Source organism: Astatotilapia calliptera, chromosome 12, assembly GCF_900246225.1.
Source record: "Astatotilapia calliptera chromosome 12, fAstCal1.2, whole genome shotgun sequence".
Classification (NCBI taxonomy): domain Eukaryota; kingdom Metazoa; phylum Chordata; class Actinopteri; order Cichliformes; family Cichlidae; genus Astatotilapia; species Astatotilapia calliptera.
The window spans coordinates 11,473,338-11,542,343 of record NC_039313.1 but is presented as its reverse complement, the minus strand read 5'-3'; the positions used below and the strand labels follow the sequence as shown (position 1 = coordinate 11,542,343).

At 39.7% G+C, this 69,006-nt stretch overlaps 7 protein-coding genes across 13 annotated transcripts in view; 3 read left to right on the top strand and 4 right to left on the bottom strand.

The window, feature by feature from the left end:
- Window positions 1-5,664, bottom strand: part of cep78 (centrosomal protein 78) — an 11,462-nt gene extending 5,798 nt beyond the window's left edge. Inside the window, exons 1-10 of one of the 6 annotated variants that reach the window (XM_026188378.1) lie at window positions 5,425-5,664; window positions 3,634-4,064; window positions 3,181-3,449; window positions 2,905-3,080; window positions 2,680-2,752; window positions 2,472-2,575; window positions 1,865-2,039; window positions 1,656-1,769; window positions 1,282-1,346; window positions 1,087-1,189 (exon numbers count right to left, since the gene is read on the bottom strand). In XM_026188378.1, coding sequence (XP_026044163.1) covers window positions 1,087-1,189; window positions 1,282-1,346; window positions 1,656-1,769; window positions 1,865-2,039; window positions 2,472-2,575; window positions 2,680-2,752; window positions 2,905-3,080; window positions 3,181-3,442 — 1,072 coding nt within the window. In that variant the 5' untranslated portion in view covers window positions 3,443-3,449; window positions 3,634-4,064; window positions 5,425-5,664. Of the gene's footprint in view, window positions 1-1,086; window positions 1,190-1,281; window positions 1,347-1,655; window positions 1,770-1,864; window positions 2,040-2,471; window positions 2,576-2,679; window positions 2,753-2,904; window positions 3,081-3,180; window positions 3,450-3,633; window positions 4,383-5,424 lie in introns of those variants that run through there. The other 5 variants (XM_026188375.1, XM_026188377.1, XM_026188373.1 and 2 more) reach the window with 5 other exon arrangements.
- A 6,377-nt stretch (window positions 5,665-12,041) lies between these two features.
- lifra (LIF receptor subunit alpha a) lies at window positions 12,042-31,049 on the top strand. Its single transcript, XM_026186964.1, has 18 exons — window positions 12,042-12,233; window positions 20,203-20,422; window positions 20,589-20,725; window positions 21,038-21,191; window positions 21,759-22,037; window positions 22,184-22,313; window positions 23,188-23,330; window positions 23,464-23,612; window positions 23,768-23,921; window positions 24,172-24,236; window positions 24,522-24,753; window positions 24,990-25,175; window positions 26,119-26,220; window positions 26,377-26,523; window positions 26,702-26,851; window positions 27,029-27,122; window positions 27,300-27,366; window positions 27,512-31,049. The coding sequence occupies exons 2-18, from the start codon at window positions 20,314-20,316 to the stop codon at window positions 28,199-28,201; spliced, it is 2,988 nt and encodes a 995-aa protein (XP_026042749.1). The 5' UTR covers window positions 12,042-12,233; window positions 20,203-20,313; the 3' UTR covers window positions 28,202-31,049.
- A 262-nt stretch (window positions 31,050-31,311) lies between these two features.
- spef2 (sperm flagellar 2) lies at window positions 31,312-45,068 on the top strand. Its single transcript, XM_026188082.1, has 39 exons — window positions 31,312-31,537; window positions 31,795-31,897; window positions 31,996-32,248; window positions 32,438-32,596; window positions 32,740-32,883; window positions 32,986-33,056; window positions 33,196-33,406; window positions 33,589-33,777; window positions 34,761-34,948; window positions 35,822-35,993; window positions 36,219-36,441; window positions 36,580-36,653; window positions 36,797-36,860; window positions 36,980-37,020; window positions 37,241-37,344; window positions 37,479-37,726; window positions 37,843-37,912; window positions 38,001-38,155; window positions 38,329-38,502; window positions 38,657-38,790; window positions 39,043-39,170; window positions 39,315-39,453; window positions 39,582-39,719; window positions 39,809-39,954; window positions 40,069-40,134; window positions 40,224-40,302; window positions 40,498-40,557; window positions 40,656-40,779; window positions 40,855-40,980; window positions 41,143-41,281; window positions 41,612-41,684; window positions 41,804-41,960; window positions 42,061-42,167; window positions 42,301-42,483; window positions 42,732-42,824; window positions 43,180-43,350; window positions 43,429-43,638; window positions 44,095-44,217; window positions 44,610-45,068. The coding sequence occupies exons 1-39, from the start codon at window positions 31,480-31,482 to the stop codon at window positions 44,673-44,675; spliced, it is 5,163 nt and encodes a 1,720-aa protein (XP_026043867.1). The 5' UTR covers window positions 31,312-31,479; the 3' UTR covers window positions 44,676-45,068.
- Window positions 45,069-48,639: 3,571 nt separating this feature from the next.
- Window positions 48,640-51,384, top strand: pdxp (pyridoxal (pyridoxine, vitamin B6) phosphatase). Its single transcript, XM_026187128.1, has 2 exons — window positions 48,640-49,463; window positions 50,317-51,384. The coding sequence occupies exons 1-2, from the start codon at window positions 48,866-48,868 to the stop codon at window positions 50,661-50,663; spliced, it is 945 nt and encodes a 314-aa protein (XP_026042913.1). The 5' UTR covers window positions 48,640-48,865; the 3' UTR covers window positions 50,664-51,384.
- Window positions 51,385-51,794: 410 nt separating this feature from the next.
- kgd4 (alpha-ketoglutarate dehydrogenase subunit 4) lies at window positions 51,795-56,342 on the bottom strand. Its single transcript, XM_026187131.1, has 5 exons — window positions 56,021-56,342; window positions 55,675-55,760; window positions 52,718-52,781; window positions 52,385-52,587; window positions 51,795-52,034 (listed from the first exon to the last, which is right to left on the bottom strand). The coding sequence occupies exons 2-5, from the start codon at window positions 55,726-55,728 to the stop codon at window positions 52,017-52,019; spliced, it is 339 nt and encodes a 112-aa protein (XP_026042916.1). The 5' UTR covers window positions 55,729-55,760; window positions 56,021-56,342; the 3' UTR covers window positions 51,795-52,016.
- Window positions 56,343-57,202: 860 nt separating this feature from the next.
- On the bottom strand, window positions 57,203-61,028 carry LOC113033385 (betaine--homocysteine S-methyltransferase 1-like). The gene is made up of 8 exons (XM_026187126.1): window positions 60,949-61,028; window positions 59,801-59,933; window positions 59,522-59,634; window positions 59,205-59,396; window positions 58,915-59,062; window positions 58,203-58,385; window positions 57,770-57,998; window positions 57,203-57,653 (listed from the first exon to the last, which is right to left on the bottom strand). The coding sequence occupies exons 1-8, from the start codon at window positions 60,964-60,966 to the stop codon at window positions 57,476-57,478; spliced, it is 1,194 nt and encodes a 397-aa protein (XP_026042911.1). The 5' UTR covers window positions 60,967-61,028; the 3' UTR covers window positions 57,203-57,475.
- Window positions 61,029-61,146: 118 nt separating this feature from the next.
- Window positions 61,147-63,011, bottom strand: LOC113033387 (betaine--homocysteine S-methyltransferase 1-like). Of its 2 annotated transcripts, XM_026187129.1 has the most exons (6): window positions 62,898-63,011; window positions 62,447-62,549; window positions 62,180-62,362; window positions 61,858-62,086; window positions 61,621-61,767; window positions 61,147-61,225 (listed from the first exon to the last, which is right to left on the bottom strand). In XM_026187129.1, exons 2-6 carry the CDS (start codon window positions 62,493-62,495, stop codon window positions 61,165-61,167), a joined length of 669 nt encoding a protein of 222 aa, XP_026042914.1. In that variant the 5' UTR covers window positions 62,496-62,549; window positions 62,898-63,011; the 3' UTR covers window positions 61,147-61,164. The 2 variants fall into 2 exon arrangements, with proteins under 2 accessions (XP_026042914.1, XP_026042915.1); XM_026187130.1 differs by lacking the exon at window positions 62,447-62,549.
- Between the last annotated feature and the right edge of the window lie 5,995 nt (window positions 63,012-69,006).

The window sequence follows — 69,006 nt, the reverse complement described above, 5'->3', positions numbered from 1 at the left end:
GGGGGGTCTGGAGTCTATCCTAGGAGTCTCAGGGCGAGAGGCAAGGTACACCCTGGACAGGCCGCCAGTCTGCCACAGGGCTAACACACAGAGACAGACAACCATTCACACTCGCATCCACACATATGGGCAATTAACCATCATCAATTAACCTAACCTCGCTAACTGCATGTCTTTGGACTGCAGGAGGAAGCCGTAGGAACCCACACAAACATGGGGAGAACATGCAAACACCACACAGAAAGACCCTGGCCTGAGAGAGGACTTGAACTCAGGGCCTTGCTGTGAGGCAACAGTGCTAATCACTGCATCACTAGGCATTAATGTGCATTAATAATATTTAATTAAACTGAACAATGATAAATGACAAACTGATAAATCTTTGCTCACAGAAAATTGTTAGGTCCCTCCCAATAATAACACAAGATATGCGCAAAATAGTGGAAGTGATTATAATGGCCAGCAGAACATGTGTGTGGGCTTTCCATGAATTAATCAATGCAAAAATGATAAGAACTACATGCTTTGTGAAACTAGCAGATATTACTTGCTTCTAACAAGCAGGGTATAAACATCACACGCAAATAGATGAAAGACTAATTAATCTAGGTGAGTATCTACTGAAATCATCCTATAAATAAGGGCAAAGTCAACTAAACCATAATCAAACACATCACAAATTCAAGATTATTTTTGCACCTATCAGCAGGAGAAACAAAATAAAATCACAATGAATTCAGTTCTTACCATGTCTCCAGATGACTTAAAATTTTAATTTGAGAAGTTGAAAAGACACAGAGAATAAGCAATACTATCTCAAACAGACTGAAAGAAATCCTCCAGTGAATTTACACTGCACACATACATGCACAAAAACCCCCAACATAAAACAGAGAAATGTGCCTATGCTCATAAAAATAAATGAATAAATATCTGTTTTTAATAGGCTGATTTTAGGTGTACAACCAGAAATACTGAATTTACTGTGTTTTGTCTGACTAGGGAGACAATAACATGGAGTTACATGCAGTCTGTCTGTGTTTATCTGGAACATGGAACAAGAAAAATGTATGTATACATAAATACCTATTCTAAATGCAGCTTTCCCTCTGACTGTACTGGGTAATGCTCTCCTCCTTGGACCAGAAGCTCTCTGTGGTTCTGACGCTGCAGGCTTGATCCAGCAATACTGCAGGACAACATAAGGAAGACACATGCATACAAATACACCACCTAGAGCAATGGTTCCACCCCCCCGGAATATTTCTCCCAAAAACTTACCTCTGGTGACTGTCCATGACCATTCATTAGTACTTTCTCTATTATAGTTTTAATTAGGAGTTTATCTGAAAGGAAAACTCAAAATCAGTGAAGATTAAGTACCAGAAACATTTCTAGAAATTTATGTTTCGTTGGTTTAGAGATGAACTACTACATGACTGATGTAATTACAGTATTACTCAAATGATCTTTCTACAATTGGAAAGTGCCACGCACACACAGAATTTGGTTTGCATTAATATGTCAAATGGAAACGTAAAAACAAACCAGCTCAAGCAGTGGAACGAACAATATTTTATCAGATTGGGAAAAGTGCTATTAAGTCTGGAAAAAAACAAGAAAATGCTATTGCCTTGACTTAGGTAGCAACTTACCAACTAACGGGTTACCACGGATATCCAGCACACACAAAGAAGAATTCGTTTTCAAGGCTTCTAGCAAACGACGAGCGCCTTCGTTGGAAAGACCACATCTTTGCAGGTCCACAGCTGTTTTACAAGCCAAAAATCAGAAACAGAAATCCTATCAAAAATTTGTACAATAAGGAAAACAACAAACACCACAAACTCACAAATCTACTAACCTTTAACCCAGAGGTCTTCAGCAAGTTCACTCGCAAGAGCCGCAGCACCCCGGTCCCCAATTAAAGTGTTACAGTTAAGTGTGACACGGCGAAGACCTCCCATACCCTCAAACTGCGGCTGTCGATACCTCAGAGACTCCGCCCACGCCGTACCATGTCTTTGCATACCCTGATGCTTTAAGATAAATAAAAGGATTCTTACAAAAGTTGTGATGAAAAATTTTAAGACTCTTCCACTTCTATTACTGAACGAAAAGGCCCACATTGTCTTATTCTATCTTTTATTACATAATGTTCTGACTAACTGATAACTTCTCTCTCTAAATCTTCTAGGTTTAAGCTGCATATACACTGGAAGCGATTCAAGGCCACGTTTTGACTAGAGACCATAGAAAGTGAACAAGTAAAATCGCTTCCAGTGTGTATACAGCTTTACAATCCCTCTGTCAAAAAACATGCTGCTGTAATCTGCACTGTGCACCTCAATTTTTTCCCTAACAAACTTTTTTAACAATTATTATCTGGATAGTTTACAATTATTAAATAATCATCTCTCAATAAAAAATAAAATAGACTGCCAGATGACACTGAAAATCAAATACTATACCTTGATAATATTGGCCATGTGCTCTGCCCCCCTCCAGGTAAGACTGCATCCACTAAAATCCACTGCCCTGATGTTAGCAGAATACTTAACGCTTTGGCAAATGACTAAAACATATAGAAACATAGAGAACACACAGTTACACAGGTAACATACAATACAAACTCCTTTCCTGAACAAAATTAGGAGACAGTAATATAATTGCACATACCCTCTAAGCCCTCATCACTGATTGGACAGTTAATCAGAGATAGGTTTTCCAAGGAAGTGCTTTTTGCCAAACCCTAGATTAGGATCATTTCAACAAAGAACTTGTTTTAATAAATGTCCATTCTAAGAGTGAACAAAAAAGCAAAAACCACAGAAAAAGTTCTGAATAACATTTTTAAAAATTAAACAGTTACAATGCTTTGCTTTTAAAATGCTCTGCTTTCACCTTTGTTAGGGTGATGAGGTCCCTTTCTCTCAGTGGAAGTCCATTGAGCTGCAGCGTCTTGAGGTTGGGAGAGACAGTGAGGCACTCTCTGAGGGCCTTGCACAGCTTTAATGTCATATCCTTGGAGCGAATAGCTGGAATCTTCCTCCTGAAGCTAGATTTAAGATATCTTCTATCTGAAACCAATGGTGACATTGTTGTTTTAAGTAAAATCTGAAAATCAACAAGTTTCTAACATAGACAATTAAAATCGTATAAACTGTTTCAATAATGTACCTGCCTCTCCAGAAGCCAAACTAGCTTGGTATGTGCTACTTATTGCTATGTGGTGCAGGTGTTTATTAATGGATATAGAGCTGAGAACGGGTGGCCAGTCTGTTAGCTTCAGCTTGTCTCCATTAAAGTCCAGCATCCCTTTGTTGAGGTTCATTTTAACTGCAGGAAGGGGGACAGATTCCTGCCTGGCACAGGCAAACTCATAGTAAGCCATAAAGTCCTGAGCACCCTGCCGCCGAATCTGAGCACTGTCCGGGGCCATCTTTGATCTAGGAATAAAAATATTCAAAGTAAGACAAAGAGAACTATTTAAATTGGTAGGAGTACTTCAAGATCACAGTAATGGAAAAACAGCACACATCACGGCAACTTTACTTTCACACCATATCGTATTTTTCATACGATTGCTTCAATTTAAGTAGAAAATTCTCCTATTTCTGTGTATATGATTACATCTTTGTCTTCTTCCTGAAGCTGGTCCTTTCAAGGGTCGACACAGAGGATCACGTGCCTCCATCTCACCCCATCTCTAGCATCCCGTTCTGTCACACCAACCCTCTGCATGTCCTCCTTTACTACACCAAGAACCTCCTCTGAAGTCTTCCTCTTTCCCTCCTGCCTGGCAGCTTCATATTCAACATCTTTTATCCAATATTGTCCAAACTACTCTTTAATTTCACCTCCAAAACACTTAACCTGAGCCGTCTTTCTGATATACTTTTCTGATCTTGTCTATCCTGTCCACCACCTTAGAAACCTTTGCTTTCACTGCTGTTATCCTTCTGTCACAAATCAACACCTGACACTCGTCTCCAACCACTCCACCCTACCTGCACTCGCTTCTTCACCTCTCTCGTGCACTGTCCTTTGCCCTCGATTGTTGACTGCAGGTATTTAAATATATATATAATTAGACATCTGCTGAAAAAGTTCTCATTCTTAAACAAGTGCTTGTTCAAAGGGGTTCTCTGATTCTTTCAATTTTCTTTATATTATTGCTATAAAAATGACACTGAATTGAAATTGAACTGAATTAATTTACAAAACTTGATCAACTTTATTCACGTATTGCTATATCATAACATTTACAGACACAGCAACAAGTATGTGGGGTGGCCATATGCGAGCCACTAAAAATATTGAGGTGGCACACCAGAAACAGAATTTACAGTTGGGTATGAAAGTACATTATATTATTTTATTTTGATTAAATCCAGTTGTGTAATGCATGAAGTCACAATTAAAAACAGCAGCTCTAGACCCTGATGCTGACATTCACTGCTAGCATAGACAGTCTTTGGTTGCTAGGAGCCGAGCTGAGCTAACGCCACTGGTTTAACCTTAGCTCTAGGTTACTTGAAAATATGACAAAATAATTAATCTAAAAGAATGATATTCCTACTTAATTTCCTGCTAATAAAGTTTATATCATGTCTATGAAGGTATTAAAGTTTATATCACTGAAAATAGGTAAATATGAAAACCAAATGAGATTTTGAAATCTATATTAATCAGTTTTAACTGATCGACTGATCAATTAATTGAGTGGAAGTCCCAGGATGGCTTCACTGATTCTCAGCAGAGCTGACTAGAAGCAGCTTAAGATTCACTCTCCAAGACTGGAGTTCACTTTAACAGCAAACTTGTTCATGAAATACAAATACATATTAGATCATTAGATTTCCATGTTGGCCCTGAGATGCACAGTGATCTGTCCAGGGACTGGCACCAGCTTTTCTGCACCCTTATTACATTATTCCCAACATAGGGCAGTCAGGGGGAGCCACTGGGGGTGCCAGCAAATTTTGGGGCTTAGCCAGTGCCTCCTCTGGGCCCGCAGAACAAATAAGCTATCAAAATATTTCGATAGCTTTGTTATGTAACTGGCCAGTTATCACTATTAAGCCAAGCCATAACCAGCCCTTCATCTGAAGACCATACACAGATCACAAGTTTTCGTTAACATTTCAATGTTAACCTTACAATAAAGCTAATCGTTGACTTTCACTGATTTTGAATCTTCACCAATTATCTATGCACAGTGTAACCGCTTTCTCTCATTAAGTGCAGAGCGCTAAGGTTAAACCAGTGGCGTTAGCTCAGCTCGGCTCCTAGCAACCAAAGACTGTCTATGCTAACAGTCAATGTCAGCATCAGGGTCTAGAGCTGCTGTTTTTAATTGTGACTTCATGCATTACACAACTGGATTTAATCAAAATAAAATAATATAATGTACTTTCATACCCAACTAAAGACTATACCGTCGCGGGACTGATGTATGACTTTTCCTCGACGTTGCTTGACAACTTCAGCGGTCTGTTATTGTTGACAACATAAACGACCGCTCAAAAGTGGCGCTGTAGTGCCAGCAAACCCACGCCCACTTCTTCTTCAGTGTACCATTTGCAGCTCTAGCCAGAGATCTGCTGCCATCTATCAAAGCGGAGCGGTAAAACATATCACAGGGAGTCACAGCCAATGACTGTACGGTCATAACCTATTTAGAGAAGCTTGAGTACATAATAAACTATCCAGTTGTAAAACAGATGACACAGAAGTTAAAACAGAAGTTAATCTGCATTCCCCACTGGGCCTAAATTTTAGGAAATAAATGTGTACAATAACCGTTTTGGCTAAGCAAATTTGTGCAAAAATGGATTTGGATTTAAATGCACTGATATAGATATCCCTATTCTGGTGAATCAACCACTCCTAGTTGAATGAATGTGATGTTAAAAGTTTCTTTCTGCCATTTAGAAATCAGAAATCAGAAAGGGTTTTATTGCCAAATGTTGAGCAGGTTTACAACATTAGGAAATTGCTGCGGTACTTAGTGCAGCACTGCGGTACTTAGTGCGTTATAGTTAAACTGTGGATGCTCCAATTCTACTTAAAGGAACACACAGCCACTCTCCATATCCTGTTTGGGAGGAACAGCCACAACCTTCAATTACGTCATTCTAAGAAGTGAATTCAGTGAAACAGTCTTCTATGTAATCATTTCCCATTTTGTTGACTGCTTTAGCACTACCTTTATGCGATTTTGAAGCAGATACAATATTCACATCATTTATGACTTGAAAAAGATAATAATACTAGAAATTAATGTTGTATTTTTACGTTTTGTATAATGTATTTAAACAATTCCAATACAGTAAAAATTAGGGCATTTGACAGCTCTAAAATGCACTAAACTATTTTTTAAAGACTCTCTCATATTCACATTACACAGTCAACTTTCTTGAAAGTTGTCCAGGATGAGACAATGAACTTTCTTTCTTGGGGCCATCAGTCAGGTGGCACGTCTCACATGTAAGAAAGCATTGTCTTTGTTTGGCAGACTGCAGGGAAAGGCTGCATTGAGCAGTTGTGTTTGTTGAATGTAAGATAAACAGATTTGTGAAATATTTTCATATCTAATCTTGGTTAATGTCTAAACGACCGCTCAAAAGTGGCGCTAACCGTAGACAGAGTGTACTAACCGTAGACAGAGTGTCAGAGTGGGTAAGAACACCTCTTCCACCCTTGTGGTCAACACCGGTGCCCCTCAGGGGTGTGTTCTGAGCCCTCTGCTATACACTCTCTTCACCCATGACTGTATTTCCTCCTGCGCGTCCAATCTCATTGTTAAGTTTGCAGATGACACTACAGTGCTCGGACTTATATCCAACAATGATGAGACAAACTATAGGACAGAGGTGCAACAACTAGAGTCATGGTGCCACGACAATAACTTGGTCTTAAACACCAAAAAGACCAAGGAGATCATTGTAGATTTCCGGAAGAGGGGTCATAACAACCATCTGCCTCTCTTCATTGGCAGTGAGGCGGTGGAGAGGGTGAGCAGTTTTAAATTCTTGGGGGTAACTGTGACCGAGGACCTGTCCTGGGGCAACCATATCACCTCAGTTGTACGGAAGGCCCAACAGCGCCTCTACTACCTGAGGAGACTGCGGAGCGCACGAATTCCCAGATCTCTGATGTTGAACTTCTACAACTGTTTTGGATTTTTACACAGCCTTCATATGGGCTCTTGCCTGGTGTGATGTCCTTTATTCCAGCTTCGTCCAGCCATTGGCAGGATTTCTGGATGTCAGCCACCTCCTCTATCTGCCGGTGGTACATACCGTGCAGGAGGTTGTCCTTCCATGATGGTTTCTCCTCTTCCTCCTCTTTCTTGGGTTTCTGCTGCCTGAGGTATTCACTGAGCACGCGGTTAGTTGGGGTAATCTTCCTGATGTATTCGTGGATGTTCGCTGCATCATCATGGACTGTGGTACTGACACTCACTTGTCCCCAGCCTCCTTCTTTCCACTTAGCATGTAGGGGTGGCTGTAGCTCAGGTGGTAGAGCAGCTCAGCCATTAACCAGAAGGTCGGTGGTTTGATTCCAGTCTGCATGCCAAATATCCTTGGGCAAGATACTAACCCCATGTTGCTCTGCAATGCATCCATCAGAGTGTGAATGTGTATGATTGTTAGATAGAGCACTTAAGAGTTTAGAAGAAGTGCTTGTGTGAATGGGTGTGATTGGGTGAATGAATTAGCTGTATAAAGCGCTTTGAGTGCTCAGACAGAGCAGAAAAGCGCTATATAAGAACCAGTCCGTATACCATGTATGTACGACTACACGCCTCTGGAGAGGGCGTCGCAAGTTCGATTCCCATCTGGGGGTGTCTGTATCCAGTAAGGGTCCTAGACTAGACCCGCCCATGCTAACCAGGCCTACCTACCTACCGCAGACATGAGCGAGAGACAGAAATATGAAGTCATATCAGCTCGGATGTTGCCCGGATCAACAAGGTCTGTGTCAGATGTCGAGGAACCAGGGCAACCGGATCAGAATTGGGCTACTGGGGGCATTGGTGGGCAAGAGATCAAATATATATAATCGCCACAGCATAATGTACATTATTTATGAATAAAGTGAAAATGACATTAAACATGAGACTTAAGTTTGGCTGCTTTGACAGTTACAGTCTGCACTTTGAGTTGTTGTTTTTTGTGTTTTTTGTTTTGTTTGTAGAAACTGTTCTGTGGTCAACCCACAGAAGGGACACAAAGAGGAACCTGTATTTTAGACCAGTGTACACCGGTAGCTGTGAATCCTCTTGGTCTTGGCAGCCTCAGTGACTCTGCTGAATTCAGTCACAAACGTCTCACCAACACTGCACATATTGTGATGGTAAAAAATAAATATAGAACTTAAATATATAAAAAAATACTTTTGTTTTATGATGTTGTCAAAACACCCTTTCCCCTTAGCGTGTCCAGTGGTGCCAGTTAAGTTGAACACTGTTGCTAATGCCTGGAATGCCACTGTGGTATCACAGAGTAAGTATGAGAGCTATTCCTTCTTGCTTGCCAAGTAGACCTTACCAACCATTAAAAAAATATATCAGTAATTTGTGCACATTTAACTTAACGCAACATAAATGTATTTATAAAAAACACTGAAAAACAACTCACATTGACAAAAGAAGGTTGATTTAAAATGTATTTAGTGAAAGTAATGATTTTATCTTTCTAAACTTTAGGTTGAATGCTTGCAACTGAGTTAAGTGTATTGTTTGGAAGTCTATAGGCAACCTTCTGTAAGCATGAAAGGTCCTCTAATGATGAAAGAGACTTGTTGAAATATAGTTTCCCATATATATTCTGTTTTAAAAATAGATGCAATTTTGTATACTTGTTACTTATAGTTTAAACAATTTTAACAAACACACAACACAGAGAATTTTTAAGCATAAGATGAAGCTAAATGTGGACACACAACAGAGAAAAATAGCTGTGTGCCTTGGTATTACCAGGTTGAACCATCAGGGGAAGTAAGGAGTGAAAGGCAAGAAAGGCAGAGCCACAGTGGCTCAAAGTGGCCTCCAGAAAATGCAGTCACCAAGAGGTGGAATGGCTCAGAGGCAGAGGTCAGCCAGGTCAAAAAATTTAACAGGACGGTCAGATGAACTAGTCTTATTGATTAACGTAGTAGATCCTTTAATCTGCTGTCATGGTGGCATTGAAAACAAGTATATGAACTTGCAGCAATGGAAGGCAATACCATGGCAACCCACTGACACACCTGAAACTACCACTGAAATCAGACAAAGGGAAAGAGCGAGTGAGGGACGGAAAGAACGCCTACTTAGAGGGGAGAGGCTGAATACTTAAGCATTTAAAATGGTGTGGCATTTTTCCAAACAACATCCATTTGTGGTTTCCTAACTGGTGAAAGCAGATAAAGCTAAGTTGTAAATGAATTAGAAGTGCCAGTGATTCATCATCCACAGAAGCTGGAGAAACAGGAGATGGGGAAGAACTTACAGTAAACACTCTATATTCACATTAAAAGCAGTAAACAGAATAAACACTTGCTAAATGTATTTTCAAACTCCAGACTTGGAATTTCGAGAACCACACCCAAGGTTGCCAAACCAATAACCAGGAGATAAACATTTTCCTGCTGTTTCCATAAACCAGCCTGTTCTGTTTAGAACCTTTTGGCAAATTTAACTCCCTGTTACGGCCCTAGCTGGGCCTCCTGATACTGCCCTTGTGTGGGCGTGGTGTTTTTCTCCGCCTCCTCCTCTTCTGCTCCACCCCTCTGTCTCTCTCTTGCTCTTCTCTCTCCCCAGGACACAGCTGCTGCTCATTGGACTCATTTACCACCTGGGTCCAGTCAGCAATCACCTCTCTGAGGTCATATAAGCTGGGGATGAGCTGTGAGCAGGGGGTGGGGTGTCTCTGCTTGGTGTGTAGCCAGCCTGCCTGCCTGCCTGCCTGCCTGCCTGCCTGCCTGCCTGCCTGCCTGCCTGCCTGCCTGCCTGCCTGCCTGCCTGCCTGCCTGCCTGCCTGCCTGCCTGCCTGCCTGCCTGCCTGCCTGCCTGCCTGCCTGCCTGCCTGCCTGCCTGCCTGCCTGCCTGCCTGCCTGCCTGCCTGCCTGCCTGCCTGCCTGCCTGCCTGCCTGCCTGCCTGCCTGCCTGCCTGCCTGCCTGAAGCAGTATAGCTGCTTTACGTGAGTAGTGTGGGCCTTGGCAGCAGTAAAGCCAGCTGCTGTTAGTGACAGGGTGAGCTTGTGGGCCCCTGGAAGTGCCTCCTCGTGGAGTTTTTGTTTGGTTGTTGTGTTCTTTGTTGTTGCAACCTTTTTTTTCCCTTTTTTTGGCATGTTATTGTAATACGGCGTTGCCGGCTCCTTATGTTATGATTATCTACAATAAAGACTGTTATTTACTAAGAACACCTGTCTGTTTTCCTTTCATTCTGTTCTGGACTCATTTGTTACTGGTTCCCTCACTCGCATGCCTAGACCCCTTCGGGGGGGACGTAACACTCCCTTATACAGTAATGTACACATATCAACATCATTAAACATCTGGTAGTCATACTGACTTTGGCAGCAGAGGTTTCCCTGAACTTCATCGACTGTGAGAAGACTGCAAAAGAAAAACCCCCAGAAGTGTCGTGCCACCCACAGCGCCAAGATCTTGACATTATTTTCCAGGTTTTTGTAGAGAACAGACTGAAGAGATTGTTTTTCTACATTCTTAATAATTCTATACCACTGCCTTAAAATACACATTTATTATTACACTTTGCGTGATGATAAATGGATAAAATCAGCATTTCTGTCCATCACTCTGCACAGAACAATAGATTTTCTTTTTTTCCTTTTTTGTATTGAAAATTAAAACTACTTTACAATAGTCTTCAGTCTCTCACTTTAGAACTTTCTAGAATGCATTTGGATTTCGTTACAGTTTTGCTTTTGCTTTTGAATCGTTTGAATGGGATTTATGATTTTCTTTTGTCGGTGGGTCACGCAGGGCGAATCTGAGACTTTTGCCAGCACTAATTCCATGTTGCGTTGGTTGTATGCTTTCGGGTTACCTTTGTCAAGTTTAACAATCACAAAAATCAAAGGTCATTTGTTTTCTGGCGGAAAGACTTTCTTTAAGGATTGCGTCTGGCTTCCTATTTTTAACCAGTCTCTGGTGCTGAGAAGCATGCCCATGCCATGATTCTACCATCACTATCCCTGAAAGGATTCTCATTCTTTATCCATCCCTTATGCTTCTGAGAGCTCTGTCACAGTTGTCTACAGAGAGCTCCTGGGCTTCATACCTTGTCCTGACATCCAGTGTGAATTGTTTGACCTTGCAGGTCTAAAGGTCTCCTTTTTCTAAACTATGTTCAATCAGTCTATTTGGACTAAGCTCTGGTCCAATCTAACAGCTAACTAAAGCAAAGAGAATGAAACAATAAGTGGAAGAATTTTGTTTTAGTACAACATTTAGCTTATTATTTCAAATGACTGAAATTTGTGGAAAAATAAAAGAAATGCTTAAAAAATGTACACTTTAAAAAGAAAAACTCAGTTTTTGGGGGGGTTATATTTCTTTTGTTTAGTCTGGTTTTATATGCTTTTTCTCTCTATTCTTCATTTTTTTTACTTAAAAAATATAAAACACCCAAAAGGGTTGGGCTTTTGATTTTGTATTAAAAAACAACAACAAAAACATTTTCATCAGTTTAAACAAAATGTTTAAAAAGTGTTATATGGATGTCTTTGGAACCACATGACACACGCACAAATTGAAAATAAATAAACAAATCAATTCAATTTGCTGTAAGTTGAAAAAACAGGGATTTCACATAACATCACATCTAAACATCGAAGCTGATTTGTTTTTTTTTTTGTTTGTTTTTTTTTTTGTTTGTTTTTTTTTTTTTGGTGTTTTTTGTACTATCATAGAGTAATTGTTTTCTCAGGTTTGTCCTGCGTGTCCTGAACGCGGCACGACAACGCCCTCTCCCTGTGTGAGCTGCAGGTTACAAGAATCCCATTGGCTAGTCCAGACGTCTACTCGCGGTTCGCTGTATTCCAGTAATCCCAACCCACTCGGGAGTCACTGGGCACGGTCCAACAGCACGGCAGGGACAGGGGCTGGATCGAGAAGATATCGTGGCTCTTTAATTATTTATCACGTCATTAAGGAGCAGGATTAATTGAATATATATCCGAAACATCAACGAAAACCAGTTCTCGTCACATCAGAGGTAATTTCGCTGTTATTTGTGTTCGGACGTCCTGCTAGCGATAGTTCGTTTAGGGCAGCTACTCCAGCTAACAGTGTTTTCCAAATATCGGTGGCCTGTCTGCGTGTGTGTGGTGGGTGGCTTCTAAGTGACTTTACAATGACTGTCGGCTGACTTTATCCCCTGTTATTATCATTAAAACTATTGTTAAGAAGTCAAGGGAAATGAAAAACCGTTCATATTTAGTTACCGTGTAGTTTAATATAATTACAGTGTGTGCGTTTTTAAAGATGCGTTTGCTGTTGCGGTATTCCCCATGCTTCTCACTTGCTAATGCTAATGATGCAAACTGTCCGTCCTGTGATGGTGCAGTTGGGCTGGTCTGTTAAACTGAATCAGCCACAAATTCACATAATAGTTTAAAAACGAATAAATGGATGACGGTTACAGCTTTTGATTGTTTTGCTGTGTATTTGGGACCCACAAATTTGAACTGTGTATGGTGATAATGTATATTTTGTAATTATGGGATTATGGTTTACAGATTGAGAAGTCAGTTTCTTAATCAGGTAGTCAGTGTGTTGCAGTATGGATTGGGCATTTGCCGCCTCTATCTTGTGTCTCTTGGTATAAAACAGGTCCATGTTCATTTTGAAACTAAACTGTGAACAGATAAAAAAACATGCACAGACAGGTAAAGAGATCCCCTATCTGGGAACATACAGCATGTTCTTACAAAACCCTGGGTGGGTATTTTATCATACTCTATCATACCCTACCCAGTAGCTGCTTAATATTACAGGCAACAGTTCCTACCATTTGTAACACCTAAAAGCAGGGATACAGGCAGCGCACAGTTAAGGTGCCAGTGAATCAGCAGGCGATCCTTCTTAAGTGTTAAAGTATCTGCACATGACAAGTGAGGCAAATGATCCCTTGTTGCATCTTATTTATTTATATCTATTTGTTCAAACCTAACAGAAAGCTGTCACCCTGTTATTTTTAACTTCTTCATCTTTTCAGTAGTAGTAATAAGAGTTATCTTCTGTATCCTCTTCGTACATTACTTTTATTAAATTCTGATGGATTTAATAAAAATAGATACATTATTGCATCATGTAGTCTAGTAGTTTTATGACTCAACATGGGACATACAAGCAGCAGACACCATAACAATCTGGAAAAATATGTTTCACCTACCCCTAACTGGGAGGACAATAGGTCCCCTGTTGGTATGTTTGCTTTGCAAATGGTCACTTGGTTGTTTCCGCTAGAAGCTAACCTACTGCTAGTTTGCATAGTTCTCTTTTTGGCTTGCTTGATTTAAGCTGTAGACAGTGTGTGTTTATTTGGCTTAAGTCAGAAGCTAGGAAGCAAAAATGTAAAAACAAATTATATGAAGTGAGCTGTACTCACTTCCAGTTGTTTTTTTAGATTAGCATTTTCATCCATAAAGAACTACAGGGAATAGGGAAGGAAGGAAGGAAATGCCTTGTGGTTGACATCCAAAAGCTACACACACACACACACACACACATACACACACAGAGGACTCAATGTCTTCTTTCCACTGAGGTCAGAGCACCGACAGTTCACACGGACATTCATTTGGTAACTTTCCCTGTTTTCACTTATTCTCCAACAAGCATCCGGTCTTCCCCTCTTCCCATTTAAATGTCGAACATAAGTAGCTGAAGCTTTAGCTCGTGTTTCAAAATGTCACCTCAGCTACATAGAGCCACTCAGTGCTTACTTCTTTGGTCACAGTGGTCACTGTATGACAGAGTAATGGCAGCTTTGCTGAGCGTAGGCTGAGAACAGGCAGACAACTGTTTCCCTGGATTTGGCAAAGGAAAATCTTATCAAAGGTTTTGATTGCCTTTTGTTCAAATAGTATGCATCTGTATGTACATATGAGCAGACATAAAAATGATAAGCTCATGCAATATAGTCCGCTACCTGGGGCAAAATGCTTACTGACAAAACATTGCAGCATATAAAAGGTTTATCAAACAAAGTTACATCTATTTAGGTAGGTGTGGTATTTTTCTAAGCTTTTTGTAATGTTTTGCTTGAGTAGTTGCTTTTTAGCTTAAAGCAGTGGTGGTTTGGTGTAATTTTGGCTTTGGCTCTCATTCATTTTTATTTTCGTCCTGGTCTCAGTTCTAGTGGGAACAACGATCCCTTTATATGATCTTTAAACGTCAGGATGTCTTTTGGTACATTTACAGGAGACAGATTAATAACTGTTACTCTTACTGTGAAAAGCATTTCTCATGTTCTGTTGGTGTGGGGAAAAATATTGTTGGAATCTGGAAACTTGTAACTATAATAGTCTTATTATTACTTTGTGTCATATGAAATAAAAACAAGGTTTAATTATTAACTCCCCTGGGCAAAGGACAAGTGCACTAGCCAAGACGCATACAAACAAACCCTTGGGAGAAAACAAGCACCTAACTTTGCGTCTGTCAGTAACTGTTTGTATTATTTGTGACTTGTGAACTCCCTGAAGCACTAGACATGGGAAATGGGTGTTTGAAGTACACTTGGATATTTTACATGTCTTTCCCCTAAACGTGGCTTTACACAGCTGCACAGTGTGGTGGTGTGGATAGAGGCGCAGGCTCAAATACAATGGCTTGTGTTTCACTGATTGTTCATTTCTTTGGTCCCGCTGTATTAAAAAGCAATGACAGCTCTGCTGACTGCAGGCTGGAACAGACGCAAAGATTGCCTCCACATTTGGCTAAAGAGAATACTATCAGTCACAGGGCCTCATTGCTCTTTCCAGTCTGTATTTGTAAGGTCATTTGTGCAAATGAACAAGGGCAGAAATCACACAACCACAAAGTATCTCCCATTGCCTGAGGCAGATTAAAGTGTAATTCATCATAATATTTATAGACAATAAGAATTTTGTAATATTTTGAGGTGTTTCTGTCCAAGCACAGGTAATTCTGTCTCTGTCTTCTTTTTCAGTTTAGTTTTCAGTTTTTGTTCAGTTTTATTTTGTCTCCTGGCCTTGATTGTAGCATCAATAAGAATCACATAGCAATAACAGTTTATCTTCATACTTTTCTCAGTTCTTGTGTTTTAGTTTGACACTAGAGTTAAAAGAGTCAGTTATGGTGGCCCTGAAAGATCAAACACACTGCAACTTAGAAAAACACCAGCAAATAGAAAATTGCTGCAAAATACACAAAAAAAAGAATGGAAATTAGCCCAAAACATACTAATTCTGCTGTGAGGGAGAAAATGATGCAAGTTAATTTGTGTTTTATTTGCATGGTTTGCTATGACTGTTAGCTTATCTCCCCAAAAACACTTCCTTTGTGTTTTGTGAGGCTTTTTATGAGCTTTTCTATGTTTTTTCTCTTTCTGTTGTGTTTTAATCAGTTCTGTTTTGCTTGCTTTTGCAGCACTTTTCTTTTTTTGTGTGTTTTGCTACGTTGCAGTGCTTTTGACCTATCAAGGCCACTACAGTTAGTAGTATCAGTTAGTAATCGCCAAGTTCTAATAGGTCTCTGTGGACAAACATTTGTCATTTACTATAATCACAGATCACTTACAATCTACAGCTCGTCAGACGCCGCATGTAAATTCCCAGATGGGCTCTCATGTATACATAGATGTACTGATTCTTGCCATGGACATGCCAGTAACTATGTTTATGGCGCAGTCCCTAAAGTACCAGTAACTGGAGTACATCTCTCCTGTACTTTGGATTCTTAGAAATGTTAGCTTCATTTGACAGTCAGTCCTGCCTGTGGTGTTTTGCGTGGGAGTATACCTGGACAATCTTCATGGCTTTTCAGAGCCTCTTTACACAGCTGCATATACAGCCGGGAGCAAACTGTGGTGTGGAAAGAGGTGGCAAGCTTAAAGTCACGGTGTTGTCTTTGAGGTGAGTCTGCGCTTTCCTAAAATAGGGTTACTGCAGGCATACAGATGAGGTTTAGGCTTAGTTTTTAAGTAACAACATCCTTGTGGTTTTTGTTGTTTGTGGTCACATTCATCACTGCTCCAAAGACAAGAGCCAGAGCTCAGCAGAGAGGTATTGATTTGTGTGCTGATGTGCATTTTTAGCTATCAGTTTCTTGGATGAGATTTCCCAGAATGTACAGACACCCCCCCAATGCCCTCACTTCCCATCAGTGCAGCCTGTTTAAAAAGAGAAATTGCTGTTGTTTTTGTCTTGTACCCTGAGGCTCAAAGAATTGTGTTGGGGCTTGTAAAACATTTCAACGTGGTGTGAAAATTTGGAAAAATAATCCTCAAAGAAAGGAGAATGCCCTCTCACGTGGGAAACCACAAAACATGGAATAAAACTGTTGTTTTGGTGCAAGCACAAAAATGTGTAATAGACTGACTCCACTCAGCTGTATTTATATTGAACAGTTCCTCTGAATTTCATGTGAAGTGCACTTTAATGGCAGGAAAAAAACAGAAGATTTTTGAACTGCTATAGCCAGCTCTGCAGAAAGTCCCATTAAATAAATCACATTAATACTGCTGGGTTTAGTGTGCTTTTTGAATGCAGAAGAAGCAGCTGCTTAGAAAGGAAAATGCAATTGCTATGCATGCAGAAAGAGCTAGATCGATGACCGCGAGGTTTATTTATTCACGTGTCATGTCTAAATCACAGCCAACAAACAAACATGAAGATATCTGTAACTACTTTAGGAGTCAAAAGAAAAAAACTGATCTTTAAATCCACTGACTGCTGGTCTACTGTGTAGATTGATGTTTCAGTTAATGACTGCCATAGCCTATAGCTTTAACAAAGAACTGTAGTGTTAAGAAACAAACACAAGGCTTTCAAGATTTGAAGCAGATTATAAATTTGTTCTAATTTATTCCCTCTGCCAGGATAAATAGAATCTTTTTCTTATCTTATGTTGAATCTGTCCTTGACACAAAAGAGTTATGAAATCCAGTAGCTCTCGTACTCTTGTGGTATTTGCAAAGTTTGCAGTGGGCCACGTCATGAATTAATGAAACAGCCATCTAAAAATATATCCGCATGATGCTGCACGGTCATACTCAATGTCACTATGTCTCCAAAAACCTAGAAACTTTTAAAACCGCTCTTAAAACTCACCTCTTTTCATTGGCTTTTAGAAAGGTTTAATTTATTTGTTTTATATATTTTTATTTTATTTTTATCAGCGAGGTGTTATTACGAAATTGTGTTCTATTGTATTTTTATCTGTATTTACTGTACAGCACTTTGGTCAGCCTTGGTTTTTTTTAAATGTGCTCTATAAATAAACTTGACTTGACTTGACTTGACTTGACTATGGAGTACTGATAGGATCACTTATTTGGCAACGAGGCTTAAGGTTTTGGCAGGAATTGTTTGCTCATCTATTTGAAACATGTCACGTTATTGCTGCAAAGGGCTTGGTTGTTTTTCAGAGGCGTGTTTTTGTCAAGCTAAAGAGACGTTTGAGGCCTGCCCCAGCCTGTCTCGAGGGAAACCAGATGAACTGCAAATGTCAGTGATGGTTCAAAACACAAGAACTGAGATTTATATGCGTACACAACCACATGCAGGTTCATCGGGGTTAAGACTCGATTATTCCGTCCCTGTGCACTGCGACACATTTTGTGTTAAATTATCTAACTTTAGAAGAAAATCAGGCACCCAATGTACACCATACATGAGTCACGACTTAAAGTTTATGTTTGCAAGTATTTTTATGTATTTAATCATATTTTAAAGAGGGTGCAAAAAATATTTTTGTTCTCACATGTTGTGAAATGATAAATGCCTGTCTCATTCTTCTTAAGCTGCTTCTGCCAGACAAACTGGCAGTTTTATCTAGCAGAATGAATAAGCTGTTTGCTGTAGAGCTATCTAGAATACCAATTTATGTACTTGCATATTTGATAGCAATCTACAATAAGCTTTGGTCAGTGGGTGGAAAGATTCATGTCTGATTAGCTGAGAAAAAGAAAATCGTCACTCAAAGACAAATTTAGAAGCAGCAGAATGTGTCGTACTCTGCAGCACAGGCCTGTGTCTGCTCTGAGCCTGGTAGAGTGCAATGGGGATGTGAACATCACTCTTGATGACAGCACCGCTGTCAATTTTTCAATAGGGACTAGGAACGCTTGCCAGATCTATTAACAAAGCTGCTAAGTTGGCAACAGTGAAGTCCTGTAAGTTACAGGGAGGTCAGGGGTCAAACTGAAATGTAATGTATTACACAATTTAACAAAAAAATAAAAAAGTAGAATTCAAAATCCCAAAAAGTTGCGGAGTATTTGAGTGCAGCTGTGGTTTACCATAACAGCTGTGAACGATTTGTGTGGTTTTAGAGGGCAGCCAAACAGACGGTGAGCAGGCCGAGGTGGTACAGATTTTTGACTGGCAGTACCTGTGGAAGGAGTTTTGTTGACATTAGAATTGAATACACTCTGACATTCCATTTAGTGAAAATAAATGGTTGGGTTGATATTTCCCTGGAAAAGATAGGTCTGCGTTGTTGTACAAGTTATCTTCAGCTCGATCTACACTGCTGCCAGCTGCCTTTACATGCAAGTGTGTCTACTCAGCTTACATTACTTTCAATTAACCCAAAGTCCTGGTAGGAATAGTTAAATGTGCTCATCTATCATAGACTATATATAAAAGTTGGACATAGGTTGGAGGTCTGTCTGTTTGTATAGAGATGAATGGAAAAATGACCCGTTGGCTCATTTTATCCATGATCTCAGTAAATACCTCCCCAGTGGTTTTATAGTCTCAGCCCGTAGTTTAAAGTTTTATTTAATACAACCTAAAGATCATTTATTAAATTGTTAGAATAAAAAAGGGGATAAAGTAGGGCGTACTTTAGGGTGGACCTGCTTTCTGATTCATAACTCACTTTGTGTGAGCACACATTGGCCCACAGTGGCTAAGTCGTAATGCCCACAAAGCTCAGCTCAAAGCCTCAAGACAGGACTAACTGGTAATGTTGCCATAGCTACATCAATCTTTTATATTGCACAATGATTTTAGTCAGTGGCTTTAATCTGTAGGGTCAAGCAATGCAAGATTATATGTAGAGCACCTGTTAAATGCACAAAAAGTTCCAGCTGCATGGCATACATGTTCTTGTCTTGTCTGACCCACAGCTGTGGGGCTGTATGGTGCTGTGGATAACGTGTGCAAAAGATCCTCATTTCGAAACCGGGAGGAGACACAGAGTCAGCCTTGGGGCGTTCAAAGCTAGTGTACTGGTAGTGCCGGTTCCAAGCCTGGGTAAGTGGGAGGTTTGTGTCAGGAAGGGCGTCAGGCATAAAGTCTGTGCCAAATCAAACATGCAGATACGTCCGGCAGCCAAAAGAACCTGCAATGCTGGTGCCACAGTTGTCTTTGTATCCAGTTTGTCTGTATCTTTCTGATTGTTCATAAGTCCGGTTGATAGGAGCAGTGTTAAATCAAAACCCTCCAAAACGGCTTAGAAAAAATAAAAAACTAGGACCTTTAAGAGGAGGACAAGTACAGGATAATCCAAATACCAGGAACAGGAGGATTTTCATAACCAGTGTGTGTGATGTGTGTGCTTAAACAGCTGCCACGGCGAAGTTTTTGGGTTTTTTTTTTTTTTTTTTTTTCTCCTTACGGTTGACTTTTCTTGGCAGTTGTACATCTGGCTTTGGCAAGAAGTAACATAAGAATGGCAGCTTGCAGTGAGGTATTGCAAAAATTGAAGTCAGTTCAACACATTGGTCCCCAGGGAACCCAGCAGTGTCAGAAACAAACCTAAAGAACATTTCTTAAAAACACTGCGTGCCAGAATATTTTCATGGAAAAAACATTATGTTTACATGACTTCAACCCGGACAGCTTCACAGTGTCCCCAAGTAACTCTCGGTCATTAGCATTATTTTTTTTCACAGCCAGGCTGTTATTTTCTTTTTTTAATAATATCTATGTTTTAACATGATACATTTATCGTTGTTTTGAACTCTGTCCTTCTGGGTTTTTCCACAGGCCTTCCTCTGTATAGGTTTTGCCTCTCAGGATGTTTTAACACGGTAGTGTAGTGAAGAGGACCATCACTTCATCAGGATCTGTAAGCGGACGCTTGGCCAGTAGATAAAAATGGCTCACTTAAGTCTTACTCCCACCTCAAAGCTTATTAGCAGTGGCTTTGTCTGGCTCCTGTGGATTGTCCTGGGGTTTTCGACTTCACACACTCATGCAGATACTGGTAAGAACTGAAACACGTGAAGGAAACCTTAACTTTAATAAATCGGATATTCTGCTCTGCTGAACTCATCTAATGTTGAAGGTTTCTTTAATTCTAAGAAGCCATTTAGAGTTAAACTGTGTGTCCTATAATCACTAAACCCTGATGGGATTTTTTTTCCCCCCAGGCCTTACAGTACCTCAGCGGGTGACGCTGTCTCCTAACTGGTACACACAGGAACTCTCCATATCCTGGTTGGGAGGAGGCGCGACGACCTTTGAACTCATCATTCTAAGAACTGAATTCAATGAAACTGTCTTCTATGTAAGAGCACTTCATTTTCTACGAACTTGTTTTGTCATGGAATTTTAAAGCAATTGTAGTAATTATGAGTGTAGGAAGATTTGCTGTACTGGTAACATTGTTTTGAAAATCATCTTTGGTATTTGTATAGTATTTTTTTTTTTTTCAAAAGGGAATCGTCATCTTGTGCTGCATATTTTCCTGTAGTGATTGCTTTGATTTTACGTGAACTTTAGGTTTTGTGTGCACTAAGTAGGTGATTTCTTCTCTATGACGGTCGCAATATTTCACCAGTTACTTGTTTGAACTGTGCATTCTGTGTATGTTCTGTAGGAGACAGTCTCTCCGACAGTGAATAAGGTGAGTGGTCTGCACCAGTGGACGTGGACTTCAGTTAACCCCCTGGAGTGTACCTCCCTGTCAGTCAAAATCCGCTCAAGAGATGGGCACACTACAAGTGAATGGAGTCAGACTGAGACACTTCAAGGTCAGTGGCACGGATGTATATTATAGACCATCAGTAATTAGTTAAAACCTAAGTAATATTAATAATAATAATAATAATAATAATAATAATAATAATAATACATTTTATTTAAATAGCGCCTTTCAAAGCACCCAAGGACACTGTACAACAGATAAAAACTGGAAATATACACAATGATAAAAATAGAAGATAAAAGTTAAAACATACAGAAATTTAAGAATAGGCAATTTTAAACAGATGAGTTTTGAGGGTGGACTTAAAAAGAGAGAATGAACTAATATTTCTGAGGTCCGGGGGTAGGGAATTCCAAAGTCGAGGGGCAGAGCAGCTAAAGGCCCTCCCTCCCATTGTGATCAGACGAGCAGAGGGAACAGAGAGAGAAAGAGAAGATGAAGATCTAAGTACCCAGTTAGTATCCTGTTGGCATGTTCTCATTAAGGCCTCATTCTTTTAAAATGTATACCTCCTAAAATATTTGCCTTGTGCATATCAGTGTCTTTTTACACCTTACTACTCTCTTAACTCAATTTTTTTTTTTATTCTTTCTCGATCTGTTTTCTATTTCAGGAAATGATCACCCCAATAGTGAGCAGAGAGTTAAGGTATTTCCCCAGGACAAAGTTTTACCTGTGGGGGCCAACATCACCTTCTGTTGCATTTTGGATGAAGGGCTGGTCTTAGATAAGCTAAAGTACGACGGGAACACCACGAGCGTGACACGACTGAGCAGGCGGACCTATTCCACTACAGTGTTTAATCTGGTGGCCTCTCGCCAGTCAGGGAGCAACATGCTTTGTTTGCCAGAAGACAAGGAAAAACTGTATGGAGCCGTTGTGTTTGTTGGATGTAAGATAAACACGTTTGAAATATGTTTAGATCTAATCTGGGTTAATGTTTTGGGCATGGCAGAAAAATACATTCATTTATATCTTTTAATATTTACGACTCTAAAAATGTGACTGAGATTTTTTTTTTTTTGCCCACATCCCCAGATCCACCACTGCCCATTGATTTTAAATGTGAGACTCATGACTTAAGATCAGCTGTGTGCCAGTGGGGTAAAGGACGAGACACTCACTTGTATGGCAGTCAACGAGGAACTCGCTACTTTGTGAACAACAGGTACGCAGTCTCACTCACAAAAGGGAACAGTAGAACTGTACAATCACTCATTCACAGAAAACATCTGCAGGTTCTAGAATACATGGACATTACAGGGAACCTTTACCTGTATTTTTCAAACAATCCTACATCCGTCCAAACCTGTCCAAACCGCATGTTGGATGTTTCTTTTTTGCCACCTAAAGCTTTTTATCCAGTGTGAGCACAAAAATGATTTGTCCAGTAGGTCACAGAAGCAAAAGGGTCCAACTGCAGTGCCTTAAACCTCTCTCCTCAGGCAAGAATAACATATATAAAATGTACACGTGTGCTGCTCATCAACTGGCATTACCTGCATGATTATAGGCAGAACTTTTTCAGTGAAGAGCTGCGATGATGCTCTCCACAGTACCGTGCCAGCAGTTTTCTTCCAGATAAAAATGCTATGAACCCAGGATGGAAAGAAAACAGAAGATTGTTTTACAAAATTAGATGTGAAAGCCCTTTCAGCTTTTATGTCCAAGACTTTGCTTTTAGCCATCATCGGGTCACACTTAGTTTGTATTTGAACAATGTGTTTATATTATTTATGACAGTTCCTCTGCCTTTCTCTAAAAATCCTTTTTTTTGTACGGAAAAAAAAACTACTGGGAGAGGAAGACGAGAAATATAAAACACTTAGGCAAAGAGACCACTTGCCTCTGTGAGTCCATGTGATAGCAGATTGGCACACTTCCAAGCCTTTTACAGGAATAGCTTGAACGCTGGCCAAAATGTTTTTCATTCTGTGCCTTTTCTATATGTTAGAAAGACAATTTGAAGTGATTACATTTTATTGTGAATTGCTATACTTACAGCAAATCTAATTTTTTGTGCCTTTTTTTTTTTTTTTTAGGGACTGCAGTGAGGTCAACCAAGATGTGGGACAGAAAGAAGCAACCTGTACTTTAGACACATGGGAGGGTAACTGGACACTGGTAGCTAAGAATCTTCTCGGTCAGTACAGCCTCACGGACACTGCTGAACTCAGTCACAGAGGTAGGTGGCTCAACCTTAGCTTCTCTCCATCACTGCACATACTCTTCTGGTAAAACAGACATATAGAAATCAAAAATATATAAAAAATACTTTTTTCCTTTTCTGATGTTGTTGAATCTTTCTTCCTCCTCAGTGTGTCCAGTGGCGCCAGATCTGCTGAGCGTCGTTGCCGATGCCTGGAATGCCTCTTTGTCGTGGCATTGGAAGTACGACAGTTATTCTTCCTTGGCACTTGTCTGCCAGGTTGAGATCACCGCAACAGAGGACGAAAAACTAATAAAGGTGAGAAGTCTGCGCTTGTGTATGTTGTGCAATATGTCAGACATCATCACTTTGATTCTTCTAGGACTGCATCCTACCACATTGCCCTCAAGAAATGCGAGGTCATGTAGGATGTTCTCTCATTCGTGCTTATAAAATCGAATGTCTGTTTCCAGCGTGTTTTCTCTGGTGTGGGTCTGAGGTCTGTGTTTCTGTCGGACCTGTATCCTGATGAGCACTACAGTGTTAAAGTCCGCTGCGGTGCCCAGCAGAATTTCTGGAAGTGGGGAAACTGGAGCAAACTGTCTTCCTTCAAAACTAAAACCTATGGTAAATTATTTATTTGTGGTGTTGCTTATTTTGGCAGAATTAGGGATGCAAGTGTTTATTATTTCCTAATTTTATCAATCAGTAATTTTTTAGTGATTAATTGTTGGGTGTCTGCCTGAATTAATTCAACTTTAAGGAAATCTAGGAAGTAAATTTGTTGCTAAATACTGGATATTTGAAGTCCTCATTTCTATAGGACTAGAGTCTCTGAAATGTAACATAACGTTTGTATGTTTTTGACTTTTCTCAGTTCCCGATACCCCAGATGCTTGGATATGGTTGAACACAGATAACACCGGGAAGGTTATTTGGAAGGTAATGTGTCTTTTTTTTTTTGTTTTTTTTTTCATCTTTGACTTGAGCTGTTTTAGATTTACATGGTCATTATAGACAATTTGCTTTATGCATGTATAATTGGAAAGAGCACAGATTCATCATGTTGACTACAGCTATAATGCACAGACAAGTAACATGTGCATTTTCATTCGTTATCCTGTTTCGTTTTACCACTTTGACACAGGTCACTGTTTAACGTACCATGAAATGTACCCCAATAAGAAGAAAGCGATTTAATATAATTTCTTTCCTGATCTCCTTTAGCCTCTAACACGAAGACAGAGCCACGGTAAACTGACACAATATGAAGTTTTCCTTTGGAGTCCTGAAGAAAATCGAGCACTTGCGCCGGCTGTAACCTTGCCACCGAATAATTGGTCCATGCCAGTCAACCTCACAGAAATCGCTTTCTTCAGCAATAACGGCAGCGTCGTAGCAAAAGTAACTGCAAGGAATGATGCGGGATCTTCTCCACCTGCAAGAGTACATTTGACAAGTATGTGAAAGTGGAGGGAGAGTGTGTGTGTGAGATGTTTATCTTATATTTCAACAGCACACTTGACCTAATGTGACATTGCTGGCAGCTTCTAAGGAGAACTTTCTGGTGTTTTAGCGTCTGCTTTCACTCGTATAACATGCGTCGTTGTTGAAACCCTAAAGTAGCACTCTGTTGTGTAGAAACAGTGAATAGATGTGGCTTCTACATTGCTAAGCTTGTTTTCATCCTTCCAGGTGTGGAACCCCTTGCTGCGCCCAGGATAGTTTATACAGACCAAGGTTTTCCCCTGTTCTGGGAAAACAATGCCAATGCCACCTGTGGATATGTGGTAGAGTGGCTTGATGCCTTCTGCCCACAAGACTGCCCTGTAGAGTGGATTAAGTTGCCTGCTGGAACCACTAATGTTTCCATTGAGTCAGGTATGCAACAACTGTCAGCCTGTGAAAACGGAGCATTGATTTCAGTGGATTTTAGCACTGTGCTGTATGTGTTTTGATTGTTGGTACAAACTTTGTTGTCTTTCTGTTAGTATTATTCTTGACTGTGTATAGTAATTTCAGGTCTTTTCAGACACGGAATAGATAATATTGCTGTTTTCTAGTTTTCAGAGATGAGCCATTTTTATACTAACGTTCCTCATAGCTCCATTCAAAACAGCCAACAGCATTGATAGGAGGCAAAATTACTGACAGTATTACTACAGTGTTACTACAGTATTATGTGTTGTATTATTATGTGTTGGCAATTATTAAAATCTAACTGTATGTAATTGCTCACCTGATTGAAGTGAATTACACATCAAGTGTTTGCTTGCAATCAATCTTGTCTCTGTGTCTCTTGCAGGATAATTTGTTAAACTTACTGCTCTTGTGCTAGATACACAACTCTCAAACTTTGTTACTGATGGATTCGGGAAGCTGCAACTATGTGATGAATTGTTAACTTGCTAATCTGACCTGTCACTGGTACTGTGACTGAAAGCATGTATCTCGTGGCAAAGGTTTGTTTAGGCATTCTCCAAAACACTGATATGTTTTAATGAGCTGGGAAACTCAAGATGTTGGAGGGACACCCGTGCAGTTGCAGTCTTGTGACTGCAAGTAGTCACTCTTGTGCTAAAAATGTTTGCGTAAAATGTGCTTGGCTCGAGGTTTATGGAAAAGTGGTCAGAGCGTGCATTCTGATATGGAGAGGTCACATTCAGATTAACAGGAGAGAGTATGCGTCAGAAAGAGGTTTAAGATATTAAGATGATTTTCAGCTTACAACAACCTCAGTGACCTCAAATAACTCCACTGAAAAGGGCTGTCGAATTTTAAATTGTGTTGCATAACGCACAATAATCTGTTTCTCTGTCATCAGCTACGTTCCAGCCAGGTGTGAGATACAACTTGTCCTTGTACAGCTGCTCCTCAGATGCCAGGGAACTGTTGAAGCGCTGGCAGGGATACACGCAGGAGCTGGGTAGGGATACCGCTGCACACTGAAAGCTTATCTTTAAAAAACAAACAAACAAGCAAATAAACAAAAAAAATGGCGCTGTGTGTTTTAATCGCGGACAACTTTTCTCCTTCTCGCCATGCTCCTCCAACCTTTTCCCACCTTTTGTGGTTTCCACAGTCCCTTCTGTTGCTTTGACTCTGTCAGCCAGTCAGCAGAACGCTGATATTCTTCTCACCTGGAAAGAGATTCCACTGGTGAACAGAAGAGGCTTCCTCCTGGGCTACAATATTTACAACAGCACTGGTTACCAGTTCAAACTACTAGGTATATTTATGATTCTCCTCCTGTTTAACCAATAAAACTGTTACAGTACGATACTTTAAAAGGACAAAGATCATGAATAATTATGATTTTGCAGTTCATCACAATGTGTGCATTTTGCTTCTGGTTAATACTTTTCTTCTTCTTTTCTCTCCTTACTCGTTCATTACCCTTTGAACAGAGAATGTGTCTGATCCAGAAACGATGAGCTACACAGCAAAGGATTTCGCAAAGGGTTTCATTAAGGGGACCTTCAAATTTACTGTCAAGGCCTACACTGCAGCAGGGGAGAACACAGGCACCACTGCCACTGTAACAATAGAGCCCTACAGTACGTAAATATCTAGTTTTATTTATTATGTCAGTCTGTCAGCATTATTAAAGATTCTCATGTATGATGCATGCATCTATGTGTGTATGTATATATGTATCGATAGCGTAATTTGTACTTAGATGTAGGTAAATTGGTAGTGTAGCATTTCTAATACTCTTTGTCCTATCCTGACAGCTGATTGGCTCATCTTGGAGATCTTGACTTCTTTGGGGCTTGTAACTTTATTACTGGCCATCGTCACTTTCACTTGCTACAAGAAAAGGAAGTGGTAAGACTGTTGTGCTGCTATTTTTGCTAGTCTTTCTCTCTTGTTTGCATGTATGCAAGAGATGATTTTATAATTCAAGGCAGCAATGCAGAGCATCTTTTTTTTTTTAATTTTTTTTTATTATTATTCAGGCACTTGATATTCTAAATGTTAAAATTAAAATTCTGCTCCTACCAGGGTAAAGAAGGCATTCTATCCAGATATTCCAGAGCCCAAGCTTCCCAGTGATTGGCCCAGGACACGGGTACAGTATTAGCTTAATCCAGTATGATCCTTAGAAACTTCCTTGTGCTTCCTTTGTGATTACAAAAGCTCATTCCCTGTTTTTTATGTGTTATTTTTTTATGCTGTCTTGTGAAACTATATTTAACTGACTCTGTCTCTTTCAGGGTCCATTGGACGTGAAGCCATCTCCCCACAGCATGGTGTGTGTTGTAGAAACACCTGAGTATGATTGTATTAAAGATATGCTTGTTGCCATTCCTGAGGAAGATGAGGATGATGCAGGGCAGGGAATAGGAGATGAGTCAGTTGACACAGATGAACCAACGTCATTACGCTACTATAACCAAATGGTAGATGAGCGTCCCATAAGGCCACGTTTCCCAGACTCGTCTGCTTCTTCTATATCGTCTATGAGTTCAGCTCACACCGATGTGACATACACAGGGATCCAGACCTCAGGGTCTTCTTTGGTCCTCCAGCTGGATCCACAGGGTTCTTCCGAGTGCCATCAACCCCAGCTTGATCGGTTGGTCAGCTATGGAGGAGGAGGCTATCGACCTCAGATGCAACCTAGAGCCCCAAGTGATGACATGGATCTGCCTTCACCCGAGTCTTTCCTAGAGCCACAGGCTGCCTGTTCTGGCGGCTACAAGCCCCAGGGCTCCTGGCAGTTGGACTCCCCCGTGGATGCTGCAGAAATGGGCAGCCTGGCACCTTCACTGGGATCCCCTACCTCTGTTGCTTCCACTCAATTCCTTCTCCCGGATGGAGAGGAGAATACAGGGGAGAAACGACAGCTGTCGTCTTCAGCAGCATCCTGGCTCACAAACCTGCTGTCATCAACAAAACCATGAGATCATCTCTCTCTCAGTACTAGTCGCCAGGTCAGGGGGTTTAATGTGAAACTATTTTCATCATTACTGTTACCAGTGTCATGTATCGCAAGGCTAAGCCACATAGTCTAGCTAAGTATCCCTTCTGATGTAGCACTACATGATTGTTGCATTTCGACAGCAGCAGTTAATAAGTCATTTTCTGACGTTTATGCTAAACACGTAGAAATGTGTCTTGTTATTTTCTCGTCCTTGGATTATGAATATAAATCTGTATATTTATAAATCAAAACATTTCTATCATGGCAGCAAAACTCCTCAAATGATTTGTTCATACCTCTCCTCTTTCTACCATACTATATATGCACCCTCTGGAGACCCGGTGTCTGATCTGTGACTTTGTGTGATGGGCATTTCCAAATGGCATTTCCTGTGTTTAGTGTGCTTACCTTTCTTTCTTCCTTTCTTTCTTTTGGTGATGTAAGCTTTACTCACTTCTCACTACAGAGAAAAACTGAATGCAGCACAGCTTCAAACTTTATAATGGCACCTGAAAATACTTTATAAGTACCTTTTAGGAAAGGAGCAGTTTTAATTGTTCATGTCTTCTGCTGTTCCACCATTGGTTTAATCTTACCTGCTTTGAGACAGCTACAGGACTGAAGCTCAAGTCCTCTCACATGTGATTTACAGTTCACAAATAACTGTTGAAACAGGGAGATATCAGTGGAACTATGCACTTATTGATGAGAATCATCTTTAGTTTACACAGATGTGGGTGTGGTGCTTTGTATTATGGTCTGGAAATATATGGGTGATAAACCCATCGGATATACACTGTTATAAGCTAAAAACATGAATACAAAGTGATGTATTATAATGAACAAACACACGAATATGTAATGTTTTCTTGCCTTCTGTTTTGCCTTCATTACTAGTAGAGTTTTTTGTTGTTGTTTTTTTTTTTGGGGGGGGGGTTTGCCGCGAAACGGATTTCACGGTCAGGCTGATACTTGTATTATCCTCCGAGATGATGATTGATATTATACATTTTCAACTGATGCGAGTTAGTTGGGTGGGTAATCAACGTTTTCAAAATTCAACGCTTCCAATGCTTTGCACCATCAAATTTCACACATTGCCTTATTACTCATAAATGTTGCTGTTAACAATGTCTTACGCTAGTGTGATTCAGAATTGACTGAAAGTGCACTGTATTTCAGTATCTGGATCCCACCCACACTTTAGTTTAATGTACAGGAGATGTCATTTGTCATCAGTTTTAGTGAGTGCTATGGCTTCTCGGTGTGTCGGTGTGGATTGCGAAGATTTCTTTGGTTTCTTTAGAGAGTTCTGCACAAGAACTTAATATCATTTTGGTAGGCTGTGTTTATGTGTTTACTGTCTTTTGGTCTGCAGTACATTTAAACAAATGTTTTATAATAATATATATATATGCCGCCTTTTAAATTCTATGGTTAGATAAAGGGACCAAAGGAGAGAAATGATAGATAATGACTAGAAATGCTCATTGAATACAAATGAGTATAGAAAGCTTATAATTTGACACAATAAGCAAGATGTATTGTTTTCTTTTCTTCTTTTAGAGTCAGGCCAGGGCTTGCCCGCACGGCAGATGTGGTCTGTTGTTTCTCAGTGCCTCCAGCCAACAAGCTTTAAGCAAACCTACTGTGACGTGAATCATGACGTAAACGAACTTTAACTCTGTCTTCACAGACGAACTGATAACAGGCAGGCAGTCAGTCCTCTTTGACTACTGAGAAAATTGTATCCCCCCTTTCTTTCTCTCAGAAAACTGCTCTGAATTTTGATTTATGAGGCGACAGCTTGCATCAGTACTGAATAAGCCACTTTCAGTATAGGAGATCATAATCTTCCAAGATTATTTTAAAGAGGGGATGTAACTGAGTATTTAAACATGGCTGCATATTCTGTTCCTTTGAAGCTTGCTTTTTTTTTTTTTTTTAAACAAGCAGTGCTTCGAAGGTTATAAGTTACAGGATTTATGTTGATTTTGATCAACAGACTGGCACCTTTTTATTGTCCTGGAAATCTTATTATTAATGCAACAAACTGTACATAAGTGTGATTTTCTGTTTTCCCCTTACTTTCTTGCAATACAAAATCTCCTGATGTTTTATATAAAATGGCATTATATTCCCTCTACTATTTAGTTAATGAGAGGAAAATTCAAACAGAGTCAGATTTGAAATATATATTTGTTGTATATAAAGTGAATAAGAATTGTGATCCTGTTTTGTTTTGTTTTTAGCTTACTCCGCTTTGCATTGCTATCTTTCCATAGGAGATTCGCTTTGCCAGACAAAGTGTATGTAAGGCTAGAGATCTCTTCATTGCAGCTGCAGACGAGCAATTTTTCTTTAAAGTTTCCGCTGTTTTCTGAGGTTCATCTTCATTTTTAATGAGTGTTTACACTGTAGAATTTTTGAATATGTGCTTTGTATACCAGTGTAAACTTGCTGCTTTACACATCTTCCTCGTTGGCCTCGGATGTCTTTGTGAAATTGATGCATGCTATCTAAAATATCACAACAAAACAGTGGCTTGTAAACTTCTCGTTTATGTTGCCATATGGCTTGGAAACTAACACTTAGTGTTCTGCATGACAACAGGACTGAAAGTATTGTGCATTTAAAAAAAAAAAGTACCTTATTTCAGGAAATTGTTCTTAAATTCGTGATATCTAGCAGATTATTTTATCCGTTCATTTTATTGAATGAAAACACTACATTTTGTCCGAGTGGAAAAAATAAATGTTAACACTACTAACACAAAATGGTATACTATTTGTTTCAATGCAATAAAATGACTTGTCTGGCTGTTAGTTTGTCGGCGTGGTTCTTTTTTTCCATATTTTTTTTAATAAACATTTTAACCATAATCAACGTGCCCAGTGTGCTATTATTAAGTCCCCATTACAAATTATTATTTTACTTTAATGTCTGATGATGGTTGTGTAGCTAAAAATACTTTTGTCCCTTTAGTATTAAGTAGCACAGGTTCTGGATCGGTTAGCAGTTATTAATTCTAGTTTTTAATTACACTTGTTTGTGAAATAAAAACTGATCCAGGGTAAGCTATACTGAGGCATTCTAATAACGCCAGCGGTAATGTTGATAGGGCGCCATGGCAACGGTGTACCAGTGGGATATGCTCCGCTGTTTTTTCTGACGTTATCCTGGGGCTAAAATGTCATAGTCTTAGTAGCGTTAGGTGGTGTGTTGTCTGAGTATAAATGTAAGAGCTGAAAAAGTACGATGTCGGATATATTGTGCCGGTGGCTGAACCAGGAGCTCCAGCTGTCAAAGGCTGTAGGTAAGTTTGTCCAACGAACTAGCTGCTAGCTTAATGAAGCTAAAGTTCGGTATAGATGTTGTTATTAGCTCCTGGACGCTAAAAAGACAAAGGGCTAGTCCATCTATAAAGTCAACAATCCAAGGGATATTATTTAAAAGTTAATACACAATACTCATCAACACGTTAACTCATTAAGCCAATAGTTTGTCTGGACTGCTCAAAATATATTATACCAGTCTTTGTTTGGGTAAACGACTAAATGTTCATCTCTACAGAGCCAAAGACCATTGCCAAAGATTTCGCCAGTGGTTACCTAATGGGGGAAGTTTTGCATAAATATCAGCTGCAAAACGATTTCAATATGTTTATGAAGAAAGAGTAAGTTGCCCCTTTTTCTGTCTCTTAGCTACAGGTGCTTAATTCTGCAGTTCATTTAAGGTGTTCATAATAAGTGTAAATCACACCTTTCGTTTTAGCACCTCTGTCTCCAAACTGAATAATTTTACCCGCCTTGAGCCTACTCTCCAATTACTTGGGATCTCCTTCGACATAAACACAGCCCAAGACCTAATTCAGGAGAAGCAGGGGGCTGCCACACGCCTCCTATACCAACTCTATGTCTCACTTGAGAAGAACAGGAAAGCAGAAATTAGTGGGACAATGATGGAAATTATGCAGCCAGCAGGATGTGCAAGCCTGCACAAAAAGGAGCATCAGATCTATTCTGACGTAAGAGGGCTGTTTGTTGAGTTTTGTATGTGCTTATTAGAGGCTTTTTTCCTTTTGAAGCAGGTTTGTTTTGATCGGTAAGAAACATATTTAGAGTTTAAAAATGTTTTGCTTTTTACGAATAATGAAAAATGAAATCATGATTTGGGCCCTTAGGTGTATTTTCAAGTGTTTTTTCCTTTCACATAGCGACTGCGTCAGGTGGTGAAACGTGATACAGAATTGAAACTTCAGAAAATTTCCCAGCACTATGAGGAGAAATTCCAGCAGTTTGTGGTGACCCCTCCAATCGAGCAGAAGAGACAAGTCAAAGTCCAGGATGAGAAAAGACTGAAGAATATTGACAAGGTGCTGGAAGATTAAATCGAATATTAGCTTACTTAAATTGGTCTATAACTAAAACCCCTTTCCTTTCTTACATTATCTTATATTATGCTATTGCAATAAATAAAGTTTGAGATACTTACTACTCTGAACTGTGTATGTTGCAGTTGCAGGCATTTCATCAGAAGCACAAAGGCATGACTTTTAAGCAGACTACTTATATGCAGGTGCCTAAGCCACCTCCATACATTTCACAACTCAGCCTAAAGAAGAGACAGCAGCAGCAGAAGCGCAAAGAACGGCAAGCACAGGTGTGATAGAGCTAAAAATGCTGTAATAATTTCCTAACCCATAGAGGAAATTTCATTTTTGGTCTGTTGTCTCTTGGGTGTTATTGTGTTTTGTTCACATAGATAGTCCAGACTGAAATAGTCCAGTTTGAGACAAACAGGAAGATGGTAATTACTGCTGGGTTATCATCAAGGTAAGAGAAAAGGAAAATATTTTATTTATGAACTAAGCATATTTTTAAATGTCTGTTTTAATGGACATTTGTTCCACTCTTAAATCTTTGCTACCATATAACTTTTTACATATGTTTTTTTCTTTCTTTCTATTTTTAGTGGTCAGTCCCCCATAGATTTTTCCCTTGGTAGCAGCAGTCAGGGCCGTGATTTGCTTGGACGTGGAAATAAGGTGATGTTACAGTCCAGCAACAGATACATACAAGAAATCCGAAAGAGGCTGGAGGAAAATGCTATAGCTTGCAAGGAGAGAGAGAAAAGACAAGACAGATTCCTGGTGGAGCAGCTCAAGGTCCATGAAGCTCAGGAGGTGAAACATCTCGCTTAGAAATATTAATAGCCTTTGTTAGATATACTTAAAAAATCCAGTGGTTCTCAAATGTTTTTCCATCCCTCCTATTTTCTTTGACCTCAAATAGTCTGTTATTTGACTGTCATTTGTCATTTTAACCCCCAAATCAGCTAATTAGCCTCCTCTTCCCCACCCTTCAGGAGGCACGACGAGAGGAGCAACTGGTGAAGCGACTGACACGTCAGACTCAGCAGGAGCAGCGTTTGGCAACCCAGCTACTTCAGATACGTATGCAGAAGGAGGTCATCCGAGAGAACCGCCTGTTCAGAGAACAGCAGTACCAGCAGCGGAGAGAGAGAGACTTCCAGGAAGCTCTGGACAGGGAGGCGGTGAGATAGGATGATATATGAGGAGGGATGTCTCACTGCTGTTGTTTTGTATTAGGCTTGGTCAGTAATAGTATTAATTGTCGAGTAGGGATAAAAATAAAAGGCCAGATTTACACAGGTTGTATTGCATCAATAGAATTTGTTATCTTGAAGAGAAACAGATGGACTTGAGAGGTATAGATAAAGGATATACTAAGAGTGTATGAATCATGTCCATTCAGTGGTCACAGATACACTACAGATGACAGATTTAGTGGAAAACAAATTAGTGATGTTCATGGTTCACTATGGTTTCAGTGTGAAAATATAGCTTTTTTATTAGCGTATAATTATTAGCAATGGTATAGATTTACAGGTTAACTGTTATCACTTTATAACATTATAAGTTTAATTGTCAACAAATCCCAATAAAAGACAAAAAGCAGATATGATGAAACAGTATGGGGGTGGAGTACTGTGGCACAGACGAATAAACGATGAATACACAACAATGCTAAATACTTTAATTACTGGTTTTTTTTAATAGTTTTTATGGGATTTGATGACAGTGGCACGAACATAGAGTCACTTAACTAAATGTCAAATATTTTGTATGTTGTCACCATTTTGTGCTGGTTTTATCACTAATTTAATTTCTCAGGCAACATCAGAGGAGAATTTTGTGAAAACATTTTTCAAATTCAGCTGTTATTTACAGAAGAAATGTATAAAATCATATAATTAAATGTACACAGAATCTCTTATAGGGTCTTTTTGTGCCTTTTTGTGCACTAGGCAGTAGTAGTGATAAATTCTCCTTTTTGTTATTTTTTGTCTTTGTCTTCAGAACTCTTTGTGAATAAAACTTAGTACTAAATTTTATGCAGTAAATGATGAAATGTAATATTTAGCATCTTCCCTAATTTCTTAAAAACACTGGTGATTAGCAGGAACCTTTATACCTTCTCCATTGATTCCCTCTTTCTGACTGGGGTCTCATATAGGCTCTGGCTCAGCAGGCTAAGTTGGATCGTGCAGAAGAGATCAAAAAGGAGCTTGAATTCTGTAACAGGATTGCTGTTGAGAGAACTCAAAGGAAATATAAGAAGCATTTTGAGAACTGCAGGGGCATTTTGGAGCAGATAATGGACTTGGCCACAAAGGTTGGAGAATATCGACTGCTCAATGGAAAGTACGTAACATAGTTGCTTTGTAAAGATGAAGTATAAATGCAGCAAATGGTGTTTGGTTTCAAAACAGACCTCTTGGTCATTTGATAAATGTGTGAAAATTCAAAAATGTGTTATGTATGTTTTCAGAGGGTACCACTAATAAGTTGCAGAAATATTTTTACATTGGCAACTTCATGATGTGAATAATTGGACTAAGGGTGAAAAGAGCACGTACTCTGCTCTATATACAGATTTAATTTGTTTAAATTAGAACACATTTTTTTCTGAAAAAGTAACTGAAATAATTTGGGCACTTTTTAAAATATAGATTATATTTTATTTTAGTTTCTTTTTACTCAAAAACAAAATAGAAAATATTTTAGGAAAGTACTGACAAACTGAAATCTAACTGAAAGTTGTTTTTAATGTTAATGCTAAAGCACTGCACAGTATGGTGCAAATGCTGATGTGAGTTCAAACCTGTGAAAAAATACCAATATTGGAAACTGTCATTGTACAACTGACCAGTGGTCAAATAAAATCGGGCCATGTAAATGTCCAGACTGTCTTTTCTCATGCTCATCATGCCCCATATTTGCTTTTTTTGATCTATCCGTCTATCTGCAATGCTGTATGTATGTTATACTAGGTTTTACATGTCTCATGTCTTGTGTCAGCGCTCCTACTCATGACCAGATTAAGCATCCCTGCAGAGTTTATTTACAGCATTTTCCACCTCAGTGAACATTGATTGAATAAATGAATACATTTAGACAACATTAAGAAACGTATTACGGTTGAATTAAGAGACTGGAGATTGTTCAGATTTATAGTCCATATCCAACCTCAGAATTCAAGCTTTGCCTCCTGTCATTTTCTGCTATGATGTCCAGTCGGATTCCAGAGAAGCTGATGAGAGAGTGGAAGGAATTGCTGTTCAGTGGTCTTCCACTTTATGAGCCAGTAAAGGACCGCCAGCCAGGGTTTGGGTTCCGTGAACCACTAGACACTATAGAGCTTCAGAAGCAGGAGATACTCAACAACCAGGACTATGATGAATACACTGTGAGTTTGAAATATGAATGCAGTGTTTCAAACATATTTTGTATGCACATTTGCCTGCCCTTAGCTAACTTTTGTTGACGAGGTATCTTTATTTAGAATAAAAAGTGGCATTGATTGAGCGATTGAGCTACATTTTTGACATTGAAGACGTGTGTATCTAAATTCAAGTACCCGATGCTGTCTGAATGCCTAAGGTCCTCTTTGTCTTTGACATACGTTTGTCAGAATATGATGGGTGAGTGGGGATGGCCAGAGGAAGCTGTGGAAGTGAAATTACCCGTGACCAACAATGATATTCTTGGGTACATTGTCCAACGACTGAGGAACGTTGTTGATCCACCCATCACTGAACCATCATCATCCCTATTTCCACACTTTATCCTTAAGGCCTGTGTCCTTGGAAAGTTTTGCTCTGGCAAGACCACCTGCCTGTCCAAGATTGCTGAAGGCATGATATAAGAAATGCATATACAAACACAAAGTTAATCTCCACTTAAATCTTTACTTATATTATACTTGTATTATAAATGGATATTGGATATAATTGCATGGTTAGTTGTCACTGTATGTATTGTTTCTGCTTCAGCACATGGCATCTACGTCTTATCGACTGATACTTTGATTGAAGAGGCACTGAATGCTCACAAGAACGGAGAGAAGGTTAGTTAGAGACAGTAAAAGGAGTACTGTAACTTTAGTAGCATCCATTGTTATTATAAATAGACTTTAAAAGATTTTTCACGGCAAACATTTCAGTTATTTCTGCTGTCATTTCAAACAATTATTTTGGACAAAATTAACAGGGCACAGCGCAGCAGCGTGAGGAAGACAATGAGCAACCTCTCGCAAACACATCAGTGAAATCTGGTGGGTTACTGAAGGTCTAATGATTTTATTCTACTCTGTTTTGTATTATACACAATGGTGTGTTTCTTTGCTTAGTACACAAAGCGGTTATCATCACTTCTTTTTTCATCTTTTTCCAGATCTTGAAAACCAAGAAGAAAATAGAGCTGGTAATGCAACAGTAAGTGCTGTTTGTGTACTGTATGTGTTGTATTTATCATCTTTGAATTTACTTATCATTTTTCTATTTACTTATACTACGTAACAGCCTGTATCCATTTTATAACACCAATCTGCCTGAGGGAAATTGTTTTTGATCTTTGTTGTTAAAAAAAAACAAATATATATTTGGAAAATCGAATGATTTGGAATTTGGGTAAAAGCTTTTCTTACTTTTCCAGCTTTCGAAGCGAGCCATACAAGGAGCTGCTGTGGAAAAAGAGCTGAGGAAAGGGAACACTATCCCTAATGAGCTGTTAGTGGACATTATAGTAGAGGCGATCAGGTGAGAAATGTTGAGGCCATTGTCTTAATTTTACCAGTAAATGTCATGTTGGTAATAGAAATCCAAATATTCATATACTAAATGAACAACAAATCATGCTCTACATAGTGAAATAATTATTGTGTCTGCATTAGTCAGCTTCCATCTCAGTCAGGTTGGATTCTGGATGGATTCCCATTTGACATCGCTCAGGCACATCTTCTAGAGAAAGCCCTTGGTGGAGATGTATCCTTAGAAAAGGAAGTTGTAAATAGCAGCAAGAACCTTGCTAAAGATCCCAATCCACCAAAACCTCCACCACCCCCTGCACCTGTGCTGGACCTGGTTTTGCTCCTGGATATCCCTGATGAGCATGCAATCAGTCGTGGATACACTAAAATGGGTTTGATAAACTCTTAGGAGCTTAAAAATGTATATTAAGATTCACCCAAATATTAACTGTTAGGCTGTGTTTACATGAAACAAGTTAAATCTTAGTGTAATGTTTATGTTGTGCAGATCTGGACTATGCTCCTAGAACCTCCCAGCATGCAGACAAGAATGTGTATCTGGCACAGATTGGACACAGGTACAAAAGAAGAAAATAGGGAGCTTAATTTGAAGGAATAACCTTTGTTCTGTGTCTGTTAATATCCAACATGATTTCTTCCCTTCAGGATAACAGCTTTTCAGGATACCTGGCCAAAACTGGAGAAATGGTTTGGCGAAAAGCAAAACATTTTGGTCCGTGTTGATGCAGATGTAGACGTTCAGGAGCTTTACAGTAGGGTGGAGTCTATCCTGCATCAAGCTATGTTGAAAACACAGGGAGGTGAGTGGTTGGAGTTTTGTAATTCAGCTCAATTTAGTGAACTTGGATTGTCATCGTCCTTGCCTATGCTTCCAGGATTAGCTACAGTACTTTTATTTATATAGTAAACTAAGTGTTGTAGATCACTTCTTCATAGCATTTACTTTCAAAATTATGACATATTCTCTTATCAGCTTTTTCCAGTCCTCCTGTTGAAAATGCCGTACTAGACAGTGCAAAAGCTCCCAAGTTGTCCTCTTCAAGTGTACCTTCAGGTGTAGACCAGCCTACAGCTCTCACTGAAGAAACTATTGAGCCCACAGAGTCCTGCTCCAGCCTTAAAGAGGAAGAGGTCCAAAGTCTCAGAGGTGACTTGCTCAGTATTCTGCTAATTTAAACAATTATGTGTGTCTTTTCACTGACTTGTTTTAGGTCATTTGATATTTTTGACAAATAAGTATATTAGGGTGGTTTGGCACTAATTTGTGATTATTTACATATTTTTTCTTGCTTTCTCAAAAGGGCCCAGTAGGAGTGCATCACTATCCTCAGTGTGCAGTGTTAGCTGTCAAGGAGCCCCCAAAAACTCACCTAAGTCTAAGTCTTTCTGCCCCCGATCATCTGTCCAGCTCTATGTGGATGAGCCACTTCCTCCAGTATGATATGACCCTGTATACATTTGTTGTCTTCCCTGAAAGATTTAGTTTTGTTAGTTAGCGGATATGACTCCCTGGAGGTAACTATAGGGAGGCTTTATTACACAATTTAGTCCATGAGCAGTTTCAGAGTTAATGAGATTTATTAGATGAAATTCGTTGCTATATATCTTCTGCTGCATTAAAGAGTATTTTGTTTGGTTTTGTCTTTTTTTACTCTGTCCTCTCATACTTCCATTTGATCCTGTCTAGGAGATCCCAGAGTACCTGTGCTCATACTGGGACACATTGTGCGATTCTTATGTAGACGGTGTAAAGACGGTGATGCAAGAGCTGCGCTTGCAACGCTCTGTTATCAACCATCACCTGTTTAATATCAGGTATTCTGCCAAGCCTTTGTTTAAACCTATAGGTCAGAAATGTTTTACAAATAAAAGATGAATTTTCATTGAAAACAATCATTTATGAAAACAGGTGCTATATTAATTTATTAATGTGCATTCTTTGGTTTTTGGTGTCTGCAGAGAGCATTACAAACATTATTTGGGGCGCCCAGACTTAAAGCAGGAGTTAGTGTCTCAATGGCAGAAGAACTTCAACAGCATACCCGATGATATGAAAGAAGATGAGGATACCAAAGAAGAGCTACATCTGAGATTGGATGTAAGACTTTACAATACAAAACAAAACAAATATTCCTAAAATCATGAAATTTGTATTAAAAACCAATGAAATAAACTTAAAATAAAAAAAAACATATATTTATGATTTAATGATTTGCGGGCATACAGGAGCTACGTGAACGTTTGTGGGACATTACTGACAAGCGTAAGGAGCAGGATGAGCAAGAGAGGGCTTCTCTCATGAGTGATGGTTGGTTGGAGGAGCACATTGTTGTTCTCGTCAACCACCACTCTATACTTACGCAGGTAACATTGTAGTTTTTGTTTTGGCTATGTCTCTTACATAAAATGTTTCTTAAATATCACCATAATCTTTGATTGTTAATGCTGTGTAGGTGGAGTTGAACCGCTTCCAGGAGACGCTCTGTATTCTCAGGGTCTACTATTTAAGCATGTGTGGACAGATGCTTCCCAAACCACTCTCAACTTTTTTTTATGTTCCTTTAATGGAAAACACAGAAAATAAGGATCAGGATGAGAGGCAAGACGGATATTATTATTAGCCGCTCAGACATATTAATACATATTAATTAGTGAAATGATAGGATGCTAAATATTTACACATAATGAGCACAGAAAGTTTTTGTTTCATCAGTAGTGAACCACCAGGATCAAGTTTGTGCAATCTGGATGAAGGAGAGGACAAGAAGAAGTTACATTTGTAAGGGAGAAGCACACTTGCACTGGTTTTCATTGTTTGTTGTTCAGTCATAGAAACACTTCCCTGTTTTGTTTTGTTTTTTTCTTTAGTACTCCACTCACCAGACATCCTGGAGCCTCTGGAAGGGTCTCCAAGACAAAAGGCCAAGATCAGCCAGAACCTGTTCAAGTCAGATTTCCTGTCTCTCTTTATGTGCCCTTTATTTTTCAGCGTACACACACACACACACACACACACATAGACACATCTTGCTAATGTTAATGGATTTTAGATGCGGTTTGTGAATTTGTACCTTAACTTACATAAAAAATGTTGATGTTATTGACCATTTCACTTTAAAAAATTTTTTTTAAAATATAATAGCCACCACACGAAAAACTGATATCTGGCTATGAGGAAGCACTCACAGCTATCAGCAATCTGGTAATGGTCTATGTATATTCCTAAAAAAAATTCATGGAGGTATTTTTATGGAAGTATATACTTGATTTCTGAATGGAATGGATTATATATTTCTATAGGTGTCAGGAGAAACAGACCGGTCGGAGATAAAAGAGCAGGACGAGAAACTACCAGAGAAAGAAAAGGAGAAAGCCTCCACAAGTGAAAATAAAACCAACAAACAAAAGGAGTCATCCAAAAAAGGCATGTCTCATGTAGATTATTAATAAAGTCATAGTGGTGCCCACACAACTTTCACTGTTCATTTTGTTGCTCCAGATCAGTCATCCCTACCACAGACACCCAGCCAGGCAACAGCCGAGGAGAGAAACTCAGAGAAGTCTTATAATCCTAAAGTTAGAGAAAAATTGCACGGAGAATATTCAGCTGCAGTAACTCATGAGGGTATACACACACACACATACACAGACACACACACACACACACACTAAGTGGTTTCTCTCTCTGCCTCTTATATCCATCTATTTATGCATTTTGAGTTGTGCACATACATGCAGATGTGTTGATGTATATATGGTTGTTTGTGTGCATGTGCCTGCTTTCTAGAGGATGCGGTAAAGGCCCGCATTGCACTGGTGAAAGCTCATGGTCTGGTGATGGTACAGTCTCTGCAAAGCACAGTAGAAGAGATTTTTGGCAACATGGAGAAGTGGCTACACGAACGCTATCTTGCAGAAATGAAGAGGTATGGTACAGTGTGAGCATCAGCTTGAAAGTCTTCAGATCTAGTAACCTATCAGTGTAATTGCATTATCTAAGCCTCACAATTTGCAAAGGGTATCACCACACGTTTGCCCCTTGATGTAATTTTTATTTATTGTGCAACAAATGATTTTAGTATGTCATTGTTACCATAATGCTATACATGTATGTCAATAGGTGCTTTTGCCACTAAGATAAATGTTATACTAATGGTCAACTTTTTATACACTATTTTTGAATCAGAGAGATTTTCTGTCATAAATGGCATAAAAGAAATTCTTCATATTTTATGAGTCTTTCTTCTTTTCTTTAGCATTGACCAATTAACAGAAGTGGTTCACCACCATATAGAGACTGGTGCTAAGTTGAAGAATGAGCTGGTGTTGGTAAGTAATGACTTCTTTCTTATATATATATATATATATATATATATATATATCACATTTTAATAAATTATTCCAGAAGAATCTGACACTTCCATCATTTTCCATATTCTATTCATCAGGAGTGTTCTGACTTCTATCTGAATGGAGACTGCCGTGTGGTTGCTAGCCCACTTCCCCCTCCCCGTCCACCTCCTTTGGAGAAACCCATGAGGTCCACCCCAACCATAGCTCAGCTAGAGTTACTGTACCAGCAGCTATACAGCATTTCTCCATCAGGTGCAAATTGGAGAGACAAGCTCTGGTGTGGAGCAATTAATTCTACAGTAATGTCTGTCAGTTAATCCATTATTTACTTCTCCTCCCTGCTGACTTTAAGGCTTCATATCTACGTCTGGGTTCTTCAGTTTGCTCAAAGATATCATAACTACTAACATGGGCAAAGACACCTTGCCTGAGCCCTGGATGGACAAAAGTGAATCGCAGGTACAGAAACTTTTAGAGTTGAGTAATAATATGTGACAGTGTGGTTTAAAGACTGCAAAACATTTCTGCCTCATGTTGTTCTGTCATATTATGCAGATTTTGCAAACAGTGTTATTGTCTGTTCTGTTCCCAGTTGATGGAGATTGTGTCTTCATTGACGGACAGCTATGAGCTGGTAGACTGGCGTCGGTTTCTGCTCAGTGCTGCTCTTCCTTGGCCATTTCCTTTGTTAAGTCAGCTGCTGGATGTGCTACAACAGTTCAAGGCAGCAGATACTGGTGACACAGGCTATATAAATGAGGAGAACTACTTGAGAGTAAGTCCATTTGTTGCTTTGTTAACTGTAACATTTTAACAGATTTTTTAAAAATCACATTAAATCATTCTACTCTAGATAAAGCTACCCTCACACTTTCTATGACCCTTCTTGTTCCGTGATCAGGCCTTGGTTTGAGTTATAATATCACATTTAGACTGTATTATGTATTTGGTAGAGTATAAAATGAAATACATACCTCCCTAAAAGGAAGTGATTAAGTAGCTTTCCTGCCTCTTTGTCATCAGACAGAGTTGTGGTTCTCCACTGAAAGTGTCCAGACTGTTCCCGAGGACCCCTCTGAGCCTGTACCTTATGTGCGTCTGGCCAACCTTCGCAAGGTGACTTCCTATCAAGCCTAAAAACTTGGTTGGGTTGTTTCACTGCCACAGTGGTAAATTTAGATGGGCGTAGTGCACAATCAACATAAATGAAAAAAAAAAAAGACAAAAAAACCCCACAAAGTGTAAAAACATCAAAGGTGCTATAGAGCATTTTCCAGCTTTTGAAATGTTACAATAAAAAATGCCATTTTGTTCATTTCCATATTGTAAAAATCATTAACCTACAACACAAAAGGGAGTGGATCCAGTCATTCTGATCATTTTCTAATTCTCCATCATCTTTTTTCAGGTTAAATGAGCTGCAGTTAATAAATGAATTAACTGTAAAATGTGGTCTTTTTTCTTTCCTCAGTTCTTTTTCCACATGTTTGCAGACCACTCCTTCTCGCCCTCTCGATTGGATTATGTGTCCATGCTGAAGTACTTTGCTGCAGACCCCAACCCCACACAGGGCTTCATCCGAGCACTTAGCGTGGTCCTTGGTCAAAAACTCACGCATTTCTCACTGAGCCATCTTGTCAAAGTGAGTATGTAAAAGGAAAAGTATCATGCAAAATCACTGCATTGCATTTCACATTATCATTGTGGGTTGTGTATTCAGTCTATGCCCATCATAGAAGAGAATGCAGACCTCTCCTCCTCTGAACTTGACTACAAGGAAGAAGGGGCTCTCAGTGCATCAAGCATTTTGGAGGATGAGCAGGAAGTGTCGATCCCTGCTCTCCTTTCTGTCATCTGCCACAAAATCACTAAGATGGAAGACAAAAGCCACGTTCCCTCCGGCAGCCCGAATCAGAAGGAGCACACTGCGGTATGGATGCCTATGAGAGCTAAAACTGAGCATTTAGTAAATTTAATAAATAAAAATTACAACTAAAATAAATGAAGGATTAGATTAATTTGGAAAATGAATAAATGTAGAAAAATAGGTGAGGTCTTATCTCAGCAAGGCTTTGTAATTTTTGTAAGTCTTACAAGATCACACACTTGTTACCTTCCAGGCACTATGTTTAGTCTTTTAATGGTACTATGATTGAGGTGCTGTCAAAATAAGATGGACCCCTGAAGAAAATCTCCAGTATAACAAACTGTTAGTTGTTGTATGTGTGTAATAGCAGAACTGAAGAACAGATGCATTTCCAAGGACAGGATTAGGAGCCATTAGGAGCAATGATAACAAAGCGTATCATGACCATGAGAATAAATATTAACCATAACACTAAGCACTTCTCTAATGATAATACTATTACTGTCTGCTGGCCTGCAGAACCTGGTGGAAGTATTCAGAGAGCTGGGATATGATCCTGAGGACCATGTCCCTTTTTCCATTCTCTCTCAGCATCCTTCTGTTCTGTCGCTGATGGAGAGTTGTACACACCACCAGCTTGTGGTAAGTTTCTACTTACTGACTTACCAGTATTGATCGTAGTTTGTTTTTTTACTCTGACCCATGGCTTCAGTGAGAGTCCAACATTGCATAACCTTTGTCCTCTCCTACACTGAGTCATGTGTAGAAGTCATGCCTACTTTTCCTATTTTTCGCTTAGCAAGTTGCACCTTGACCAAATAACCAAATGCTTTTGATTACCATCAACAAGCTTCTGACATAATTCTGGCTGGATATTTGACAACTTTTCTTGGCAGAAACGTCATCTGCCCTGGAAAAAGAACACTTTAAAGAAATCATTAAATGCCCAAAATGATGATGGCTGTAAACTCAACTGTATATTTAACATAATGTGCAAATGTATTCTCACTGAGTATTCTCTCACTGTCCTTCAGAACATCCATGGAGTGTTACTGGACAGTCAGCATGGAGGAGAGACTAACAGCTCAACACTTTCATAAAGGATAAGATAAAGACATAATTCTGGCCGCACTGTGAAGAACTCTAACTTGGGAAATGCATATGTGGATGCTTTTGAAGTGTTCTAATTACTTTAATGTTTAAAATGCTATGTTAATAGGTGTGCATCCATACACTGGTGTTGTACTACATATTTGAGATGGGAACAATAACATATGGTGGTGGATTGAACTTTCATGACTGAGGTGCTTCTTTTTTAATGAACTCTGTGCATTGTCCAGGATAATTCAGATGTCAAGCCTGACTTGTCCGTCACTTCCTACTGTGGCACCAACAACCCTATCATAGTTCATTCAGGATGTATATGTTATGGTAGCAGCTTTTCACTTTTTTCATAAACGGAGAAGTATGAATAAATGATATTTCAACAAATAATGTAGATTGTTAGACAATTTGTTTTACTAAAGGCAAAAAAACATGTTATTATACCAATACTATGTTCTAATAATAGGACCTCTCTTTGTAAAAGGATGATTTTGCCAAGCATGAGGCATTTCTTGGTTTTATGGTGATAATCCAGTTTGTTCTGCTGATATCTTCTGGAAATTTGTCCACTTGTCTTGATCATTACTCAGTTTAATAAGCTGCCTGGCTCATTAAATTGAACTTTTCCATAAGAAACTGTTTTAGCAGGAAGGTTTTTATTATCTGTTTCTAATGAAGGAGAATAATTTTGTTACCACATAATACAAACAGCACGGGTAATGTATTTTGGACTTTTTTGCTTCTGGCTATCTCAGTCCTTTAGTCTGCCAAGATCCTGTTTGTCTGATTGGTGAGTAATGGCGTGTCCATCCATCCCTTTTCTTCCACAAATCCAATTCAGGCTGAAGCTTTTCCCAGCTGCCACAGAGCAAGGCTTTTGGTACACCCTGTACAGGTCATCAGTCTGTTGCAGGGCTAACACATAGAGACATATTCACACCTACAGGCAATTTAAAATTACCAATTAATCTGACTCCATGCATGTCTTTGGACTGTGAGAGGAAGACAGAGTGCTTACACAGAGACAGGGAGAACATACACACTCCATACAGAAAGGCTTCAGGCTGGATTTAAACCCAGGACCTTCTTGCTGTAAGGTTAACTACCGTGCCACCAGAGTACACACACCAATATTTTGTTAAAAAATCGCATTAGAGTATATTATATATAAGTTCATACACGATTAGGTAAACCTTACGTTGATATAAAAACAGTGAAAGCACTGTTTTTTCCAAACAACAAACAAGATTTTTACTGAGCAGGTATTACACAAATTTTAGACGACTTGTTTACATATACAAAAACGACAGGAGACACTGCTGATAAAGTCTCAGGGATCTTAAAAATAAAACAAAAATGTATGCCCATTTAGTCTCTGTTAGACTTTCTTTGAGCATTCTTGAGTTAATGGTACTGTAAAAAATAGAAAGTCATTATAGCTTCCTCTCTCTTTGTCTCAGGGACAACTTTAATGACCTCTCAAACTTCAGGAGGTTCCTGTCCATCCGGTATGAAAGGCTGCTGGAGAGAGCAGGAGATAATAACTTTTCTTCAAGAGGAACACTGTGATATTACTGACCTTGATGCTTGTAACCCCTGTTCCTTCATCCTGGAACACAAACCCAGTACATCAGGGTTATTGTCATCCATTCAACCTTTACATTACCTCAGTAATATATCATAACAGTATATAGGTACTCTCCAGTGATCAGTTCCCAACTTTCTGACCACTCAAACATCTGGGCTCAGGCAATGAACCTTTTTTATTCTTTACTGACTTCTACAATAAAGGTAATATCTGCACATCATCCCTGAACACTTGTCAGTAGCACTTTAGAAATACTAATATTATAATATCTAAGCATCTGATTTCAATTATACTTACTCTGTAGTAGTACTTTTAACTTACCTCAATTATCTCTTGATTTACTGAGATTTCTTTGTTATCTAAGATCAAAAACTGTTTCCATTAGCAGACAGTCTAAATACTGTGCTGGTGGGAGGTCTTTTTCGTCCTTTCACTAATAACCAATTAGGACAGCTTTTAGTGTCCTTTCAGTGCTTTGTTGCCTTTTCTCTTTGTTGTCTAGCAGTTAGTTAAATTGCATTCATTTAAACAAGGAATATATAAGAAAATTAGAAAGCTGCTTAAGATTGTAGATGAACAAAGCAGAATCCTGGAATTTCAAAGTGCAGAGAAGAAAAACAAAATATAATAGTGATCAGAGTACATGGAACAAACATTAGTAATATATGTCCAAAATAATGTAATAAAAAAACCCTTCTACGTTATCTTAAATTGTATGTTTTTCATTGCTGATTTAAGATGGAATTTCTGTATTTTGTACATTTTTACAGCAATTATTATGAAACCAAGCCAAATTTACTACAGGTCACCTGCAGTGATAAAGAAACCAGCAAACATATAATGATTTTTAAACAGTGAAATTGTACAACAGAGGGAGTGGAAGTTAAACAATGATTAAAACATTGGAGAAGTTTAATCTCTGAAATCTAAATGTATGTATTTATTTTTCTTTAACTTATTAGAGGTCAAAAGATTAAGCTAGTTTGGACCTTTCTGCCGGCTCATGGTCTGTGAGAGAAAGGATGGACAGCGAGGCAGAAAACAGCAGTCTCTGTGCATGAATCTGTTGTTGACTTTTAAGCAATCGTGAAGTTCAAATCTGGGATGTTTTTGTGTTAGAGCCCCACCTAGTGACGTGAGGTGAAGACTGCACTGAGAGTGAGCCACCGCTAGCAACTCATTAACAGAAATCTTATAACCACGTGTTGTTAAAATTATGTCTTTTAGGAGGTTTCTGCCATATCATTATTAACGTTATTGCTGTTAGGAATACCTGTAACATTTTTCGTTCTCTGTTAATAATCATGAAGTTTCTTTTACGTCATAAGGATTATTTTGCTACTTTGTTTTTACTCTGGTATATTTCAGAGAGATATTATTATTGGCGTTATGAACAATTGGCCATGGCTTGGATACTTATCAGTAAAGAATAGAAGTTTCGTCCTCCAGGGTAAAGGCATCCAAAGTGTAGAACAGCACAAAAAATATAAAGAGCTTTATTAAATTTGCAGCGTTTGATTTGGTGTTGATTAGTTATTTATTTATTAAGCTGCATTACACATTGTTTTTTATTTTGTGTTTGTTGAAAAAAATGGTAAAAAATAAAGGTAAAAATGAAGCAACACCCACTGGACACTTCATTAATTACACTTTGCTAGTACTAGATTGGACCCCCTTTTGAGACGACTTTAGCTTTGTGGCATGGTGCATTAACCTGCTGGAAGAAGTCATTATAAGGTGGGTGCACTTTAGGCATAAAAGGATAGACGTGGTAAGCAACAATACTCAGATAGGCTGTGGTGCTTGGATGATGCTTAATTTGTTTTAAGGGGCCCAAAGTGTACCAAGAAAATATCCCCCACACTGTGACACAACCAGTACCAGCCTGAACTGATGATACAAGTCAGACTGGAACCATGCTTTCATGCTGTTCATACCAAATTCTGACACTACCATCTGAATGCCATTAAGAAATAAAGGTTCATCAGACCAGGCAACGTATTTTAAACCACTTTTCATCCAATTTTGGAGGGCCTGGGTGAATTTCAGCCTCAGTTTCCTGCTGTTACCTGAGAGCAGTGGCAGCTGCAGTGGTCCTCAGATGCTGTGGCCCATTTGCTTCAAGGTTCAGTATGTTACCTTGGTTTTAATGAGTGATTATATAAAATGAAAAATAGGACCATTGTGCACAATGGTTACTCCTTTAAAGTATTTTAATTGTGGTGCTCTATTTTCTCCCATAGTGAGTTTGGTTTGGACTTTTTTTAATTTTTATTTAATGCCATGTTTTGTCCATCAGCCGCCACGGGGGCGCAATTAAATTTTTAGAAGGCACTATTCGTATAATCGACGAATCCAATTGGCTCAACTTTTACAGTTTGATTGGTCAGTCTTGACAGTGTGGGCGTGGTTAGGTGTCAATGTTTTTGTGGCTCGCTCCGTGTATGTAACCGCACCAAGGACTCTGCAATGTGATTTCCTGACATTGATTTGTTTTCGTATCATTTAACACGCCGTCTTCACCGCATGATGTACCAGCTTTCGACGTGGGGGATCACTAGAAGGTGAAAGACGGAAGTAACCGAGGAAAAAGCCGGAATGGCAGGCGCCTTTGGCTTTAAAGGCTGCCAGAAAATTCGAGGACCTCAGATTAGAAATCTGCTTGAAGCGAAGGACTTCTTTCTCTTCGACTGCGACGGGGTCATATGGCACGGAGAGAACGCGATAACGGGCGCCGCGAAGGTGGTGAGCTCGCTGATCCGGCGCGGCAAAAACGTGGTGTTCGTCACCAACAATTGCACCAGGCCGCGGGAGAATTATGTGCACAAGTTCTACCGGCTGGGCTTTACCGACGTGATGCTGGAGCAGATCTTTAGCTCGTCGTACTGCTCGGCTCTCTACTTGAGAGACGTCGTCAAGGTCCCTGGCCAGGTGTTTGTCATCGGCTGCGACGGACTGCGCAGAGAGCTGCAAGAGGCAGGCATCCCCTGCGTGGAGGAGGCGGATGATCCGGACGCCACCATCTACGACTGCGCCCTGGCTCCGGACGTCAAGGCAGTGCTGGTTGGACATGATGACAAACTGACTTTTCTGAAACTGGCCAAAGCCTCCTGCTACCTGAAGGACCCGGAGTGTCTGTTCCTGGCCACCGACAACGACCCCTGGCACCCTCTGTCAGGTGGAAGGATACTACCAGGTATAATGGGGATGAGGTTTAATTACCACATAGTGTTGCTCATTCACGTCACGTTAAGATATTCGTTTTTCTGCCAGACATGGATAGATTGCTAAAATGGCTTAGCGGTCAAGGGACCAGGATGTCAAGAGGTCAGAGGGCCCTAAAATTACTTATTCTGCAAAAATAGCTGGGCTTGTGCATCACAGGTTTCTTTTCACATGTTCATTAGCATGAATACGCAGTGTCAGGACAGGTCTGCAGAGAACAAATGGCTAAAACAACAAGAGCTCCGGCTTGTTGCGTTATTTAAACTTTTTTTGTTCACTGCACCACTCTTCAGGGGCCCACCACTGCACAGATACACACAGAATGCACCTGGAAGCTTCACTGCAGTATAACTAACCCACAACCTGAGGCACAGCTACCTCCTGGCCTCAGGCTTGTATCAGTTCATCATAACTAGTTTGCAGAGTTTTAAGATAAGGTAGTAATTGAGTTACCCAGAGACCATAGGGTAAAAGATGCTGGTTCAACTCAAGCTCAGGGCTCTGGTGCATGTCATCAGTCCTCTCTGCCCTCATTTCCTCCTGATATGTTTAAGATTTAAAAAAAAAAAAAAAAAGCCCCAAAAAACATGTGAGAGCAGTTGTCAGTTTAGCTCACTCAGTAATCCATTTTAGATTCCACAAATCTGAAGGGTGATTTTTTTTTTCTTTCTCCAAAACAAGTGGCCCTCTGGAAAATATTTATGGCTTGTACCTACTGACTGAGCAGCTTATATGAGATTCGCAGAACTATTAATAGCATGCAGCTGGAAATGAAAGTGGTTGGTGGTGATTCAGTCATCTTTACTCCGCCTCTCCCCCTGCAGGTTCTGGCTCCCTCACAGCAGCCTTGGAGGTGGCCTCAGGACGCAAGGCCACTGTGATCGGAAAGCCCAGCCGCTTCATGTTCGAATGCATCTCCAGTCAGTTCAGAGGGGTGGATCCCGCCCAGTGCCTGATGGTCGGGGACCGCCTCGAGACGGACATGCTGTTCGGGTCCAACTGCGGCCTCGACACCATGCTCACTCTCACTGGTGTGTCTCAGATTGAGGAGGCCCAGGAGTACAGGAATAGTGACCAAACCACCAACCACAGCTTGGTGCCCGACTACGTGGTGGACACCATTGCTGATTTCTTACCGGCTTTTGAGGAACTGGACGAACAGAGCAACTGAAGAGTCTGTCTCCTGTACAGAGCACAGATTGCTTCAAGTGCAATGTTGAGTCTTTAGTTTCTTAATAAATAAGAAGGCGCTGTTTATGTTGTGACCAAGACTGATTTAGGGCAAATCATTTCCATAATCACAGTAATCCAGTGCATACCTCAGTGTTTCTTCAAGTGTTGTGCTCATTTTGTGACTTGACAGTTTCTGTAGCTTTACGTGTTTATAATAATCTATGAATATACTGCAGTTTTGTGTTCACACAGATCATACCGTGTTTGATATTGAGTTTTAAACATCCAGAGGTATTTTTGTAAAGCAATGAATTGTTCTGAATTCATGTGTTTAGAAGCTGGCTGTTTAAAGTTTGTTGCCAAACAGGAGACATGTACTTACTAATGCTGAATTATCTTCAAGTGTGCTTGCCTAGGTGTCACTTCTAATTATAATCACAAGAAGATAAAAAAAACTAACAGTGTGAGCTTTTCTCAGCTCTGGTAGAGACTAAGCTGACAATCTGCCAGGCAGACAGGTAAAGTGTTCATTCACTTCTGGCCTTTCTGTCATTTCTGTGCTACTTGTGCCAATATTCATCGGAGTAAACGGCTGAAACTCATAGCTAGAAAGCCAATAATGGTTGCCCATCATACTGCACTGTTGTGAACTTTCAGTGTTATTAATGTTTACTATATAGAGCATGCCAGCAATGGTAACAATAAATACCTTAAATTAATTTTTTCTTGAAAAGAGTGGTGGCCTGTTACTAGAATTCCCTTTATGTCTGCTTGTTTAGAATCTGCACAATCAAATTCCAACAATAAAATAATCCAACATTATTTTAATCATTTAAATCCAGCCGTTCACATGAACTCAATGTACTTTCATGCAGCATGGTTGCCTCAACTACCTCACCAGCCTTTTAGCTCCAAAAACCATCAGTTCAAGTGCAGCGAGAGACATGGAAAGTCCAACTTCCTTCTGTATACTAGAGCCTCCTGCTTGGATTTTAGTCAGCATGTAAAATTAGATAAATTGGACGAATAAAAAAGATGAGTTGATGATTTTGTTTTTAAACTAAAATTGATTAAAAACAAATCTTTGAGAAAAATATGCAATGCCAGGTGAATAAAGACAAACCAAGGAGCTAGTGTGCCTTTGCAGCGTGTTTTACAGTGAACATCTGTTTGTATGGAGTTCATATACACTTAAACAACTAATAATCAACATATATACATTTTAACAGGATCCATGTAATATTTTATTCTACATGTGGCATCGGGTTCTCTTGTGCTGAGGAACAGGATTAAAGACATACTGATCTTCAACATATAAGGACTTTGGCTGCAGTGATGGCGTCACTTCATGTCACTCTGGTCCACCGCGCTGTGGCAAAGAAATGATATAGAATACAAATAAACAAAAATACCAGCCAAAATATATACTTAAATACTCAAAACTTTCAGATTCTACTTGCAGTTTCTATAGCTAGTTATGCACCAGCAACAAGTTACAGTAAGTTTTCCTAAGTTCTCAATCAGTCCATACACTTAACCTTTGTACTTTTGAATCCTACTGCTATGAGTTTATGATCAGTCAAAGGTGGGTCATATACTGTTGCCAACTTTGCTTGACATTTGACATTTTTCCGTCTCTTTTGTTATTCCACTCTGCTCAATTTTAAAGAACCAAGTAGTTCTGTGTAAAAACTCTGGGTACAGTTAAGATAGCCTCACCTGGATGTAATCCATCTCATCTGCTGTTAACGGTCTCCTGCGGTACCTTGCAGGAAGTAGCTGAATAGAGGCCAGTGTGTCTGGCGTGCCTGGGATTGGTGTTAAAGGTGCATGCGGTCTTGATAACTGAGGCGATGCTGCAGCTGAAGTGGGAGCATTATGTTGAGGAAGGTTTAGTGCTAATGTTTTCAATGCCTCCTGGGCTTGAGGACGAAAAGAAAAAGAGTAACGTAATGAAATAATCACCAGGGAAGGCATTGTTAACGATTATATTTCTGATAAATGTGAACCTAAAAGAACACGTTCTTTCAGCTGGGAAAAACAAAGGCTCACCATTAGGTCTGGGCAGGCCTTGTCTGTTGGGGAATTTGATCAGGGGAGTATGAGGCCGTATTGCCTGAGAAAACAAAATCAAACAGCAGTCAGTTAAAGGGTAGGCATCCTGACATGACAACAAATTGACAGTAGTTTTTTTTGTCTCCCACACGTGCTAAAACAGAGTGAATGAGCTTTAAAACAAACACAGCTGCTAGAAAAATATGATGAACAACACTAGGGTGAATTAAATTTTTTATTTATGTATGGTATGACTTGTGACAGTATTTTTGTAAAATCAGGCGCTCAACGTTAAGTTAATGTAGCCTTCTAACAGCAGTTGATAGGAATATACCACAAAACATACAACAGAGCAAACATTATACAAAATACAAGTGCATCTAACACAGTGGTTCCCAAAGTGTTTTTTTGCTGGGCCCCCCTTTGTTTTACAAGAAAAATGTTTGCGCCCCCCCCCACAAACATATCCTCCAACCATACACACCCATATTTTGTTTTCAAACTCCATTGCGGTTTATTTCACACCTCAATCAATTAGTAAACAAATAGGCAAATACAAGTAATCTGCAATAAATTACAGGTAGTAATAAAATAATCTCCAAACTCTTACGCTACGTCCACACCTATACTGGTATTTTTGAAAATGCAGCTGTTTCTATGCGTTTGGACCTATTCGTCCACACGTAAACGGTGCTTCGAATCACCGAAAATCTCTGTTTTCAGTGATTCGAAAATCTCCGCCTCTGCCTATGGTGTGATTATTTTACGTGTGGTTGTTTTTTTCCTGTGTAATAATATTCAACATTGCTATCAATACATTTCTCAAAAAATTCCTCTCTGTGCAAAATGGGTTCAAAAACATAAACAACTTTGAGATACTGTTAGTCCGTGATTTGAACCAGGGAAACAAATCGTGGCAGGATCGCTCTAACTTTACTGTATAAAGAGTTAATATCTCCAAAATGTCAGGAGTAGTTATTTATTACAAGAAGTGTTTGTGAACTAAAAATCAAGAATGTGGGATACTGTTTGTCCGTGATTTGAAGAGCCCAGCACGTGCTCCCAACGCAAGGGAAACTAATTCTGTCGCAGAGACCTACCTCGGCACTTGTGCAGGTGAAGCCAAAGGCAGGGCTCTTGGAATGAAGTTGGAATGAAGTTGGTTTGGAAACATATTTGGCGATGCTTCATCTCCTGCTTTGCATTTGTGTTGGAGCCCCATCAAAAACCTGTCAATTATGCTAGCAGTGTCCAAGCGTTCTTTTTTTCTTTTCATACCGCGCCCCCCCCTGCAATGGCTCAGCGCCCCCCTCAGGAGGCAGGCCCCACACTTTGGGAACCTCTGATCTAACAGATCAACCCATTAAAGTAGTGTAGTGTATCAGTAAGCCCATCTTTTAAGTGCTTTTTGGTACAAACAACAGTCTATAGTGACAGAGTCTCAGTTGTTTGTTATAATCAGACAAATTAGCATTACAGTAACAATGACAATAATAATAACAATAAATGGATATATTATAAATGTAAATAATATAATAATCAAATACTTTGTTAAGATACCTTCACAGGAAATCATTATGGATTCTGCCTATAGTTTTGTCTTCAACAAGTCAAATATAACTAAACTGTGTTGAGGTCAAATGACTGACTTGTCCACAGCAGTTTATTTTGCGACATGGTTTGGTTATCTGTGCACTCGTACTGTGAACTCCTGTCCAGTCAACAACAGCATAAAGCTGATTTTCTGCCTCATGGCACTGGATTTCATGATTGAGTGCCACTGAGTCTCAGTACCTGTGTTTCATGTGTCTCTTCTCTTTAGTGTTATCTGGCCTTTCTGTTCTCCACAGTGGCAAATGATTTGGACTTTGGAGTGAACCCTCTGTACAGGCTCTAGATGTTGGATGTTGTGAAGAGGTTTTTCCTCACCGTTAACAAATCATCCACCTCGTCCATACAAGTCAAGACCTTACTCATGTTGCTAACAGTTTATTGTGCCGAATCATTGACTTAGTCTGGATTTGTTTTGTTTCTGCAGATGGTAAGGGTGGCCTGCTTCCCTTGCACTGAGAGCTCCTTTGACAGCAAGTTGCAGGTTCACAACAACAACTTTGAAACTTTTTAAGTTTCACACATGAACTCAACTCTGAACTTTTTTAATTTATGAATAAATTAAAAAGGTATAGTCCACACTTGTCCAAGAAACAGCTTTTGAATGAACTGCGCAGTTACTTATGATTGTTATATATGTTATATAACTATAACTCCAATCTGTGAAAGATATTTCCTGACATCGGGAGTTAGGCATTTTAGCGGCCTAACTGCAGCTAAAATGCAGTAATTCTGATCCGCATTAGTTATGAAAGAACAGACAAGCAGTCATCACAAACGTACTGTTACAAACATTTATTCGGTACAAAGAGCATAAATTTAGTGGCTAAATGCAAATTAAAAATTTGTAGAGACTATTTCTGTTTTCCTGACATCACAGATCGCTCATATCCTCCAGTAATTGAAAAACGATTAAAATTAGTCTATTAGTAGGAAATAAGCACTGCTGGTACAGTTCCTTAATACTCTGCTGGGCTACTGTGGTACAAAGATCTGTCTTTAACCGACATATAGGCCTCCCTGTGAACCGTTTTATGCTATACTCAGCCATAGCAAGACTGACAACTAAAACAACTAATATTACACCTACCTTAAGTTTTAATTAATTGATTAAAAGGCCGCTCTCACAACGTGACTAAACGATATTGATGTGTCCTGTGCGGTTTATGAACAAGGGCACTAACAAGGGTATGACGGGTCTTTGCCACCTCAAGAGGCCGCACGATATAAAGTAGTTTACTGTTCGGAACAGCGGGAAAAGCAGCGTTTTACTTTATAAGCTCTAAATCAGGAGGCAACACAAACAAACCCGGAGAAATTAACATTTAAGTAGTTAACGTTACCTGAACAACTCGAGCGACGGGAGCTGCCATTTTGGAGCTGACTTTACTCCCCATGACGACCTCTCGGGTTTACTTCCGGTTTGAAGCTGCAGAAAGAAAGAAAAACACGCAAAAACACCACATGATGGCGCTATCGACGGCGAGCCCGTAAGACAGAAAGGGTTCAGCGAATGACATTATAACAACGGTGCAGGAGGTAATGTGAAAGTCATAGTAGACAAATAGCAATACATGTTTGTGGGAAGAGTGTTTAATTTTTAGGTAAGATTTGGTCGTTAACATACATTTTGAGTGGAAGGTTGAAGTGCATTAGCGATAAATGCACTGTTATCATGCTACACCTTACCTCTAGCTGTGTCTTTAACCCTCTGTCTATGATAGCAGGTGGCCGGTAGATGTGTTGTCAGCGACTGTCCTGTTAGGTCAGGCCATGTTACAGTCTTCGTTAGCCGTCTCCTGTAAAAAAAACATGAAAAACTGTATCACTAAAAACCTCCAGCCCGCTCTAAAGTAAAATTATCCGATTTCTGATAAGGCCCAGAACACCATTACTGTTGTCAAAGCGACAAAATTGATTGAATATTGTCGTATGATAAGGGAAATGTCAACACAAGGCTCCTGTTAGGTAACGGCAAAAATATCTATCTTTAATTTCACACTGCCTTGAAGAAAACGGATAACCTCGTCACGTGGGCTGTGCTCGCTCAATCACAAGCGAGATAAGGAACAGAGCTCTTTTATTTGTGAAAATATGTCACCAGGAGCAATATCGCTTTTTCCTTCGTGCCGCGTTGCACATACTGTAGTATTTGTAGTATAATATCTATATAAAAGCCAGATTACACAGCAATTAGGTTATTAATATTACTGTTCCTTAATAGTTGGTGCTCATAAGAGAGGAAAACCCAGCACATATTGGGTATCTGACTTTTTTCCCCTCTCTTCTCATAGTTTATATGTCTCAGCAGTTCTCTTAGTAAAACGTATTAACATCTTTCATTACAGGCCTTCTGGAAAACAATGTGCAAATGCTTTTAAAACCACAGGCATCTGGTTTAGAATGCAGACACTGTCAGATCCTATTTTCCAATTAAGCTTTGTCAAATTAATTAATGGGAAAGATGAGAACAGTTTAATGATGGGTAATAAACACCATGTCCAACCATGAGACCAAGAAGTTTCCAGTCCTTTCTGGTATGTTCTAAAGTCATCTTGTGCTTACTGTAGACATATACTCAGGTGTTATGTTGGTAAACATTAACTATGCTTTGAGTAACAGGCCTACAGTTAATCAGAGAGTTCAACTGAGTTCACTGTTTATTCTCATTGCAGGAATAAACCATAGATAGCATAAATCTCACTAATTTTAGCCTTATTATTTAATGACAGGTCTTATAGCATTGAACAATGACTCTGTTATAACACTTTTAACTCTGCTTTGCAGATTATTTGTGGATGCATAGACACAAGTAGTAGACACAGAATATATGTGTACATCATCAGAAAGAAACTGAGAAGAAACAAACGATTTGTATTTTATCTTTTTTATTAGATATTAAACTAAGTGGTCCAGGGTTGGAGAAACCAAACTGGTCACTTTTACTGGGTTTACTGGGTCAGCTCCCACTTTTGAGACGCTGTGGCCCCAGTTTTACAGTCTAAAGATACACATAACAGTGCTAATGTCATGACAACTGACACTATGTTTGTTAGATGAAGCACTGTATATAGATACTATGGACTGCTGCACATCAGTAGCTCTGTACACAGCTGTCGGCTGCTGAGTCTGAAACAGACTGACTCAGTGGGTTTTTGATTTGTCGAACAGCTGTTCGAGTTCTTCTTTAGAGGTTGCCTCTTTCTGCTGCATCAGATCAGCATGGCCCTTGGTAACACCCCAAGAATCAGGGACAGACATGGAGGGACACTGGGGACGACCGGAGGCTGGCTTCAGGTTCTCCCAGTAATCACGTCGGGCTCTAAAAGTCAACAGACATAAAAAAAACAAGAGTGATTACTGGTAGTAAACAGCGAATATGTCATATTTCACAAAGTATTTTTAAGTATTAGAATTAATAGTTGCTTCTGTTCTGACCTGGCTCTAACCCAAGGCTTGGTGTGCATTTCCAGACCAGCACCCCAGGAGCCATGTTTCTCTGATGCACTTGGAAGGAAGCCTCTCTCAGGTGCCAGTTCCTCTGCTATAGCCCTAATGTGATAAGCCTCAAAGCCACAGCAGCCACCGATGAAGCGAATGCCAGCATTGTAAGCTTCTCTGGCATACTTGTGCATGTCCCAGCGAGTCAGAATCCTGGGCTCCAGGCCTGAAAGAGAAAAAAACATTTTTTTTATGCACATTTAAATTACAGTTTTGTAGTTTGTGGTGAAAGTTTGCTGTTCTGTGTTGGCTGGCTGAACTTTCTGCAATGCAGTGTAGCATATTCACCAGCAGAGGGCATATATAAGGACAGTGCGTATCCAGAACAGTTGGAATGGCAGATTTATAATACAAGACAGTATCTCGTTACCGAAGGGGAACTCTGGCAGGTCGATAAATCCCTGGCAGTTGCAGTCAGGAGTGTGGTATGCCAGCGGCTGAACCATGTAGTGAGCCTTCAGACCAGCCTTCTCCACTCCCACCTTCATCTGCTTCACGGTCTCCACACAGGTCATGGGGTCAAAGTGACAGTTGACTCCCACAATCTGGGCACCTGTAGAACAAAATACACCACATGCAGTAACATGAACTGTGTGTGAGAGTGTAAGAAAATACATGGCTGACACCTAATCAACTGTGGTTTGCAGTTGTGGGTATAAGGTCTTTGAATGTATTTGTGTTTAGTGGGAACATTTTTGTGCATGTTACTGAATAAAATAACTATTGGCCACTGTTTTGGCCTGTACAGGCTCATCCCAGAAAAAAAAGGAAATCCTAACAGAAGAAAACCAATTACAGGTATCATATGCCATTTTTATTCCTTATAAATTAGTTACACTATGGTGGCACAGATGCTGAAGTTTTGTTCATTTTTACTGTCCAATAAATTGCTGTCGGGCCAATAGTCACTCACTCTTGTAGTAGAAATACACCAAGTGACCTCACATGAATGTAAAGGTATATAAACCTCAGTTGATAAGAAGTCTTGAACTTTTTAGTGTCTGATAAGGCTCACAGGGAGACAGTCTGTAATTCTTTTCTGCTGAAACAACATAAAAATTGACAAAGATAACTGTACTCACCGGCTTTGACCAGCCTGACTGCACACTCTCCAGGTGAGACACCGTGCATGTCCCCCTTTGGTCCAATACACAGAGAAGCAGCCACAGGCTTCCCTGTCTCCTTCATCACCTCCACAGCCCACACGGCCTCTTCAACATGCTCAAAGTACTAAAGGACAAAAGCATTAAGCTCAAACAAAACTTCTCTCAGCAAGTAAGAAACACTCAAAACTGGTTCAATGGCAGTTTTACACCTTTGGAATCCTCCAGAAAAAGTTTTTAAAAAATGCCAAAGCGTTCGGTGTAGCTACCTCAGCAATCAGGAAGTCCACATTTTTCTTGATGAACACATCCAACTGTTTTCTGAAGATGGCCTTCACATCTGCCTTGCTCTTGCAGCTCAGGTAAGATGGAGTTTGGGACACTCCTCCAGCAACAAGAGCATCACCCTCATTGGCAACCTCACGGGCTAAATCACAGGCAGCCTCATTGATCTGAGCTCCCTGTAGAATGAAGCAAAAAAAAAAAAAAACCCAACTAATAATCAAAGAGACTCTTCAAATACACATTTAAAATATTTTTGTTTTGATAAAGAATGAAACTTGCTGTAATTTCCCTTTTAACTTACAGTCAGTTTGAGGTTGTTGCCTCTGTTCTCAAGTTTGTCATCACTGGCGTAGAATGTAAAGGTCTGCATAACGTTGGACCCGGCTCTCAGGAACTCTCTGTGCAGCTGTCGCACTGAAAATCATCAAGTGGTTGCATCATAGGACAAACGCTGTGCCAAAGCAATCTAAAATGTAACATACACTGCCAGGTATTTACAGGCAGACCCAGCAATGGATAATGGAAATCCCATTTTAAGATGTAACGGAGTGGCAGTTTTGGTACAGCAGTATGTTCTTACCTGCATCAGGGTACTGTACAGAAGCTTCAGGCGTCCATGGTCCGGCCTTTACGTACCCCCTCTTCTCCAGAGCAAACACAAATCCTCCATCACCAATCACCACCTCACCAGCATTGAGACGTTCAAGGATGCCCTGTGGAAACAGAGGGATCCACGGAGAAGCTTAACCTGTGCTCAGTGGATCATTTTGCAAATATTACTGTGGAGCCAGTAAAGCCAAAGAAATTGCAAACTGTATATTTTAAAGAAACTTGTAATCGATATTAGCTTATACACAGTTAAATCAATTGTCTGGCCTTGTGGATTGCAGATTCCTACATCCTGTACCACATCTGTCTTCCCACGCTGAAAGTTTGTTTTTAAAGGTTTGTTCCTTTAAAAAGCTCAAAAAAATCCTGTAAGAGTTGCAAAAATCAAAATCAAATAATATTTTGAAGTAAGTCTTGTTATTTTTAATCTACAGGAAAAAGTCAAAACCTAGGATAATATCAAAGGAGACTGCAAGTGAACTGAGCAAACACATTGAGTGTTCCTAATATAAGATGAATGCTTAATGAAGAAAATGTTTTTTTATAATCCACATTTTATGAAATCTTATTTTTAAATGGCAAAAAATCCAAACTATCTCATTAACTATGTGCTACTTTGCATAAATCCCTGCTACAGATTGAATAAACACCTAACTGTGTTAGGTGCACACATCTTTAGTCTAGCAATAGAAGCAAAATCGGCTAAAATATTAAAACTGACCAGTGGATAATATAAATATAAACATGCTTGCAGTGTGACACTCTAAGATTTTTTTAAGCTACCATTATTCCGTATACAAATTAAAAATGGAATAAATAAAATGAGCTTCATTGGTCTTTCTGTATGCCTAATAGCATCAAGAAGGTTCAGTGGTCTGAGAAATGACCTGATGTTCTACACAGAATACACACCACTCAAAAAGACTACCATAAACATGCAGTATGATACCCCAGCCTCACAACCTTTCACCCACATTTAACTTACAGCGTGAGATGGGAGCAGAAATCTCAGACAGAAATACTAACCCCACCGTGGGTCATTATGATTGCTATAATAATTTCACAAAACTAACTTTTCACAGCATAACCCTACCTCTGGACAAAAAAGCCTGCACATACCTTTTTTGCTGGTGCCATAATTTCACAGCTGTGTGGACCCCTGACTGCTCAGACCTCGAGATGCTGAAGTGACAGTAGAGTGGGGCAGAGGGCCAGATTAAATCTCTCTGAAGAAGGGGAGTGTTCTAAGTAAGAGCTGCTCTGATTGGCAAGGGAAAGGTTATGCAACTCTTTGAATGAGAGTATTGTGAATGTGCGATACTAGTTTGGTCCGGATTAGATGGTTCTTGGTGTTGTTGTTGGATTCCCTCCCAGTTTTTGGCCTTTTGTTTTCAACCTGATAGCAGCCAGGCATTAAAAGAAAAACAAAAAAAAACAGTCAAACACTAGATCACTTCACATATGTCTGCATGGGTGAAATTTGTAACAGACATTTTTGAGTAGTTTGATTTGTTGCAGCAGTCCAAGCACATGCTTCACAAAAACAACACGAAGCCATAAAGTGAAGTAAAAAACTCAGGCCTATTGTTTTGGGGGTTTTACAGTTTAACACTCTACAGTCGGAGCACTGCTGTTACAAGTGCTTTTCATCGTCTAACTGAACTGGGAAAGACCACACTCATCCCCCCCTGTCTCTCTGTTGTTGACTGACTGGAGGGAAAGGTGCATTGATTTTCTTTATAATCTCATCCTCATACTGTGGACTTGGACTTCTGCACCTCCAGCACATGCCTCATTTCCTTGCTGGTGGTGGCCTCTTTGTGCTGAAGCAGTTCAGCATCACCCTTGGTCACACCCCAGCCTTCTGGTGTGGACATGGATGCGGATTTGGGGCAACCGGATGCAGGCAAGATCTTCTCCCAGTATTCACGACAGGACCTAGAAAAAAAGGGCAGGTTAGGAGACAGACACTAAAGAATTTTATTGCTACAATTGTATGAATCTGTCTAATCGTTTAAAATCCTTTACCTGGCTCTGACCCAAGGCTTGGTGTGCATCTCCAGACCACTACCCCACATTCCATGTTTCTCTGATCCAGCGGGTATTATGCCTCTTTCAGGGGCCAGTTCCTGTGCCAAAGCCCTGATGTGATAGGGCTCAAAACCACAGCAGCCACCAATGAATCGGATGCCAGCCTTGTATGCCTCCCTGGCATACTTATGCATGTCCCAGCGGGTTAGGATTCTGGGTTCTAGGGCTGAGAGGATAGGGGATAAGAGGATATGAAATGATGGCCACTGCAAGATAGCCTGCTTTTTTCTTTTTTAAATATGCACAAAAAATATTTTACCGAAGGGGAACTCTGGCAGATCAATGAATCCCTGGCAGTTGCAGTCAGGAGTGTGGAATGCCAGCGGCTGAACCATGTAGTGAGCCTTCAGACCAGCCTTCTCCACTCCCTCTTTCATCAACTTCACGGTCTCCACGCAGGTCATGGGGTCAAAGTGGCAGTTGACTCCCACAATCTGGGCACCTGCAAAACAAGGGGGGGATTTGATTATTTTTGCCTTTAAGTAAAAGGAAGAAAAAGAAAACATATGACTATAAATTTGCGTACCAGCCTTCACCAGCCTGACTGCACACTCTCCAGGTGAGACACCATGCATGTCTCCCTTTGGTCCAATGCACAGAGAAGCAGCTACAGGCTTTCATTTTTCAGGCTACATTTTTAAAAATAATGACAAAGAACACACAAAGATGGTTCCATATATAATGTACTGTGGTTGAGAAATTAGTTATCTCTGTGTGCAATGACAATTTTATGAATCTGTAAGTATTGCTGTTTAAGTACAAAGGTGTAAAGATAAAAAGCAATTTTTAGCTTGAGATTCTCCAGCACTGAGTGCTCCAGTCTGGATATTTCACAGACCACATGCTCACACATGCATGAAACATGCACTGGCAACATTTCCTTTACAGCACCACAGTCCACTAACCAGCTCTGCATATTGCACTTGGTGTGTAAAACAACACACAGTGGAGCATAGTGTGCAGAGGGTTTATTTTACCTTCTTCACAGGTGCCATGTTTCCCGTTCTAGCTGCAGCACAAAGCACTTTGTAACAGCGAACCCCTCTTTAGGCCTGAAGAGTGCCTGAGATCCCTGCGTCGCTCTTTTTATACTGTTGCAGGTCCAGGACGACTTTAAGTTTGAACCAAATTCATGCCAAATTGCCCCATGTTTGTTTGGAAATTGCATAACAAAGTCAACAATTAACTGGGTTGAGTAAAACAGGGAAAGAGAATGAAAGGGAAATCTGCCTGTGTAATGATTGTAGCAGCAGGCTAAACCTTCACATTAACTCACTCCCGTTTGTCCCAAGCATTTTTTTTTGTTCATGTTTTTATTTTTCTATTTTTTTGCTTTTATTTTCCGCAGACCGCAGAGATTGCCTTATCACGTAAGCTCGAGAGCATATGCCTATACTTCTGCTTTTGACATTTTTCTCAGGGTTTACCTTGAGCATGCAAATGCATTTACGTGTTTGCAACCTCATGTGTTTGTGTGAGTGTGCACATGTTTGTAACAGCATGCATTTGTGTCCTCAAAGACCTAGCTTTGGGATGTCACAAATTTAGTCTGTCCTGGTTTTTGGAAGCTTCACACATTTGAACATTTGTTAGTGCCGAGACTCACAAAATATAGTACTGTAAATGTTTGCAGCTCAAGCCCCAGTGCAGTGCTCATGTAGGCATGCATGCATGCATGTATAGAACTAGAACAACTAGTTTATGAAACAGTTTATTTCCACACAGTGAGTGGGGAAATATTTTGATAATCATTGTCTAGAGATTCGATGACTTCTGGCACTTTAACAATAATAATGTAGTTATTTTTTCTGTTTTAGATCATGCAGCTAAATAGGGAAATAACAGATTAATTGTATTTCGAATGATAATAGATTAGGTTGCTTTGATCGTGCTGTCTGGAATGGAAAAAAGCTGATATATATATACAGAAAATTTTTAGAGGTAATACAATTTTTTCCAAATAATACATTTTGCTGGATTTGGGGGGTAATGTGTACTAAATGATGCACAAAGTTGTATTGAGCCTGTGGGCATATTTTGGTAGAAGCTGCAAATAAATGTATGCATACCTCCCTGTTAATCATCAGACTGAAGCTCATTTCTTCTCTAAGTCATCTTATTTTGGGGGTTTAAAATGGCTATATTTAGAAAAAGCTTACCACAAGATGTAGAAGTTTGACTTGCAAACATGACACCTAAATGAACCCTCTGAACTACTTCTCTCAGACACAAGACTTTAGGTACACTTTTATTGAACCTTAGTTCAGTTCACGTGTTTGTATATTTGTGTCTAAGGGCAAAAATAATTTCAGTGCACTGCTGAGATACCGATTCAGGCAGCAGGTCTCCCAGGTGAAACCTTTAAATTTCTAGCTACACGTGCACCAGAGAAAGTGCTGCTTACCGTGCCCACTGACTATGTAGCGTAATATTTCAAGGACACATGAAGCTTGGAATAATTACAAAATGTTTTGCATTCATCTGATTTTTTACATCTTATTTTTCTTTTCACCTCCTCCTTATTAATTAAGGGGCTCCTGCTCTCCTCTCTTTGTTCATTTTTGATCCCATCCAAGAACAACAGCTACATCAAGCTTTACTAGTGATCTAAATTTGTAATGAATATCTATGATATCCAATTTCTTCTGAATTATTCCAGGTATCCCAGTCGGAGTATTGAACACTGACCAGCAGGTGAACAGACTAACATTGTCCTCTCGTAAACACAACTAGTTCTTTCAGGCTGAGGCTGAAACTGAGGCCATTCATGGAGTTTCTGTAACAGAAAGCTGATGGTGAAAGAGGGACCAGGGACTGATTGGTGAGTAGAGGGGAGGAACTCTTGACAGTTGGCTTGAGCTGGATGGGTTCAGAGGTGAGGAGTGGAGGTGAGTCTGAAGTGAGGCAAAAAAGTTCATATTTGATGTATGAGAGCTGACGAAGCGATCGAACGGGCTTGGCTCATACTGATAAAACTGTGGTTAACTATTGACTCCTGACAAACTGATAACGTCTTGAATTTGTCACATGCTACTTTGGTCAGGTGGCCACACAAATATAAAAGAGAAAAGCTGACACAACACGGGAAAATGTTACTCTTGAGATGAGCGTTTGTTTTTGGAATGGTAACTGCAATATTGTAAGTTATGTTATTGATTATTATTGATAATCTTGTTCTCCTTTTTTTGGTCTACAAGTCATAGCACATTGATTATTTTCCTGCCAGTATTATCTGTGTTGTTTCACTATCTTGTAACTGGTTATTGAGGGACACCCTGCCTGTGCTGCTGTAACCCCCTGTTTACCTCCTCCCCTTCCTCTGGTCCAATCACAATTCAAGCTGAAGAAGACATTCAGCTGAAATTGTATTGAGGCAGTCAACGCAAAAGAGGGAGTGCATTGTGTGACCGAATAATCTCACTCATGTATTTGTAGTTTTTTTTCTTCTTATTTTGTAATTATGTTTAATAAATTTGTAAGAGATTGCATTGTGTTTAGTCATTAATGATTCTCATTCTACATTGTAACTCCACTTTTAGACACAAGAGGGCAGAAGGGTGCTCTTTTCTTGGTAACAGCGATTGCCCAGTACTATATAAGAGGTTCTGATACAAGACACAAGAGGTCACTCAGTGTTTGCTCCATTTTAGAAAGATGTGAATGTTATATTTTCCAGCTGAAAACTCTCAGGACAATTTGGACTTAAATGACAGTGTTTGTAAAACAGGAATTTTAAGGAATCCTGAAACTCTACATGTCACGTCTGTGTGTATTTCTTATGGGAAAATGGTGACAGAATTCAAGGGACACCTTGACACTCAAGACAACTGTCTATTTTCCCACCTGCTGATTATTAAAGGACCATGGGGAAGACTAAATTCATGATCCCTCCTATGCATAAGTCATACGATTATAATGTCACCTGAGGTGCCATTTCTGCCAGTGTGGCAAACAGGTGCTGTCCCACATGCAGGTTTCGTAATACTGCATTGAATGTTCAGGCTATTTTGCTGCAAAAAGCAAAGTATGAGATCTAAATGGTAATGCATGTTGATAATTACGACGCTGTTATGAGGAGCTGTTTACTTTTCTTCTTTTTTTTCTTTTTTTTTTTTAAATCAAAACCAATATTTAATGGTTGTAATGGTTTTACATGGTTAATTAAATTCCAACAGCTTCAGAATGACGTCTCCATTTTAATTTTCACTACAGTAAATTTAAGTCATCATACAATTTATGTTTTCATGTTAAAACACACTAAAATATTATTAAAACACAATTTCTGGAGAAAAACATCAGTTATCACACAAAAGTCATCTCTATCTATCTATCTATCTATCTATCTATCTATCTATCTATCTATCTATCTATCTATCTATCTATCTATCTATCTATCTATCTATCTATCTATCTATCTATCTATCTATCTATCTATCTACAGGGTGGGCCATTTATATGGATACACCGTAATAAAATGGGAATGGTTGGTGATATTAAAGTCCTGTTTGTGGCACATTAGTATATGTGAGGGGGCAAACTCCTCAAAATGGGTGGTGACCATGGTGGCCATTTAGAAGTCGGCCATCTTGGATGCAACTTTTGTTTTATCAATAGGAAGAGGGCCATGTGACACATCAAACTTATTGGTAATGTCACAAGAAAAACAATGGTGTGCTTGGTTTCAACGTAACTTTATTCTTTCATGAGTTATTTACAAGTTTCTCTTTGTTCACAGCCATTGACATGTCAAAGAGGTTAACACGTGAGGAGCGGATCAAAATTGTGTTGAAATCTGGTGAACGCAGTAACCGGGTCATTGCAGCAGATTTAAATGCAAGACACCTAGGCGGACAGTCCTGATCCTGAAGGACACCCAGAAGAGACTGGTCCCATCCAACGACCGACAATAACCCGCCTCAGTACCACCTGTCAGGCATCATAGCGGCTTAGATGAACAGGCATATGACACAATAAATGAGTGGTGCACAGAAAGGGATTGGGAAGAATACCAGAGGCGGAAAACACCAGCTACTGGTAAACCGAGCAGTCAGCCGAGACTGCAAGACTAGGCTGACCAACCTGTGCACTGCCTGGATTGACTACAAGAAGGCCTATGACTCAATGCCCCACACCTGGAATGCCTAGAACTATACAAGATCAAAAGGACCCTAAGACCCTTCATCAGGAACTCAATGGGAATGTGGCGTACAACACTAGAGGCCAACTTCAAGCCCATAGCACAAGTCAGTATCAAATGCGGGATCTACCAAGGAGATGCTCTGTCCACACTGCTGTTCTGCATAGGCCTGAACCCCCTCAGTGAGATCATTAACAAGACTGGAGTCTAGGATGAGGCAGCGACCATCCAGGAATACATAGGAAGATGGTCCCAACCGACAGCGTGCTCAGTGAATACCTCAGGCAGCAGAAACCCAAGACATCCGTAGTGATAGATGTAGCGGTTCCAAATGACAGCAACATCAGGAAGAAGGAACACGAGAAGCTTGAGGAATACCAAGGACTCAGAAAAGAGCTGGAGAAGATGTGGAGGGTGAAGGTAACAGTGGTCCCAGTGGTAACTGGACACTCGGTGCGGTGACTCCCAAACTAGGCAACATCTGTGATCTCTGTCCAGAAGAGCGCAGTCCTAGAAACAGCTAAGATACTGCACAGGACCCTCAAGCTCCCAGGTCTCTGGTAGAGGACTCGAGCTTGAAGGATAGACTGCCTGCAGGGCCGAGAGGGATATATGTTGTTTGTATTTATTTTATTTGTTAAGGATTAATTATCATTTCTTAACTGTTAAATGTGTCATTCAAAATTCTGTATAAACACTTAACAGGGAATTCTTGGCCCTGTGATTTCATGAAGTATGAACTGCCTGTATGGGTTAAAGTAAAGACAGAGTGAGCGTACAGTTCACTGTAATATAGCTGTTGCAGGGCTTTTCATTATCTTCTTCTTTTTATTACCCCTTAGTGTGTACTCTCTCTGTGTCTCTAGGTTTACGGTAACTTATCTTTGCCATAGTGCCATAGAATGACAGCAGGAATCGCTCAAAAATAATGAGCACTGGGAAATATGTCATAAAATTATTAGCTGAGAAAAACAATAAATTCTGGCTTAGTATAGCTTGAATATTATTGTCTGTATGGATTTTAGTATGGAAGAAACAGTTAAAGGATAATGAAAAACAATGCAAACGATTAGCCCTGTTTGTGCATTTCTTGTTTGTTTTCTAGCAACCGCAGATGTGGTGTTCAAACACAATTCACGAAGTCACTTGCATCCAGGAGCTGTATTTATTTTGGCAAAGCAGACAGCAGAGTGCAGCACTGTTAGGTTTGAATGCTCAATGGGATTTTGCGACTGGAGATACTGCAATGTTTCACTTCTGTCCTTGTGACTGTGGGACGTTTGGTTTGCTGAGATGAGTAAAACTTGGATAAGCAGCAAGTCAAAAATTTGAAAAAGAAAAATCTCCTCAAAATGACCAAATAAGATGATTTAGTTTATGCACTGGTGTTCAAATGTATGAGTCAGACACAGATTGAATGTCTGTTTTTGTTTTTAGATAAAATGAGAATGTAATTATCCATCAGGGTAAAATGAGTCTTTGGCCGCAGCGGGGACATGAGAGCGTTTTCTTCTCTGCAAAGTCGTCATCACTTCTTTTCTGTTTTTACATGAGCCAAAATCTTGTGTCACCTCTATGTCATATTTTATTTATGTCTTTGTCTCTGACCTCATTTCCAACATCAAACTGTATGCTGCTGGGAAACACCGCTAAACAAAACTGAATGATGTGTTCTCCTTTTTTCTAAATGCCAGGTCGTTGACCACACTGTCGCCTGCTGTATGTTTATGTTTACCTCACCAAACCTTCAATTAACTGGATTTTTTCCTAAAGGACTGGCTGGATGAAAAAACCCCCAAAAACGTTAGTCTTTTTGCTACAGTTACATTTTTGTTTACAGTATTTAAGATCTCATTGTTACTATGAAAGTAAAGCTTCACTTGTAAGATCAGCTGATCAAGGGGAAATGAGTGTTAACATGTTGTTCCCTTAGTCTGTAAGTCTGACAT

Coding starts and splice junctions, on each gene's coding strand:
- lifra (XM_026186964.1), top strand. CDS start 20,314: ATGGCTCACTTAAGTCTTACTCCCACCTCAAAGCTTATTAGCAGTGGC. Junction 23,613..23,767: donor AGGACGAAAAACTAATAAAG/GTGAGAAGTCTG, acceptor GTCTGTTTCCAG/CGTGTTTTCTCTGGTGTGGG. Junction 25,176..26,118: donor TAATGTTTCCATTGAGTCAG/GTATGCAACAAC, acceptor CTCTGTCATCAG/CTACGTTCCAGCCAGGTGTG.
- spef2 (XM_026188082.1), top strand. CDS start 31,480: ATGTCGGATATATTGTGCCGGTGGCTGAACCAGGAGCTCCAGCTGTCA. Junction 34,949..35,821: donor TATCGACTGCTCAATGGAAA/GTACGTAACATA, acceptor TATGATGTCCAG/TCGGATTCCAGAGAAGCTGA. Junction 40,780..40,854: donor AAAGGAGTCATCCAAAAAAG/GCATGTCTCATG, acceptor TTGTTGCTCCAG/ATCAGTCATCCCTACCACAG.
- pdxp (XM_026187128.1), top strand. CDS start 48,866: ATGGCAGGCGCCTTTGGCTTTAAAGGCTGCCAGAAAATTCGAGGACCT. Junction 49,464..50,316: donor AGGTGGAAGGATACTACCAG/GTATAATGGGGA, acceptor CTCCCCCTGCAG/GTTCTGGCTCCCTCACAGCA.
- kgd4 (XM_026187131.1), bottom strand. CDS start 55,728: ATGGGGAGTAAAGTCAGCTCCAAAATGGCAGCTCCCGTCGCTCGAGTT. Junction 52,782..55,674: donor CCGTCGCTCGAGTTGTTCAG/GTAACGTTAACT, acceptor TTGTTTTCTCAG/GCAATACGGCCTCATACTCC. Junction 52,588..52,717: donor AGGCCTGCCCAGACCTAATG/GTGAGCCTTTGT, acceptor TTCGTCCTCAAG/CCCAGGAGGCATTGAAAACA.
- LOC113033385 (XM_026187126.1), bottom strand. Junction 59,397..59,521: donor GCAACAACCTCAAACTGACT/GTAAGTTAAAAG, acceptor TTCATTCTACAG/GGAGCTCAGATCAATGAGGC. Junction 58,386..58,914: donor AGTCAGGCTGGTCAAAGCCG/GTGAGTACAGTT, acceptor TTTGTTCTACAG/GTGCCCAGATTGTGGGAGTC.
- LOC113033387 (XM_026187129.1), bottom strand. CDS start 62,495: ATGCATGGTGTCTCACCTGGAGAGTGTGCAGTCAGGCTGGTGAAGGCT. Junction 61,768..61,857: donor AAGCCTTGGGTCAGAGCCAG/GTAAAGGATTTT, acceptor CTTTTTTTCTAG/GTCCTGTCGTGAATACTGGG. Junction 61,226..61,620: donor ACCACCAGCAAGGAAATGAG/GCATGTGCTGGA, acceptor GGCTGCTATCAG/GTTGAAAACAAAAGGCCAAA.